A 55,277-nucleotide genomic window follows, 5' to 3' on the forward strand; every position below is an offset into this window, starting at 1 on the left:
ACGGTCTCACGGGTCGTATTTTGTGAGACATATATCTTATTTGGATTATCCATGAAAAAATATTACTTTTTATGCTAAGAGTATTACGTTTTATTTTTAATATCGGTAGGATTGACCCGTCTCACAGATAAAGATTCGTGAGACCGTCTCACAAGAGACCTATTCATAATAGTTAAAATTTTGTATTAAGTAAATTTTTTTTAAGTCTTATTTCGCCGGAACGATAATGTGGTGACATAAATTGAACGTTCTTGATATGTTCAGTGTCACATTAACAATCCAACACCCATATGGTGCTAGAAATTGAACGTTGTCGATGTATTCATCGCCACATTATCAACCCAACAAAATAGAACCCAAAAAAAATTTGCACTTTTAGAGAATGAAAATCTGAAAGAATTGAAGACAATTTAATTAAAATTTTAAATCCACTATTTTCCTCATATAAAACAATAAAAAGATTGTAAAAATTGGATATAAAAAAACAGAAATAGTAAAAAGTTTAATTATATCGGATGACGTTTAAAAAGAGGTATCCGAATTTTGTTGGTTTCGCCATAAATTTACAATCACTCCGTACAGAATAATATCACGGTATATTTAATTCAGAAAACGGTAATAACGAACGGTATCCACTCGTCCATAACGAAATCCAAACCAATGTTCTGAATTTTATTGAAATCATAAAGAAATATATATTGTGAGATCATGAAAAGTGATACTTTATTAATTGAGAAATTTAGGCACATATATTCCACAATAAACAATTTTTTTCATACACGACGTAACTCAAATTATTATAAAATTTTGAGCAAAAACGTTAGACGATACAATCAGTGGCGGAGCCACATGGATAGACACCATGACTGACCTTAAAAAAATTGTACGTAAATTTAGTATAATTTTGGATTAATATGATATTAGTTCGGGTAGATCAATTTAAAATATTAAAAGATTTTAGAGTTTAAAATTCTAGTCCGAGTAGAGTCATATATATTTCTGGCTCCGCCACGTGATACAATGATGTTGAATCTCTTCTTTTGCATCAGGCGATGCCTTAGAAAACAAAAGAACGTGAAGATATAAAAATTCCAAAAACTTTATTGATTTCTTTGCATATGTAGATTGAATTCTAGATTTTTTCCTACCTTTATATTAAATGAAAGTTGAAAATATGTACTAAAAATGATTTGATCCACACTTGCACAACCATATATAAAAGAAGAGAGAGCGAGAGGCTTTACTGCTTTTCCAGATACTGCAACTTGCTGGAATCACCCTTGATATGGTCAAGTTGGCGCAACTTCTCCATTTTTTTCTTCATGCAAAGTAAAAAGTAAGTTAAATCCATCCAATACCATTGAAAAAAAGTAAAAACCTTAAATTTTGATGGAAAAAAATTGCTTAAAAGTTAATTTATACGAAAAAAATACCTGAACATTAGTTATGTGACTGAACTCACCACCCATGCACATCAAAATAGGTAGGATCAGACAATCATCATATGCAAAAACAAAATGGAACATTCAGTACCAAAATTAATAGAAAATCTCAGAGAAATTTTAAAATGGTCAAAAATGTTAATACGTAAGTCTTCTTTCTGTCGGTAGATCGATGTAACGACGAAGAACGTCTTCAATCCTGTGAGAAATTTTAAAAGATGTTTAGATTAGTGTGTATGTTTTATTAGTTGATTTCTTTCATCGATCTGCAGTGATTTATTATTAAACAAAAAAAGGACAACCTCCTTTGGTTGCAAAACTTGCTAATGCGACCGGAGGGAGAAAATGCAACCAACGCGATATCCACGTCGCAACAGACTGCAATCTCGTTAGCTTTTTTGATGAGGCTGCTGCGGCGTTTCGAGAACGTTACTTGACATTTTGTCACGTCTTGTATCTTCTTCATATCGATTTTCCGACCCATCGTGTTTAAGAGTAACATTTGTTTGGCATGATATATAGAAGGGTCGGAAAATCTTTTGAGAGGACAGTGCAAGAGAGTATTTTTTTTGTTGCTTATCTTGGTGTATTATATTTTCACATGGAGACTCCTATTTATAGGTGGGTAAAAACTTGTGTGAGACGGTCTCACGGGTCGTATTTTGTGAGACATGTCTCTTATTTAGGTCATCCATGAAAAAAGTATTACTTTTTATACTAAGAGTATTACTTTTTATTGTGAATATCGGTAGGATTGACCCGTCTCACAGATAAAGATTCGTGAGACCGTCTCACAAGAGACTTACTTTTATAGGTGTATGAAAAATTATACTTTTTGAGACAAATGTGAAAACACCAAACAGATTTCTTTTACAAATTTTCAGATTTTTTTGACAAATGTATGGTCGATGCGTGGGGCTTTTGTGTACATTGATTATCAGTTAATTGAGAATCTAAAATATTTCTATAAACATTAAAAGAAGACAATCCATATCGTTGCCACATAAAACAAAATGGTATACTAGTCGATTCGCTAGTATGAATGATTTCTCATTCTTTAAAAATGATTTATTTGTACTTTTTTTATATAAAATTCAATATCGAGTCAATTAAATTCTTGTCTTGATATTGATTGCATAGACTATATATACTCCGGTGGGTGTAACAACAATCGCACCTGCGACATAGTATCTGATGTATTGGACATGTCTCTCATCTCAAATAATGAAATTGATATGAGATGGTAAGTCTTTTCATACGTAGCAATTTTCACTTTTTTATTTATTTATATGAAATCAAATATTGAGGTGTATATATTAGTAAGTTCGTTGTTTAATGGCTTCACGTATCTGTATCGTGAGATGGGATAGATTCACTTCATATTTGCAGTGAAAATAATAATTTTGACATAAGTTTTTTTACTCAAATTAGCATATATTACACAATATATTTTTGACGTAAAAAATAATATTTTATACTCAAATCAGCATATATTACACATATTTCTTTCTAATATAATATAACTAAAAATAATGATACTTTTACAGTGAAAAATAATATTTTTGACGTAATCGAATATTTCATTTAAATCAATATATATTACAAAATATTTTGTCATAACATAACTAACAAAACTAACAAATGATAATAATTTCGCAGTTAAAATAATAATAATAATAACAACAGGTAATACAAATAAAATAATAAAACATTATATTAGAGGTGACCCGGTATGACTAAATGTACGTATATATGTATATATAAACATGTAAGAAATTAGAATATTAATATAAATAGTTTAGACATTGAAGGAGGACTCCAAAAACGATGTATTATGCTTATATAAAGACACCAAACTATTAGAAATCATTATAAACTCGTGCATTTCAGTGCCAAAAAGTAGATTGGCACATACAAGGGGGAAATAAAGTGAAAGTAGGAAAAAATTTCAGCCAAAATCCTCAAGTCCTTTTCCAAAAATTCTGAGAAAAATGTATTACATTCCACTCTTGCCCATAAAACTTTCTGCAATGGAATAGTCTTAAAATCATAAACCAAAATCGCCTAGAAAAATCAAGAACCTGCGGTAGGAAATTTCAGATAAGGATCAAGCCCAATTAGCACAAAGCCCATCTCTTGACAAACCTATTTCAGCTAGCCCATAAAGTTGCAAGATGATCCGGTCCAAGTCTAAGAAGAATCGAGAGAACCTAGTGGATAGATTTTATCCCTTGTGGAGGAATATTAGTTTGTTATTATGGTTGGGACAAATCGCTAGTCTGTTAGCAAATAGCCATATGAGTGTATAAATAAGGGAGAGCTTTGTTTGTTTTAAAATCATCAGGAATATTAGTGATTGTTATCACAATGCAATACATTTTCTTTTTTATCTCTGTCTTTTTATTTTCTAACATGGTATTAGAGATATGGCAGGAAGCCCTTTCACCTCGAGCAAACACCAATGGTGGATCACCCCTTTTGATTGTGAATCTTGCCAACCAAATCAATTCCGTCAAGCTCAGTGACTGATAACTTTCTTTCATGGAATCTTCAGGTTTTGGCTGGATATCGAAAAAAGCGTTTCACCCCTCTCTCTTCGTGGTTACTGTGATGCCGATTGGGGAAATGATATTGATGATCGGAGATCCACTTTTGGCTTCTGTTGGTTCTTGGGAAATTCTCCTATATCGTGGAGTTCGAAGAAGCAAACTGTTGTTTCAAGATCTAGTAAAGAGGCAGAATATCGAAGCTTAGCTAATGCCACTTCAGAATTGTTATGGATTCAGTATCTGCTCACAGAACTTCGGATTCCATGTTGTGGCATTCCCATTATATGGTGTGACAATATTATCACTATTGCATTAAGTGCTAATCCTATATTTCATTCCAAAACAAAGCATCTTGAGTTAGATATTCATTTTGTTCGGGAAAAGGTTCCCTCAGGATCGCTTAATATTCAGTACGTTCCATCATTTGATCAAACAACAGATGTTCTGACCAAACCTTTGACAGCCATCACGTACACTCGTCTATGTTCCAAGATGCGTGTTGTTCCCAGAACTCCACCCAGCTTGAGGGGGCAAGATAAGGATCAAGCCCAATTAGCACAAAGCCCACCTCTTGACAAACCTATTTCAGCTAGCCCATAAAGTTGCAAGATGATACGGTCCAAGTTTAAGAAGAATAGAGAGATCCTAGTGGATAGATTTTATCACTTGTGGAGGAATTCTAGTTTGTTATTATGGTTGGAACAAATCACTAGTTTGTCAGCAAATAGCCATAGGAGTGTATAAATAAGGGAGAGCTTTGTTTGTTTTAAATCATCAGAAATATTAGTGATTGTTATCACAATGCAATCTATTTACTTTTTTATCTCTGTCTTTATTTTCTAACTATTTCCAAGAAAGTCAAGAGCAAGGTAACATGTTTAGGGTATCATCATCGTTGAGATTTTTCTCCTCTTTGTGCCAAGTCCATCGGTTTATTCGGCAACTTAGTTTCTCATGTCACTTGCCCAAGCGATCCCCTTGATAGCTTGGTTTATCTGTTGTGCACACGATCATGCCTCTTGCCATGATTAATATGTCCCTTATATCCTTCCTTGGCATGCTTCCGATGCCACCATAGCATAACAATGTCTGAAATATAGAGACTGACAGTGCATACCTTAGTTGTCTCATCCTCCAAGTCGAGACCTTTGAAATATAGCCCGATTTGCCACTATAAATTTTCTACCTCTTTAGCATCTTTTTTGCCATTGACTCCCTTGGGTTTGGGATATCGACCCTTGAGACTCCCCTACTAATGCTAGCCCCGCTAACCAATGCCTGCTTGAATATCGCTATATCTCTTTGCATCACCTCGATTCTGGCCCTCATCGCTTGTATGGCCTCATCCAATTGGGCAAAGTGTTCATCCTTCGTAACAGTAGTGTTTTGAAAGGTAGGTTACTCAACTCCTCTTTCTTTGATTCAAGCTCTCCAAGAATGTGACCCTCCATCGTCTCCATTGTATGTTCGGCTCGATCAATTCATTCTCTAAATTCCGTAACAACCATCTCCCAAGAACTCGCCTCTCGATTCTTGCTTTGTTCCCTCTTCCGCCGGCCTTGGACAGGATCATTCTTCGTACCTTGCTCCCCCATCTCCACTTAAGCATCATCTTGCCCTGCCATGATCAACTTTGATGATAACCCAACCTCAAACGAGGCTCTAATATTACTTTGTAGGTTTTTATATATAGCCTCTGAAGAAATTCTGACTATAAAATATATTTTCGATCAAATCGAAACACAGCGGAAGCGATTACATAATTTCATAAATTATAATCGAACATATGAATATAAATTAACTATGAATTTAAATAAAAATAATTTACTAGAAAACTAACCTCTCGTAGATTTTCTCTTCTTTGTAAATCTAATATGCGTAGAAACCACAGCATTCCAATACGATCCTTCCTATCGACGGTAGTATGTGGGCACTCAAAAACGCAAATGCTAGAAATCAAATTTTTTATTTTGTTCTCTACTTTATTTCCAACTCATGAAAAAGTAGAGAAAAATTTCCTTTTTCAAAAGATCATCTAAATCCTATTTATAATTATTCAAACCAATAGTCCAAATCTAATTGGGAACAAAAATCGGCCACTTTAATTATGAAAGGCCAAAAGATTTAATTTGGTTTGAATATTATATTTTATGCCGTTTAAAACTATTTTAAAAGTCATAAGATTTTTAAAATCTTATCAAAATAAATTAGAATCTTATTCTAATAATATCTAAATTTTATTCACAATAAATTAAAGATATTAAATAGGATTTATAAGATATTATCAAGATAAATTAGAATCTTATTCTAACTTATTTAGATATAATATCTAAATTTTATTCACAATAAACTCAAGATATTAAATAAGGTTTCTAGGATTTTATCAAAATAAATTAGAATCTTATTCTAACATATTTTCAGATAACAAATAATATCTAAATTTTATTCACAATAAATTAAAGATATTATTAACATCTTTTGAATATTATCATAATAATCCAAATCTATAATTATCTCATAATTATAATTTAATATAATTAATATATCATAATTAATTATATTTATCTCCAAGCATTTGAAGTTATGGAAACAATTTTAATGTGATTTCTAAATTACATTTCTAGCTCGTCATTAATTTGGGAAAGGCATATTGGGGACCATGGACTCATAATTAGAAGCTCCAATAAATTGGATAAATAATTAAACTCTTTAATTAATTTATTTAATTTATTAATTCCCTAATTTATCCACTAAAAATATGAAATTGCACTCTTCTTCATTATGAAATATTTTACTCTACAAAATCGAGTAGTCCATTGATATAATCATTACATATGGATTAATCCTCCATAGACAATTCGTAACTGAAGCTAGGAATTTTCCGTTTACCTCTTCAATTACTTCTTATCCTCATTTACCATTAATTCACTAGTGAGTTGTTCAATTTATAACTTAATTATAAATTAGTTGGGCCAAACACTCAGTTCCAGAATCAGCAAATGAGGGAATCGTCTTTCTACTTCTCGCAAGAAGAAATGGATTCCATGTCTGTGAATTCATATTCTCAACCATTCATTTCAAATATAAATCTAAAATGCAAGTGTTAAGAACGAGCAATCGCAAACATTAAACAAGCAAATTAAGAATCATATTGAAATGAATATGAGTTTATAATCACTTCAGGATTAAGATTTGTCCATTTATGATCATCTTTATGATTTAATTTAATTTCATAGTAACAATGGAATTTATTATGAAATGCCTAATTAAATCGGTCCAAGTCGTACATAATCACATTATATATAAATGCCTCCATCTAGATGTCCCAACATCGACGATCCGGATAAGATGATCACATTCATAATGTTCATGGGCAGCATTATTGATGCTTTAATTAAAGATCCATACTTTAATTAATTCATCACCAACTTGATTTAAGTTTATTATCCATAATTTTAATCCTCTTGTATATATAACTCTTATATATACTAAAATTATGGTTACATCTAATAAACTAGGGATTTTGCTATGATATTCGTGAAAATAACATTTCACACAAACATGTTCAATAATAAATGTCGTTTTCAAAAAAATGGCTTATTACAATGCTTTAAGGGAACTATCCCAAACAATCTCCCACTTGCACTAAAGCATGTGAGACATGTCTCCAAGTCCTAAGTTTAGCATATGCCTTTCAAACACTTTTGCAGGCAGTGTCTTGGTGAATGGATCGGCAAGGTTGTCAACAGACACAATCTTGAGAATAGAAGCGTCACCTCTTTGCACTATCTCTCGGATCAAGTGGTACTTCCTTTCTATGTGCTTCGATCTCTTGTGACTACGAGGTTCCTTCGAATTAGCCACTGCACCACTGTTGTCACACCACAAAGTTAGTGGATTATTCACATTTGGAACAACTTCCAAATCAGATAGGAATTTCTTAAGCCATACAGCCTCTTTAGCAGCTTCGGAAGCAGCTATGTATTCGGCCTCCATGGTCGAATCGGCTGTGCTGGATTGCTTGATGCTTCTCCAGACTATGGCACCGCCACCAAAAGTAAACACCGATCCAGATGTCGATTTTCGAGTATCTCTGTCTGATTGAAATTCAAAATCAGTGTAACCGTCTATTTTGAGGTCTCCACCCGAATAGACAATCTTATAATTTCTTGTTCTCCGAAGATACTTAAGAATGTTTTTAACCGCTATCCAATGATCCAAACCAGGATTTGACTGAAAACGGCTGACTATCCCCACAGCATAACATATGTCCGGCCTAGTGCACATCATTGCGTACATAAGGCTGCCTACTGCAGAGGCATAGGGAATGCGTCTCATGTCCTCAACTTCTTGCGGTGTCTTAGGACACTGCTCCTTAGAGAGGACGATTCCATGTCGGGTTGGTAGATAACCTTTCTTGAAATCTTGCATTCTATAACGCAATAGCATCTTATCAATATAAGTGGCTTGAGACAATGCCAACAACTTGTTCTTACGATCTCGAACGATTCGAATTCCAAGAACATAATTTGCTTCTCCCAAATCTTTCATTTGGAATTGCTTGGCAAGCCAACCCTTTACTGTAGACAATTTTTCTACGTTATTCCCAATAAGCAGAATGTCATCTACGTAAAGCACTATGAATACCACTTTTCCATCTTTGATGTGCTTGTATACACAAGGCTCATCAACACTTTGATCAAAGCCATAAGATTTGATTGTTTCATCAAATCTATGGTTTCATGATCTTGACGCTTGCTTTAGTACATAAATTGATCTAAGCAATTTGCAAACTTTTTGCTCTTGGCCTTGGGCTATAAAACCCTCTGGTTGCTTCATGTAGATTTCCTCGTCTAGATGACCATTCAAAAAGGCCGTCTTGACATCCATCTGTCATACCTCATAGTCAAAATGAGCAGAAATCGAAATTAAGATGCGAATAGATTTAAGCATGACTACAGGCGAGAAAGTCTCTTCATAATCGACTCCTTCTCTTTGGGTATAACCCTTTGCAACCAATTTGCTTTGAAAGTCTCTACTTTCCCATCTACACCTCTCTTTCTCTTATAGATTCATTTACACCCAATAGGTCTAACCTCTTCAGGTGCATCTACAAAAACCCAGACAGAATTAGAGTACATCGACTCCATTTCTTGGTTCATAGCTTCAAGCCACCTTTCTTTGTCAGGATCTTCCATTGCATGTTGAAATGAGAATGGATCATCTTCCATCCCATCGGTGACAGCAACATTTGCCTCTTCATCTTGACGATAGCGGAGGGGTGGTCTTACTACCCTTCCACTGCATCGAGGTGGCATGATATCTTGACTTGGTTCAGTGGTATCATTAATGGTTTCCTTAACAACTTTATTTGGATGTCGAATGATCTCATCATTGAGTAACTCCTCGAGTACAATCTTACTTCGAGGCTTGAAGTTAGTCATGTAATCATCTTCAAGAAAGATGGCATTTTTCGATACAGTTACCTTCTTATCTTGAGGATCATAAAACCAACCTCCTCTCGTTCCCTTGGCGTATCCCACGAACAAACACACTTTTGAACGTGGATGCAATTTCCCAGTCTTTCCTTCCAACACATGTGCTGGGCATCCCCATATGCGAAAGTGAGATAAACTAGGGTTTTTTTCATTCCACAACTCTAGAGGTGTTTTATGGATTGACTTTGATGGCACTGGATTCAAAATGTAAGTGGCCGTTTCTATTGCATAACCCCAAAACGAGATTGGCAGTGAAGAGTAGCTCATCATAGATCTCAACCATGTCAAGCAAAGTGCGATTTCTCCTTTCAGCAACACCATTTTGCTGAGGTGTACCAAGTGCAGTGAGTTGGTATAGAATACCATACTCTAGCAAATATCTTTGAACTCGGTATCAAGATACTCGCTGCCTCGATCTGATCGAAGACACTTTAAAGATTTACCTAGTTGCCTTTCGGCTTCCACATGAAATTCTATGAACTTTCCAAAAGTCTCGGATTTTCTATGCATGAGATAAATATATCCATACCTTGAGTAATCATCAATAAAAATGACAAAATACTCATAACCACCTCTAGCTTGTGTAGTCATAGGACCACATACATCACTATGTATAAGCTCTATTGGTTCTTTGGCCCTATTGCCCTTTGTGGAGAAAGGTCTCCTAGTCATTTTTCCTTCTAAACAAGATTCACAAACAGGAAGAGTGCCAACACTTAGCTCTCTTAAAGGACCATCCTTTACAAGTCTGTTTAATCTTTCTAAAGAAATATGCCCCAACCTTAGGTTCCATAAATATGTTTTATCTTCATGAGAAACCTTTTGTTTTTTAGGTTTGGGATGTTCTACTTTAAACATTTCGACATTAAGCAGTGGTTGTTCATTTGGTCTTAGAATATATAGTCCCTTTTCGATTGAAGCAATACAAATTATACGACCATTTCTCAAAATAACAATCTCGTTATTATCAAAAGAAAACGAATAAAATTGTTCATGCAACTTTGAAACAGAAATCAAATTTCTATGAAAACCAGGTATAAAGTAAACATTATTCAAAACCAAATGTCTATCACTAAATCTAAGTTTAATAACTCCCACTGCTTTTGCCGCAACTATTGCACCATTGCCAACTCTCATTGTGAAGGACCCATCGGCAATCTCTTCATAAGAACTAAGTAGCTGCAGAGAACAACAAACATGATTAGCAGCGCCCGAATCAACTATCCATATAGAAGAATCAATGGTTACTAAACAAGATTCTAGAACAAGTAAATCATATTTACCTTTCTTCTTCTCTTTTAGGTCAGCGAGATACTTGGGACAGTTTCTTTTCCAATGAGCATCGATCCCACAGTGAAAACATTTTCCTTTGGGTTTTGCAGTTTCACCCTTCTTTTTGCCATTGCAACCATTCCAATTCTTTTGCTTTTTATGAGCTCCCTATCCTTTCCCCTTATTTTTCCTTTTCAAACTAGCTTTGGAGGAATGTGACTTATCCTTGACAACATTTGCCTCACCTTCTTGGACTTTTCCAATGGAAATGGCCTCAAAGATTTGCAACTCGTTAAGCAATTGTGTCATGTTATAATCAAGCTTGTTCATGACATAGTTGCTCTTGAATTGCAGGAAAGTCGGTGGCAATGATTCCAAAATCATGCTCACTTGTGTGCCATCATCTATGGTCGCACCATGAGTCTCAGCTTCTGTGAAGTAGTTAACCATGTTCAAAACATGTGCTCCAACTGATTGGCCTTTCTTTATCTTAGCATTCATGGCATTCTTAATGGCCTCATGCTTAGATTGACTAGATTGCTGACCAAACATAGCTTGCAGAGAATCCATTATCTCATAAGCATTCTCTACATGCTCGTGCTTAAGTCTAAGCACATCGTTCTTTCCGGCCAACATGTAGCCCTTGGCTTTATTGTTTGCCGCAATCCATCGATCATATATTTCTCGTACACTACGAGAAGCATTCAAAGGGGGCTCGGGAGGACACACATCCGTCAAGACAAATTTGAGGTTCTCACATACGAGGGCAATGTTGATGTTACTCTTCCATTTCAAAAAGTTTTCTCCAGTCAACTTTTCATTAAGTAAAGCAAGAATAGGAACAGTAGACATGATTGCTGAAATTAATGTATAAAACGACATTTAAATAAATTGAACAAATATCATAGATAATTAATCAATTTAGGAATCATAAATATGATGCATGATACATTATTATTTATTCTACCAATTCCAAGGAAATGTAATCTCTCATTTAATAAGTTGCCTTAGGGTCAGAAGAATTAAATGATGATTAAATTGAAACTATCTCTATTAATAAATAAAACACTAAGATATCTCATATCTTCATTTTTATTATTAATTACCTTTTAATCTAACCTAGATGCATTTAAACTATTTAATTGCATCCTTATGAGTGTGACCCACTATTTTGGATTTAAAAATACAATCCATAATTGCCTCCTTAGGGTAGGTAAATTATGAATCATACTAAAAATCTTATCATGTAACGCCCCAGATTCGAAGACTGTCATCACTGTACCAAGACGAGTCTTTCCAGCGTGCTTATGTCCTCACTCACACGCACCCTAGGAAACTTCCCAGGAGATCACCCATCCCAGAATTATCCCAAGTCAAGCACGCTTAACTTTGGATTTCTTATGTAATGAGCTACCGAAAAAAGATGCACCTTCTTGATATGAGTAGTACATATCAAATCTTTTAAGCCCTCTTCAACTGTACAGTCCATTACATTGAACAGTCTTGGAATCCCTCTCATTCTGGTGTGGGATCGGTTCATTCATGTTCCCTCCACCTAGAAGCCTGCCAGGAGCCGCTCATTGTCCGTGCAACCTCATGGCACCGACGATCACCCCACGCCCTCTTCGGCCCTGGGCCTCACATGCCCACCAGCTTCCGCTTGGTTCGTCCATGAACCACACCGTACTAAGAGAGGTCGGCTCTGATACCAACTGTAATGCACCAGATTCGACGACTGTCCTCACTATACCAAGACGAGTCTTTCCAACGTGCTTATGTCCTCACTCACATGCACCCTAGGAAACTTCCCAGGAGGTCACCCATCCCAGAATTATCCCAAGTCAAACACGCTTAACTTTGAAGTTCTTATGTGATGAGCTACCGAAAAAAGATGCACTTTCTTGATATGAGTAGTACATATCAAATCTTTTAAGCCATCTTCAACTGTACAGTCCATTACATTGAACAGTCTCGGAATCCCTCTCATTCTGGTGTGGGATCGGTTCATTCATGTTCCCTCCACCTAGAAGCCTGCCAGGAGCCGCTCATTGTCCGTGCAACCTCATGGCACCGACGATCACCCCCCGCCCTCTTCGGCCCCGGGCCTCACATATCCTTTCGGAAACTAAGCCTTGAATTTTGATTTAAATGAAAATCTTCCTTAGGAAGGACGTCCTATGCGTCACTAGGCGTCATTTAAACCTCACGTTGCTTTTGTTAATAGTGGAGGTCGTAAGATTTATTGTCATATATCCTTCTCTCACTCATTAATATATAATAATTAAAGTTTCTCAAACTTTCAATTATTTAATTAAAACATCTTATGATTTAATTATTAAAAGTCCAATCTTATTGGTCACTTTTAAATGATAAGAGCAATATAATGAATGTCGTAATATTTAAATCCAATTTAAATATGAAGCATGACATGTAAATAAAGTACAAACATTGAGTCAGATTAATTTATCAACCTCTAATATAAATATATGCAAATTATCACATAATAAACATCATAACAATTTAATCTTATTTAAAACAAGATATGCGGCAAATAAGAGTGAGATATTATTAAAATTCATGATTTTCAATCGTGTCCTTCTAATCGAATTTTTAATTGAAAAATAAAATTAACAAATCAAATAAAACAATTTTATTCAATTTCAAATTAATTTTATAAATCAACTAATTGTAAAATCAATATTTTACACTCAATAGAATAAAAAATCATTTTTTAAAAAAATCAATAAATAGTTACGGTAATGCAAATTTAACTACCAAACCAAATTTACACAATAAGTATATGAATTTCAATAATCAATCTCACTCTCAAAAAATTTAAATTCATTTAATTTATATTCATATGACAAACAATGGCTCTGATATCATTTGTAGGTTTTTATATATATTCTCTGAAGAAATTATGACTATAAAATATATTTTCGATCAAATCGAAACGCAACGGAAACGATTACATAATTTCATAAATTATAATCGAACATATGAATATAAATTAACTATGAATTTAAATAAAAATAATTCTAGAAAACTAACCTCTTGTAGATTTTCTCCTCTTTGTAAATACAATATGCGTAGAAACCACAATCTTCCAATACGTTATTTCCTATCGACGGGAGTGTGTGGGCACTCAAAAACGCAAATGCTAGAAATCAAATTTTTTTATTTTGTTCTCTACTTTATTTTCAACTCATGAAAAAGTAGAGAAAAAGTTCCTTTTTCAAAAGACCATCTAAATCCTATTTATAATTATTCAAACCAATAGTCCAAATCTAATTGGGAACAAAAATCGGCCACTTTAATTAGGATGGGCCAAAAGATTTGATTTGGTTTGAATATTATATTTTATGTCTTTTAAAACTATTTTAAAAGTCATAAGATTTTTAAAATCTTATCAAAATAAATTAGAATCTTATTCTAATAATATCTAAATTTTACTCACAATAAATTAAAGATATTAAATAGGATTTCTAAGATATTATCAAGATAAATTAGAATCTTATTCTAACTTATTTAGATATAATATCTAAATTTTATTCACAATAAACTCAAGATATTAAATAAGGTTTCTAGGATCTTATCAAAATAAATTAGAATCTTATTTTAACTTATTTAGATATAATATCTAAATTTTATTCACAATAAATTAAAGATATTAAATAGGATTTCTAGGATCTTATCAAAATAAATTAGAATCTTATTCTAACTTATTTTCAAATAGCAAATAATATCTAAATTTTATTCACAATAAATTAAAGATATTATTAACATCTTTTGAATATTATCATAATAATCCAAGTATATAATTATCTCATAATTATAATTTAATATAATTAATATATCATAATTAATTATATTTATCTCCAAGCATTTGAAGTTATGGAAACAATTTTCCATGTGATTTCTAAATTATGTTTCTAGCTCGTCATTAATTTGGGAAAGGCGTATTGAGGATCATGGACTCATAATTAGAAGCTCCAATAAATTGGATAAATAATTAAACTCTTTAATTAATTTATCTAATTTATTAATTCCCTAATTACTCCACTAAAAATAAGGAATTGCACTCTTCTTCATTATGAAATATTTTACTCTACAAAATCGAGTAGTCCGTTGATATAATCATTACATATGGATTAATCCTCCATAGACGATTCGTAACTGAAGCTAGGAATTTTCCGTTTTTTATCTCTTCAATTACTTCTTATCCTCATTTACCATTAATTCACTAGTGAATTGTTCAATTTATAACTTAATTATAAATTAGTTAGGCCCAACACTCAGTTCAAGAATTAGCAAATGAGGGAATCGTCTTTCTACTTCTCGCAAGAAGGAACGGATTCCATATCTGTGAATTCATATTCTCAACAATTCATTTCAAATATAAATCTAAAATGCAAGTGTTAAGAATGAGCAATCGCAAACATTAAACAAGCAAATTAAGAATCATATTGAAATGAATATGAGTTTATAATCACTTCAGGATTAAGATTTGTCCATATATGATCGTCTTTATGATTTAATTTGAATTTCATAGTAACAATGGAATTTATTATGAAATGCCTAATTAAATCGGTCCAAGTCGTACATAATCACATTATATATAAATGCCTCCATCTAGATGTCCCAACATCGACGATCCGGATAAGATGATCATATTCATAATGTTCATGGGCCGCATTATTGATGCTTTAATTAAATATACATACTTTAATTAATTCATCACCGACTTGATTTAAGTTTAGTATCCATAATTTTAATCATCTTGTATATATAACTCTTATATATACTAAAATTATGGTTACATCTAATAAACTAGTGATTTTGCTATGATATTCATGACAATAACATTTCACACAAACATGTTCAATAATAAATGTCGTTTTCAAAAAAAATGGTTTATTACAATACTTTAAGGGCACTATCCCCAACATATTTGTCATAAAATCAACCCTTCTAAGTACACGAGCGGCATTTTCCCCTTGGCTCCACCCTTGGGAGTATTAGAAAATAAGCCTTAAGAATGATCTTAGGTAATTAAATATCTAAAAAAGCACAAGTGAGTTGGAGAATTTGTAGATAGAGAAAATACATTCTGGTTGAGTGAATAAACAATTATTTTAGTTTTTGACTTGATTACTTAAAATTAAGCTTCTACACTTCTATATGTACAAGTTCCCTAGCCTGTCTAGATCTTTTAACATATAAAACACTCTACATTAATCTACAATTAAGTGTACTAGAAATTCCTACACATTTATACATTACACAGTACAAGAGTATTACAGAATAGTTTAGATCTTCCTCTAAGTTTTCGCATCTTTCTAAACTGCCATGAGAATTCAAGACCATGCGTTTTCCACGATATTCTAGATTATTTCACATGGACCTAGAATTTTCAAATAATGTCCACAATGTTCCAAGCCTTTCCCTATGAACATGCAACCTTCATGACTTGCTTAGATCTTTCAAGGTCCTTTTGCATGGATGCGTATCCTTCACATTCTCTCTCAACTTCTTTAGAACATTATCTTGCCTTCAAGTAAGTGCTAGAATAATAATGTTTTGGATGACAATAAACATGCGCGACGGCTTCTTTTGCCAAATTCCTCGTGTATCAAGCTTCGAAACTGTCGAGTCATGATTTGCCAAATTCCTTGTGGATTACGCTTCGAAACTGTCGAGTTACGACAACATGCACCTTTGTCAATTCACGTGTTCAAGATTTAAAAAGGCGAATAGATGATAGACATTCGTTTTTTTATTAAAAATTCTGTATCGAAATTTATAAAATAAATTGGACAATCTCGAATTTCACGAACTCAATTATAAAACAATAATAGCACCAACCCCTTTTTTTACCATTCTCCTCCGCAGTTCGCAGCCTCCAGTTCAACTACCACACCCACCAACCCTCGCTCGTTTTCTGTATATATTTCTTTCTATATTTAACCATCGAGATATCAAGATTCAAACAAACACGCCGGTTTAATGGCCGCAGTGTCTTCTTACTGCAGGCAGGCTTCTTCAACCGCTGTTTTCACGAATAGATTTCATTTGGAGGATTCTCAGAGCTCCAAATCTCTCTCCTTTTCTTCTCAATTTCAGAGTTTATCTTTCAAGTAAGCTCCTTTTTTTTTGTTTTCTCCAATTATTTGTTTTATTTCCTTTCTGGGCTATTTCTATTCTTTTTTGCGGAGGTTTTTAATTGATTTTGTTATTTCGTGGAATAAATTTTGTATTTTTGTTGTTAGTTCGTGGATTTTTCTAGGATTTTGAATTGGGAATTGATGATAATGGGTTAGTTAATGTGTTCGTTGAATGTTAGTCACTGTTAACACATGTTCTAGAATGTATGATGATCGAATTTTGGAGTTCCCCTCCGCAGTGTACACGTCTCATTTGCTTTTTCGTGATGTAATTTGGTGGATAGATGCTTGGTAAGTTGCTTGGCTCATAACGAATTTCCAGATGAATCCAATTCCGCATTAATGCGTAGACTAATTAGAAAGCAGAAGCATTATTAAAGGGTCTGGCTTGAAAGTAGATTTTTTTTTCTCCAGCTTTGTCGTTATCAACTTTCCTGTGCCATCGCATGAACCCGGTGGTAATTGTCAAAATCTTGAAATACTACAAACTTATGAAATACTTGATTTGTTGTCAGTCGTTTGCTGGTTTTTACCCTGGTTATCAATAAACTAATCTGTATTTTTGGGTAGATCATTCCGAACTACAGAAGATTTACGATTGCGTAAGATTAGTGCAGTTGTGAGAACAGATATTGATTCAGACACGATGGAACTTGACATCAGTTTAAGCCCTAGAGTAAATTCTGTAAAGCCTTCTAAGACAGTGGCTATCACAGATCAAGCAACTGCACTCGCACAAGCAGGTGTGCCTGTTATTCGATTAGCAGCAGGTGAACCTGACTTTGATACTCCAGCGATTATAGCTGAGGTGATTTCCTTGAATGCTCGAAAGAAAATCTTTTCTTCCCCTGGCTTGAAATTATAGCTATGCTAGTTTTTGTTATACCAAGCATTGCCACATGTTTTACTGTCCGTGATCTTCCTACAAATTTAGGCTGGAATTAAAGCAATTCGTGAAGGGCACACTAGGTATACCCCCAATGCGGGAACCGTGGAGCTCAGGACAGCCATTTGTCACAAGTTAAAAGGTATTTCTTTGATACTTACTACGTTAATTTATTTTTTCTGGGTAAAATAATTTCTTCCACGGCAGAGGAGAATGGGATATCTTACACACCTGATCAGATTTTGGTGAGTAATGGAGCAAAACAGAGCATTCTTCAGGCAGTTCTTGCAGTTTGTTCCCCTGGAGATGAGGTATATCTAAACTCTCTAAGCAGCTGGTTATTTTTCCCTATACTTCTAGCAATTGTATCTGGCGCAGTAATGGCTATGTGGTTAATATGTTTCTTACTTTGGAATAAAAATCTGCCAGCTTAGAGAATGTGGTTGTAACATTTTTTCTAGTATTTATTGTATCATATTAAAAACCGGTTATCAGTTTCCTTCTTTCCTGAATTATGATCGACTGAAAAAAAATTCCATTAAAATTCCTTTGATATGAACTGCTGTAACTTCAAAAAAATGTTTTTCCTTTCTTTTCGCATCAAGAATGGTATCTAAATTTGGTTTGCGCTGCACTAATTCTTTAAAGAGTTTATTTTCTTTATTTTTTGTGTGCACTCAAGAAACAAAAGATAGATGTAACAAGTCCTTTCAGTGTGGGTAAATGATGTTGACCTTGGTAATAGATCTTAATGGGATAGGTATGGCACCAAATCTATGGCTCTACATTGAAGTTGAATTTTGGCCATGTAAACTTGGAGACACTAAAAAAACTCTAAGTTGTTCTGATACACCTATCGGCAACAACGCCAAGCACTCAAGAATCACAAATATTTACTCAATTCTTTATATCTGATGTGAACAAAAACTCGTGAAAGCACGGTTTGGGATCGCTATGAGTTAAACTACGAAATATGAGAGCCAAATTATTTAATAGAGAATCAAATAACTATTTGTTATTTCTTGAAATACAGTGTCATGAAGGCTGACTTTCTTAATAAATTATCTTATTTTGAGATGCACCACCAACTCCTTATATGTAGTATACATATGGTAGCGAATCTTTCCTATAACAAAGTCACAATTGAATTATAATTAAGATATGTTGTGATCTTAACAATACCAAACTCTGATTTTAAAATATGTTATTTGGTTTCTAAGAAAACTTTTTGTCCATAGTTTGGCTTCCTTGTTTCAGTTCAAGCAAGCGTGGAATCAGGAACCGGATGGCATCCTTGTGATTTTTTTGTTTTGTTATTTGGGGTATCTGGTTTGGTTGTTTGGTACTGGGAGAAGGACACATAGCATTGGAGTTTGCGTTTGAGCAAATAAGATAATTGAATACAGGAAATACACGTAGACAAAGATAGGTCTCATTCATATGGATGCCGGATGAAGCCACATTTCATGGATATAACCTTTGATGTTTTTCAATTAACGTGGAAAATCCTGCCTTGAAGTCTTAAATGCTCATGGTTTTTAAACTAGGTCAGGCCCCTAACAAGCATTACCTATGCAGGTATTGGTTCCAGCTCCATTTTGGGTAAGCTACCCAGAAATGGCAAGGTTGGCTGACGCGACCCCTGTGATTCTTCCTACATCCTTATCCTCCAATTTTCTTTTAGATCCAAAACTTCTCGAATCTAAACTAAGTGAGAAGTCAAGGTTGTTGATTCTTTGCTCTCCTTCGAATCCAACGGGCTCTGTTTACCCCCGTCAATTACTTGAAGAGATTGCAAAGATTGTAGCCAAGCACCCAAGACTACTGGTGGGTTTTCTTATCTACCATTTTAATAAGCAGTTACTGGCATTCAAGTTATATTAAACCAGCTTTGTTAGCCAGTTTTTTGACTTGTTATTTATTGTTTCTATTTTGCCCCAGGTGCTGTCTGATGAAATTTACGAACATATTATCTATGCCCCAGCAACTCACACGAGCTTTGCATCTTTGCCATGCATGTGGGACAGAACTTTGACTGTAAATGGTTTTTCAAAGGTAAATAATCCCAACTAGTTTTCTGAAAGGCCCTGCCCTGGATGATGTTGATTTTTCTTCTTCTTGGCATTGTTATGTTCTATTTAGTCATCAATAATGTTGCAATCACAATCAATACATCTTTAAAAGCCTCTGTTAAATTGTTATGTTAATTTGCAGGCTTTTGCCATGACTGGTTGGAGACTCGGGTATCTTGCTGGTCCCAAACACTTTGTTGCTGCATGTGGCAAGATTCAAAGCCAGGTACTTTTTATTTTAGGTCCGAAGTTTGGTGTTCACACTTCTGTTAACATGCGCTATGACACGTCTTTGTCTCGTCCATTTTATGTATGCATGCTCTGCCAGCTATCAGACATCAAGTTTATATTTGTTTGTTCTTCCTAAGCAATTAAGTTTAATTTAGTTCCATTCTACAGTCAACTTCAGGTGCCAGCAGTATATCTCAAAAAGCAGCGGTTGCTGCCTTAAGAATGGGCTTTGCAGGTGGAGAAGCAGTCGCAACTATGGTTAAAGCATTCCGAGAGAGGAGAGATTTTCTAGTCCAGAGTTTTGGAGCAATGGAGGGTGTGAAAATTTCGGAACCTCAGGTAAAAGCTCAACTTGTACGACTGAAGTATATTGCTTTGCATACTCCTTGTGGTCATTTGCTGACAAATCTTTGTCCTATGAGAGTGACGTTGATTTTGATTATTTTGAAAGATGATTTTGATATTTTTGGTGTATTCTTGTAGGGTGCGTTCTATCTTTTCCTTGATTTCAGTTTTTACTATGGCTCGACGATTGATAACTTTGGCACAGTCACTGGTTCGGAGTCCCTATGTCGATACTTGCTTGACAAGGCTCAAGTAAGATTCCATGTATTTTAAGTTGAAAGTGGACTTCAAAATACACACCTGAAGCCCTGAGAAAATGCTACTTAGTCTGACTTTTTTTATTTATTTCGTTGTTTATAGGTCGCTCTTGTGCCAGGTGATGCTTTTGGAGATGACAGCTGCATACGCATCTCATATGCAGAATCCCTTACGACTTTACAGGCGGCCGTGGAGAGAATCAGGGGCGCTCTCATCTCCCTTAAGCCTGTTGCTGTCTCTGCTTAATCCGGTTTGCAAAATTTACAGTTACACAGATTGTGCGAGAGACAGAAAGTTTCGAGATTGCTTTAATAATTTAGTTGGCAAATGCCTTCGGACTTTGTTTTGTGGTGCCGGAAATAAATTTTTCTGCATGTAATTTCATTGAATCATTACATTGGAAAATACTTATCTCGATGCTTAGATATTATCCCTTTTGAAAATTTATGTGACATCAAATGATGTATTTGCACTATGGAAAACGAAATATGAAGACCTCCATTCGGTTGTTTCGCAATCCGATTACACCGTAAAGTTATGTTGAAAACAAGTCCTATGATTGATGGAATAAAAAATATGCATGATTTAATTTCTTGAATTCACATTTCATTGGGGTGTAAAGTGAGTAGAATGGATCAATAACTTGTAGGCATTTTAATATTAGCGAGATATAGCTCTAGTTATCATTAGCCGAATGGACTTGGAAGTTTGATTTTTGTGTTCAATAACTTGGAACCAATCTCACTATTTTTCAAAAAATCTTACAAATATTTTGTTGCTATGATGAATTAATGTTTAAAATCACAAATTTTTTGTCACTTTCATGAGCTCCAAGTGCGAGGCATAAAGAAAATATTTTGTTGCGAATAAACGAGTTATTGAAGAATTGTTCACAAGTAAAATCATAATTATTGATACGGGTCTTTTCCACATAAAAGAGAAATCTTGTGTTAGAATAGAAGCATATGTGATGTGATTTATTCAAGAATCAAAGTCGATTCGTCCTACTTCCAAAAAAAAACTCAAGATCAAATGTCAATATTTGAACTAGACATGGCATACATGAATCCAAGTTCAAGTTCAAATGCATGAAATTGCACGAGCTAATTAGTATAGAGAACAAAAGCAGATTTCATTGCGATGACCAAACAAGACACGATACATTCAAACTAGAAGAGACCATAAATGGAAAATATAACCAGAAAAAAAAAAAAAGAAGAAGAAGAAAAAAAGGGGTTAAGATATAAGATTGGAGGGAGTGTATGGAGGTAAAGCATGGTCATCTTCTTTTGAAACTTTGTCCCTTTTCTTGTTCCATTTCTCAATTTCCCTTACCAATAACCCTATTTCTTCCTTTTCTTCATCATCCCCTTTTCTTATTATCACAAATTTCCCCTTCTTGAGAGTGTATGGCAAATTAAAGCACATCTTCCTCTTCTTTTTTCCTATCAAAATTTGTGGCACAAACTAGTTGAAAATCTAGTGCCCTTAGGAGCTACTTAAACTACAATTATGACTATTTATCTAACTCAAAATAATGGCCGGGGTAGCGTAGAATTTTAGTTACCAGTGAGTAAAATTGGACCATAATTTTGGAGTGATCGATTTTAGTTTTCAAGATTTGTCTAGTTTTGGCGTGGACGATACGGTGGAGTTTCATGACATATATTTGGATGGGTGCCAAATGTTTTGTTTGTAGGGAATGCATACTACTAAAATACTTGCTCCTTGGAAGTTGAATATCTAAAAAATTTGTAAAGATTGTTGCTTTATAACTTAATTTTGTAGGAAAATATGATCCTAATTTTTGAAAAATTTCAATTATTTGAATATAGTTCAAATTAATTTTTATGTTCCATCATGTAAGTTGACATGTACATGTTTTAATAGAATAAAATGTCGAAAAGATATTTCAACTTCACTAAAGAAATGAAGTATGTAGCTCAAATTTTATTTTATGGTACAATATTCCATCATATAATTTGAATTTAATCCTAGCTAGAAATGAACTTGGGAAAAAAAAATTAGTATCGTTTATGTTGTATTTGGATAGATGAATTTGAAGCTGATAATTTGAAATATATAATAACAAATTCATTGTTTTGCCGGAGAAAATAAAAAAAAAAACAATTTAGTCATTATGTACTATATATTAGGTAGGAAGATCGTATAAAAACTGTGAAAACTTAAGTTTGGAACCTTGCGGAAATGAGTTTTTTGGAGTCGGGAGGAATAGTGGGGGATTTTTGGCATGCCTTCTCTAACTCTCCCGTTGAAGCAATTTGGTAGCGCGTCTGTTTTGGATACAAATGTCACGGGTATTAAAAGAACATGCTGATTATAACGTTGTAGTGTTGAAAATTAACTAAATCTCTTGAATTATAAAAATATAATTATAATATTTAATGACATTATTGATGATAATAATTAAGTTAAGTTTGTTTAATAGTTTGATGAATTACGATTGCATCCCTAATATTGTAATTTAATAAAAAAAATTCAATCCGAATCTTCATTTTATTGATTTTTGTCTTTTGCAGTATAATTTTGTTGAAATTATCTATATAATATATTAAAAAAACATTTATCAATAAACGTGACCCATGTGGCACGCCATTGTTTAAGGAAATCCTACAGTTTGTAACCCTCAAATTGTTTGCAATTTTTACTAAAATTGTCATTGTAGGATGCGACTTCTACACTATTAATGGCGCTTTTGAATCCCGTACGCCAGCTTCATACGATTGGCGGGAACCCCACCCCGTTGCTTCGAAATAAAAGAATTTGCATCAGCAACTTTCTCCCAGACGAACATTTCCTTCTCTCCGAAATCTCGAATGGCTCCCAAATCGGATAGCGCCGAAGGTAAGTAACCATATACTAGAATCCAATTCTCCAATTTGCACGAAAATTTTATTGAATTAATTTCCCTTGTTTGATTTCAGGAATCTGCTCAACTTCGTCACTGAGGTGAATCTCGCGTAATTCCTTTCTGTTTTTGTTAATCTCTCAATTCTATCGATCTATCCGCTCTGTTATTCGATTCAGGTTAAGTTTTAGCTTGTTTTTTTTGTTTTTTTGTTTTTCATTTTTGGGAATGTATTTGTATTCTGAAGTTACTGGCTTGTTAATAGTTAGAAAAATGACCTTCGAGTGTTATTGCCAAAATGAATCAAACCATTACGAAATGTTATGCCTCATCCCTTTAGCAGCAAAATAGGCCTTTGAATTCCCAAAACGTGGCTGATTCTTTGCAAAAGTTTAATCTCAAAAAAGCTGCGGTAACAAAGGTGTTGGATGGGCTTGCGTGGTGGGAAAATATCATTCAAAGAGTATGGCAAGCAGAAAATGTACCTTGCTGGGCAAGACCAGTTTGACATTCACATTCCAAACAATGAAGAGCTTAATCAGATTTAAGAAGAGAACTCCAAACTGCAAGAACAGCTCACCGAACAGAAGAAAGCTATTGCTGAGGTTGAGGGAGGTATATACGTTTCCTCCTCTATAATTTTGTAATATGTTCAAGAAAAATGATGGATCGCATGCTTTGCAGCCTGCGTCTCAGAATTTGCACTGGAAAAATGCTAGTAAGTTTCGATATATTTTGTGCTAATGTTTTACTAACGGTTTTAGATTTTGGTACGGCGAAGGAGATTCGATTTATAGTTGATAATTTCTTAGCCAAGATTACATGTTCAATCACACCGCGTGGGTGAAGTCAGGATTCAAAAAGTACTTTGGGCTCGCTCCGCCAATGTTAGATAATAACATTAGTTATCATTTATTTGAAATCGGACTAAATTTTCTAAAATTGAATTAACCAAATTTTTTTTATAAACAAAACCGACCGAATTTTACTACGAAAATTGAACCAACAAAACCGAAAAAATATGTTATTTGAATCGATAAATGAATTAAATGAACTTTTAACTTTTTAAAAAAAAAAATCGAGTTTTAATAAAAAAATATAATATGAAAATTGAATTAAATAAATTTAAACTGTATTTATTTTAAAAAATATATTTTTTTAAGTCTAGCTTTGTTGTCCAAAATTTTTATTAGAAATTTATAATATTTATATCTTAATAACTTTTATTATAACTTTAATAATATTAATTTTTTTTATAAAAGTTCCGTTTGTTCGGTTAACTAAAATTTTATATTCGAATCCAAAACTAAACCAAAGTAACTGATGTTTTAAAAAATTAAAATCAAACGTCCGAATAAACCAAACTGAATTATCAAAATAATTCAGTTCGGTCAATTATTTTGCTTGAAACTGATATTTTACTTAACTCTAGACTGAATTGATGTCTGTCATTTACTTGTCGATGCCTTTTCTTTTGGTTTAAAAATAGCTTGATGGTGTTTTTTTTCCTTCATTTCATGAGTTATCAAACTAGAAAAACCCAATTATCCCAAAAAATTTTCAACAAAAAATTAATTTTCAAATCTCATAATTATTCAATTTTCAGTTATTCTAACTAGAAAAACATAATACAAACCCAAAATAATTGCAACATCAATAATCTTTAAATATTTCAACCAATTGATTATTTTTCCCAAAATTCGCAGCAATAGCTTTTTAGGGTAAAATCCAAACTCGAAAATTCATATACATCATACTCGACATAATTTTAGGGCTGTCAATTTTAATTCAAAGTTGCATAATTTCAGAACCTAGGACAATAAATCAACTAATAGACGAGAATAAAGTGTGATTTATGAGAGTTGATCTATTTTAAAATTTTTAACAGGGGCTGAAAGGAATTTATAAAAAAAACAAAAACTAGCAATTTTTTTTTAAAAAAAAATAATAGGTGGGGTTGGAACGACCCTTGAGCTCCGCTCCTGAATTTATAGCGGTGGTGAGAGAGTTATTGTTGGTTTTACAAGCAGTGGTTGCACCCAGTGGCCTGTGCACACATCCGTCTCGTAATCCTTGTGCCACGTAGAAGAAAATAAAGATTCAAAATGACTTTGTAACACGGTGACGAATATAAAATAGCCCCATAAGACAACTGTGCTGTCACGCTAGCACGGGCCCAATTGATGACACTTTGGTACAGTAATCACTAATATTTATAGTTTTCGGGTCCAATGGCTGATGCTTGTTCGTGCATTTATGATATTTTGCATTAGTGGTGAATTGGAGGTTTTTCTTGACAGATGAAGCTAAAAATGAAGGGTGTTGACATCACAACATATTGAAAGATGGGTATTGCAACTCATCTAGAAATTGCTAGTTTGGTAGCTCAACAACAATTCACTTAGCTTGTTGGTATCGGGTATTGATATGATCATATATGATACGAGTATTAAGGGATTAATGATCAAAATGTTTCCAGACGTGGATACTGGGAAATCCTATAAAGATAGAAGGTGCAGAATACTCTAGTGAGATGGCCATTTACATCAGCAATCATGCATCTCCCATAGACATTTTCCTTGTAATGTGGTTGACTCCTACCGGAACTATTGGCATTGCAAAGAAAGAGGTACATGTTTTGTCTATTATCAACTCTCGACTCATTACACCGCCTTGACCGTGGAGTGGTTGGATTATATATGTATATTGTATATTTTTGGCAAAATTTCAGCTCTCAAGTATAGCTGCTGTGAATCCTCTAGGTTGAAGTTGACATGGATGCATTTGCTGTGCGCAGATAATATCTTATCCACTCATTGGACAGTTATACGTTTTGGCTAACCATCTTCGAATAGACAGATCCAACCCGACTGCAGCTATAGAGTCTATGAAGGAGGTCAATGGTTTGTTTCCGCTTATATTGCTTCTAGTCCATGCTGCAATTGCTATACTTCTGTGGTGAATATTATCTGTTCCATGCAGGTAGCTAATGCAATTGTAAAGAATGATCTGTCTTTGATCATATTCCCAGAAGGCACGCGTTCTAAAAATGGCCGCTTGCTACCTTAGCTTTCAAGAAGGCAAGATCATCACCAACTTCTAAATAGTACTCAACTTGCAATTCTTTCTCCTTCAAGTAACACGTTTCATTCAACTATGCACAGGGTTTTGTGCATTTGGCACTGCAAACTCGTCGTCCAATATATAGTTCCGATAGTCCTGACGGGTACCCATCGTGCATGGAGAAAGGGCAGCTTGCATGTGAGACCGGCACCTATTACTGTAAGATACCTGCCTCCAATTCGAACAAATGATTGGGCACCCGAAAAACTTGGAGATTATGTTCGACTTGTTCGGGATGTTTATGTGAAAAATCTTTCCGAGTCTCAAAGGCCTTCGTAATCGATCATATGATATTGTTGGTTCTTACAGAACATCGGATTCATGAAATGTTGTTCGTTCTTGCCTTGAAATGGACGAGGTTACTAAACATTCTTATACCAATTTTCACAACTATCGTTGTATATAAATATATATTATGCAGTGATAATAACATTTACAACAAATGGACCAACAAGAATCTACATCATCAAACAGCCTACTATTACACACATTTAAATAGTATAATCCTTGCAAGACATCAGCAAAATCCTAGCCTAAAAGGCTTTTTTTTAAATCATCTGAGCGTCGGCGTGGAAAAAATGATGTAGTATTAAACTAGTTCCGACTCTTGGCTGGAGCCAAAGAGTGTAGGCATGCCTTGAGTTTTATAACAAGTCTTTGTCTCAAATCCATCAATTAGTATGCATATATGTCCATCTTTAAGATAGTGAAGTGTTGACTTTCTTCGTATTTGAATTCAATTTGTATGGAGACATTTAAAAAGTTTATTATTTTGCCGACTATTTGACTTGATGAAGAGTTCAAATTCTAGTTGAATTCATATTATTCGAGCTCACTTTTAACAATATCAACGAGGGACCTAAATTATGATTCCAACTTTTAAACTCCTTTAGCTTTAACCCTTTAAAAAAGCGTGCGGCTTAATAAACTTAATCTCATATTAAACTCGTTTAAACTTGTAAGTAAGTTGTGATAGAACCTTGCTTTAGCCTTAAATACATTTATAACATTTTAATAAATAAATATATTAAAAATCACGAGTCATCAAATTTATTATTGGATTGAAAGATACATTCAAGCATCTTCACATTTTCATTGAGTTTGATGAATTCATACCATCGAACGACAAAACTCATAACCAATTTAATCATTTCGCAATTTCTGTCTATATAAACGATTACAGTAGTATGTAAATGTAGTAACTTTTTTATATATATAAACATAAGCCATTGCGAGTCGTCATTTGAAATCAAGTGTCCCCATCGCGCCTAATAGACAAGATAAGGAACTAAAATCATACAAAATAAATCTAATTGCATCGACATTCTCTGTTAAAAAAAAAAAACAAAAGAAACTATATTTAAACTTAACATATTTAGAAAAATCAGACAAAAAACATAAAACCCTCTACCAGATGAGATCAATGTACTTTGGTTTCTATAACATAAGAGTGAAACATGTTCGATGTTAACCTATTAACAAGTACTCGTTGCATTTACATTTAACAGCTTCCCAGATAAGTGAATATGAAGAAGATGAGGTGTATTTAGACTTCTGGATTAGTTCACTGTTGTCCAGACGCGAAGTTTCGTGAGTCCGAATGTCGTACAACAAATGCTAAAAGCGTTGATATGTATGTACCAATTAAAACTCTGCAACATATAAAACCCCGACAAACAAAGTTACTGTTACTCACTCCAGGTCATATGCAACCACCCTAGTTCAAGTCTGCAACTATTTCAAACCTAAAGTTTCCTTCATCTATTATAGTCTCGTGTTTCCTCTTATTCGACAACTTAGCAGAGTCCGTGAATTGAGCAGCAGTCCTTGCCCGTAATTCCTCTAAGCTCTCGCCTTCTTTGGCTCTCTCCAGAACCTACAAGCCAAGCAAACAACAAGGGATCAAGCACTCTGTAGCTTGCCTTAAAATATTACTGACACGCCTACTTACCAAATGACGTCCATAGAAATGCGTGTTCGAAAGAGCTTCAAGTGCATTTCGAGCTTCTTGCTTCGTTACATACTCAACAAAAGCAAAACCTCTATGGTTACCTAACCTCCTTGGCAGCCTTAAACTCTTTATCTGCAGTATTGAAAGCCACAAAATGACGAGGTTACCACTGAATTCTATGAGCATATATATATATATATATATTGATAGGAAGCCAAATTATATTAATAAAAGATTTTAAATACAAAAAACGGAAAAGTGGTCCACGCATGATAAACCTATATAAATCTGAAACCGAAAATTGTTTAAACTCCTCATGCTTCTAGATCCAGCATGGGACCCGAAATTTTATCTTATCCAGCAATCTTCAAGCGAGCCTATTTGCATAATAGATCGATCTCAAGCATTAAATGAAACTCTTCCAACACATGGAGTATTCTTTCTAGCTAAATACTAAGACTAAACAAAATTGGACTCGTCAAATGGCTAAAAATGTATCAGTTTATTTTGGTAAATGGGCAAGAAAGATCCCACTGGATCGAGTAGAACTAAGAAAGCTGAGCCACACAAGAAATTCAACCGTGATGAAGATCATGGCAATGGTCCCCAGCCACTCGTCGCTTGGGAAAGAGAAAAGAAAGTTAACCACCTCTCATGTCCTTTCACTGCAGGGTAAAAACTTTAGATATTCTATATGAGAGTTTTAAGAAAAAAATAAGATCTCTTCCTGGTAGTCGAATGTGCCCAATAATAATAATCTAAGGAATACTTGTCTGGTGGTTGGGTAACAAGAGTTGGAGTTGATTGCATGGACTCCTTATAGGTGAGTTAAAAAGAAAACATCAGCACCAACACATAAAACCGGATTCATATGAAAGGAGATCACCGCACACATTACCCCTCAACCATTACTCACATTATAATATTAAGTCATCAATTAGTATTTGACTGTTCGTGAATTGTCTGATTATTGGAGGATAGGGAACAACAATATAGTAACAGGCCATGCAACCCAGCCACAAACACACACCCTGGTTTTTCTTCATGAAAATAAACACATGGTAGGAAGCAGCACCACATAAAACATTTATGAAAAAGGAATCTACAACTAAAACTTGAGAAGTCTCTAGATGTTATTCATGTGCTACAGTAGAGAGATTACAAATAATAAAAGAAATAAAAAATAAGCCATTTAATTACACCAAAAAGATAAAATAGTTTTACCTGACCAAATGGACTAAATAATTGTCTAAGTTCCTTTTCTGTTGCCTCAAAAGCTACGTTCCTGATGATCAACTTTGTTGAACTGCGGTCATTCGCAATCTTTTTAGGTAATAAGTCATCGTTTTTAGCATGACAAAGTTGCAATATGAGGGCATGACCATCCAGAACAGTACCCTGTGGCGACACATCGAAAAGTTAAGGAAACATGCAGAGGTAAAAGCACATGTGCCATTGTATGGCACCGATGAAGTACACTGAAATTCTATCGCAAGAAAAAATACCTGTAGATCCCCACGGACATTTGCAGCTGTTTCAACACTATCGAACTCCATGAAACCAAAACCCATTGAAATGTTCTTCCCATTCTTTACATGCTTCTTCACCCTGACACTAAGTAATTTTCCTCCTTTCATGTGCTCGGTGAAATGCTTTTTAACATCCACTTCTGAAGTTTTGAAGTTGAGATTCTTAACATATATGGTGCGCGACTGGAGCAAAAAAAAAAAATTCAAAACCTGACATAAAACATTTTTAATAGTTAAAGGCCAACCAGTTTGTATGAAATTGCAATTGCACGAATATCTTCGAATTGGTGACCACGTAAGATCCCTTCACTATGACATAATCCTTCATCAACAGATCCAAGATATGCATAGCCATAATGCCCCACATTCATGCAAATTTAAAATTCTTGAGAGGATATCTCAAGTTCAATGATTTATATTTGCACTCAATATTGGCCCCTAATTATGCCGAATTCATAAGTTTTTGTACAATTTCCTTCCTTGGCCAGGTTCACCGATTTGATGGGCCCTCTTACAATAAAGTTATGCTATATGTCAATTGGCAAGAATATATCTTTATGATCAATGATTTAATTGTTCTAGCATTGACCCTCTAATTATGTTAAGTTCTCTACTTTAGATATCCACTGCAGCTTTCCGAAGCTTAATTATTTGATCTCTCTTCCTACATACAGAATGTGCGCATCTAATGTAAGAGCATTTCACTTATCATTTCACACCTCCCTACATAGTTAATCACAAAACTATCGAATGGGATTGACCTATAATGGTGAGGCAAACAATTTTTACTTTTTCATATTTGCATCTGTGGTACTTTGATTTTATTGGATGCTTTCTAAGGAAAAATAAATACTTTGTTACTCCTGTGGGCAAGTTTAACTATATAAAACAAGACATGCATAGTTCAGAAACAACCTCAATTCTATCTTTATCCACATCTGCCTCTGTTAATTCGACAACTTTTTGCTCGAGCAAAGCTCTCTTGACATCAGGTTGATGGACAGTAACTTTGTCATCAACTGTTGGAGTTTGACTAAGAATATTGTAAGGAGCCCATTCCAGATACAGCGGAACATCCCTATGGTAACAACAAATAATTCATTAACTTCACAAATCACAACCAACAAACTCCCATCTAGCAACAATAAATTCCAATAGGAACAAAAAGATCAGCAACTTTTATGTTTATATTAATTGTGTTGTAGGCATATAATTATCTCGAGTACAACAAAGCTAGAAAGGTGCATATTCATCCAACGCACAGATTCATCCCATAATTTTTATTTTCCTTGCGTTGCTCAAGAGAGTTGTAGACACTATTCATACACTAATAGTCAATACAGTCACCACATTGTATCTCTATAATATGCATCTTACTTATGTGCGCTCATGACTCAACGACTTAATCCCTCAATCAACATAAGCACCCCACTTGCTGTCAGAGAGAAAGGATGCCGATAAATGAATTAGTAATCAACTTACTTGTACCGCTTGTATGTTAAACCTTTGAAAGCTGCACGTGCTTCGGCAGGTTCTAGGAAGAGAACCTGGAGTATCGGTAAGAAAGAGGAATTTGATTAGCTAATATTTATAATAACAAATCACATTTTCAACACCTAGTATAATAGAAATTTGCTGCACAAAATCTGCATCATGCTACTGAAAAAGTGTTGTGCGAGACCTCTCTTAGTATCAAAGAGTAATTCGATCAAATCCAGGATCTAGGCATGTAATTTAAGCAGACAAGGCAAATTAAGTTGTCGGGTATGAATGCAAAAATGCATGGAGTAACACTCCAAACTTCCAATCAGTCACCCAAAATTATATCCTACCTTTCTCGACTATACTTGGTTATTATCCAAACTGATCTGGTAAAAACTGATAGAGATGATATCCGAAAACAGAGTTTTTTGAAGTATGTATGTTAACTAAAGGGATCCCTTCCTACATAATTACCAACATAAAAGCTTGATTGATGAAAAACAGAGCATCATTAATTCAAAATCAAATACCATCTGAGCTTTAGAAAGTATAAAAAAGAAGAAGAAAAAACCATACCAAAGCTAAGGTTTTTGTAGGAGGCAAAATGACTTTGTCCAAGCTGCCAAATTTCCCAAACATGTTGACTAGCTCATTTTCAGATGAACTGTAAGGCAAATTCTTTGCCAAAATAACATGGTTGCTTCTCTTTAGGCCGATACTCCTCCCAGAGGCAAACTCCTCTAATGAGGCAATATTAACCTCAGCACTTGAGAGAGCTTTCTTTGTCTCAGCAATTACTTGTGTCTCCCCCAACGCAATTCGCACAGCAAGATCATCGGATTCTCTATCTAGAAGTTCACTTTTACTAACACCATATTTTCGTGCAATATTTTCAACAACCTAGAATATGTAAGAATCATAATAAAATACTGGAAAGCAGAGGATGAGATAATGCTGTCATATAGGCAGCATTACAAGCAGAGCTTGAAATTTGAGTGTCGTATTATAACGCTGTCATATAGGCAACAGAAAGAAAAGAAAATCTAGTGCCACACTGCTACTACCTCACACAACTTAGTTCAAAAATGAAACATCAAGTAGTTTCAGCACGAGGAAATCCCCTGCCTCTCTCAGTTATTTTGAGAATAGGTTTTGGAAGAAGGAAGCATCTCTCACACCTCCACCAACTTAGTTAAAATCCTCACAATAGTTTTTTTTTTTTGCGTTCTGGAAAGGCACAACCAAACTCAATGGTGAATTATTGCTGTAACTGTATTGGGGCACTGACTGTTTATGCCAGTCCTCATATTGATTTTTCTCACTTACAGTATCAGGGCGCATGTATAAACTATTCCATGCTTGTGTGTTTCCACGAGCTTCTGATGCTTTCCTTTCCTCTTCTCTCTGTTGCTTCAATGTTTTTGAAGGGTGCTTGTCAAAATCGCTGGTCCAGCATAAGATATTCAGCAAACAATACACTCTACAACAGTACTGCTCAACCAGCACTGAAAAAATAATACAATTAATTAACTTGAAAATGCATTAATGAAGGCATGCTCTTGTTTGCCACTAATATTTTTTGGTTTAGCAGGTATGATGTGCAATAATCCTCCCTGAAAAATTGCATTGTCCATCTCTACCATCGCCCTGAAAACACAAATCATATCATATTTCTGTGGGAGGTAAAGTGTGTTCACACTTGTACAGTCAGTACAGATCGTCCATGATTGTGGTCAGACAAAATATTAAAACTTTCTGATACTTAGAGTAAGTTGAACTCAACTATTTTAAAATAGTGTCAAGTTTATTGGTGATATTTTTTAAACTTAAGCTTCCAAATCTAATGCATCTACCTCATCAGAATGTCACAATTAAACACATCAAAGCTATTCTAACCTCCAATGTAGTAGCTATTTAGCTGAGGATGTCATACCTAGCTGCAGATTCTGGAAGAGCAAAGAGAATGTAAGCAAATCCTTTGGACCTTTTAGAATCTTTATCAAAAACAATATGGACCTCGGAAATACTGCCATATTTGCTAAAGTGATCTTCTAGCTCTTCTTCACTGTATGACATCAGAAAGTGTCAGAGAAAGTAAAGCCACATAAAAGAAGGGCGACAAGAGACAACCCTTGTAAGATCAGGACTGTACAAGAAACAAAATATAGCAGCCCGCACTATGCTAGCATATCACTTAAACAAGTACGTGAGGACACATACGTGGCAGTGTAGGGAAGATTGCGGATGAATAAACGGCTAGATCCCAGGACTTCCTCATTCTCATTGGTTGGATAAGATAAGGGGCTTGCTAACTCAATTATTTTATGTTCCCCAAAAGAACCTCTCCCAGCTTCCCTGTCAGAAAAATCTTGTTTGAGTATATTCTCCGCGGGATCATTATTTCTCTTGGTCTGCGCATCACCATCACAAACATCATTATCACTATGATCATCACCAACTTCGTCGTCACTACTTTCTGAGTTTGACCAATCCTTTTTAATTCTGCTCCTAAAGTAATCCATGTCAGATACAACCTTGTCATGAGCCAAAACTTTTGGTTTGTCTACATCTTGTTTCTCTACTGATGTATTACGACCTTCTCCCTTCATTTCCTCCGGATCATAACCCACTAGACCTAATTTTCTTTGACATGCTTCTACCATTTGAACTATACTGTTTGATGCTACTTTATCTTGAACCAGTGACGAGGCTGCAAGTGCATCATTAGCCCACAATTTGGATTTACTACGTGGCTGCATGACCTCGAGGAACTCCTGAAATTGAGGGTCACCGTTATCATCTCCTTTCTCATTTATCTGACTCTCCTCTTTTAACACTGCAGGTTTAGAACCTTTGAAACCAAAGATTCTGTTATCCGCTTCAGTTGTATTCTCCTTTTGCTTCTTTGAGTGCCGACTCCAAGGTCGCGGGATGTCAGGATCTCCAACCTTCCAAGCAACCTGGTCATTGAAATGCAAGGGTAACTCTTGTCCTTTTCAAAAGTATCGAATCTTAAACTTAATCTTTCAGCAACCAGTACAAGCTGTGGTATTCCATGCAGTTGAAAGTTGCTTATATGTCACATAAAAATGCAATTAAATCATCCCACATCCTTCAAGAGTCCGACAAAACCAATCACTACTTTGGACTTTGGACAAGTAATTTTCCTGAATTTTATCAGCTTGATATCGCCATAATTAACCTAACTCAAACAACCACAAAATAACAATGGAACCGTAGAGAAAAGCGAGGCAAGTAAAGGCAGAGATTTATAGTTCGACACTTGAATTTTTAGGTCACCCAGCCTTTGATTGTGAAATTATTTGTTAGAATCACCATTTCATGGTTGGGCAGGGTGCATTTTTTTAAAGGGTTGATCGATATTAACCCTTGATGCCTTGATCAGCTAGAAACTTCATTGAGCAAGATGTTTAACATGGCCAGTGTCACAAGGTGTCGACAGTAAGGCTTGAGAATGTGCGGTGAGTTTTGAGTCACCTTTCTTAAGTTGTTTGTATTATGCGTATGACCTCAGCACTATCACTATTTAAATTTAAAATGGAATAGAAAGGAATTTAGTAAATGAACTTTTGATAAAATATCAAATGGTACGCGAACTTCTGTTGATGGCTTGATTGATACATGTTGATCGGATTTCGGCCAAATCATAATTATAATATATAAAGTATATAATAACTACTTTAAATAAATATATTGATAAATATAAAAGATAAATTAGGTATTTTATATTCAGTTACAATTTTTATTTATACATATTTAACATTTTTATTATAGGTTTTTGAAACAATATATAAGTAAATAGTAATTGTAGTAAAAAAAATGAATGTTTTAGTTATGTATGAATTTTATAGAATCTAATGAAAATTAAATTGAAATTCTAAAAATATTTTCTCATGTGCAAGACATTAGTCGAACCCCGATATGTTATATAATATTTGTTAAAATTCATGTTTTATCTAATCTTAACAGTTTTGTTTTGTTGGATATAAAGTCGTATTTTCTTATGTGCAAGACACTAATCGAACCCTGATATGTTATCTAACAAAATAAAATTTAAATTTTATCTAGCTTAACACTTTTGTTTTGTTAGATATCAAGTCGTGGTTCGATGAATCTCATTCAAATTTCAAATTAATTTTCATGTCAAATATAATTTTCTCACTAAAAATTTTCGTTAGATTCAATTAAATTTTCATGTAAATAAAATATTAATTTTTTAATCATAATTAATATTTAATAAAAAATTGTGATTAAATAAAAAATATCTAATTTGATTATTTATCAACATAGTTAACTAAATTATATATATAATTTAATATATGATGTACATATATGGATAGATTTAAATAAAATATGAATGTCATTTTTCTGTGATAAAGGGCAAAATAGACATTTTGATTAAGTTTCATCGGAAATTGGCCGGAATCCGATCAACATGTATCAATTAAGCCACTAACAAAAGTTCATGTACCAATTTGTCCTTTTATCAAAAGTTCATGCACCAGATTGTTTTTCGCCCATTCAAAAAGGCACGACATAACTCGATTACCTCTGATCTCTCGATTATCGAACTTTTTTCCAAGTATGTCTGTTCCTCACTACCTCTCATCTTTATCTAAATTCCATTTCGTCTAATAAAAATCTTTGGAATCCGATGGTCGAGATCTAAAAATATAGCAAAAGACGTGAAGATGAAAAAAGAGTAGCAAACCTCACATGTAATCCTGCAAGTATCCAAGAAAGACTTATTGAAGTACTTTATGGCTTCCTCGGCTTCATGTTCTGTCCTAAACCCAATGAAACCAAACTGCCTACTCTTACCATCCCTGCACTAATGCAACAAACTTCAATTCATCTGTAAATTATGATATATCGAATGTCAGAATCAATGGCAAAAAGCCACCTTTTGAACGAAATTCAAGGAAGAAGTGGTTACCGAGTACGCATATGATCTTGGCATCAGTAACTTCACCTTTCCGGGAGAAAAACTCTCTAAGACGGTCTTCGGTTACATACTTTGGCAAATTTTTTGCACATATTCTTGACCTTCAATACAAGATTGGTTACAAATATAGCACCATTAATGCTGTGGGGAATGAAGCGAGGGAAACTGAGAACATGAAACTTACATATTTCGTCGGTTTTAAAGTCTGTATAAATACCAAGACCGATAATGTGTAGCAGTACCTGAGAAAGAATAGACCAATAACCCAAATCAAAGTCTAAACATATAAATAAGAAACCCAGAAGTTCCAGTATATAAAGGTAGTCCCTACGCTTAATTTTTATTGACCACATATCTATACAGTACATAAGCAATTGCTCATGGACAAAATACCTTTGTTGGTTTCTATTTCTACTCTTCTGTCTCAAGGCTCAGCAAAGAAAAAAGCAGTAACATGTACCAAAAAAAGATGCATTGTTTCTTTGGATGAGAAAATTTAATTTATATGCGCCAAAACAGGGAGGTGCAATGAGAACTAAGAATGAACATCAATTAACTTAAAAATACTATAACATGTTAAATAAAACAAACTGATTTCAAAAACCGTCGCTAATGTCTCTTTTCTTTCATTTATGATTGTCGAAATCAAAGTGCAGAAATCAAATTTAACAAAGGAACAAATCCAAGCCAAAAAAACCAAATTGGTGGTAAACGAGGCACGGAATGTAAAGATAAGATGATTGTGCTCTCTTGAACATCATGGACATTCCATTCATGGGCTTGTGGCTTAAGGTAAATCAAATGGAGGAGAAGTTGATAAAGTTGAGGCAAGGAGTGACACTGGTTAGTCCAGAAGAGCAGGAGCATGTGGATAAAACGAATTCTGGCATGATAAATCAATGGAAAAGACGCAAGAAGATGTTTAAGGATATATGGGATGCAATAACTGAGAATTCCCCAAAGAGTCTTAAAGAGTTCAAGGTAATGTGCTCGAACCATTCCTTTGTGTCTTTTTCACTGTTTAGTCACCAACGATATGGATCCAAAATACTTACCCTCATCTTCTATAAATTGTAATTGTCACAAGAATTATTACATTTTCAGGAGGAACTAGGAATTGAGTATGATGAAGATGACGGTTGTGAGCTTACAGTCCTACAGTGACAATAACCAACGCTGAACGAAACGAACCAAATACAATTGAGTTCTTTTTTTGTTTCTCCAAATCCACAAAATCCTATTAGAGAATGAAAACTTTCATGCATCCCTCTCATGAAAATTTATATGAGGATTTTAATTTTTAAGTCCACTGATTAAATTAACTTTTCGTTATAAAAGTTTAGAAAGGTGAAATGATGATTTTGCAAAATAACCCAATTAAATGGCATTTTCCATTACACTTGTAATATCACGTAAGAATCTTGTATCGGATTATCTATTTTTCGTTAGCTTGTGTGACGTGATTTGAAATCTTAAAAAAAATTGTATTATATTAGGATGTTGCAAGGTAATTGTGAGTTGGGTTTTGAGATAGTGACAATTTTAATAAAGAGTAAAATCCATTTTGGTCCCATACTTTTTATTAGGTTATTGATTGAAACGGTAACATATTGTCTTGATAAAAATTTACGATGGGTAGCTCTAGGAAAATAAACTAGAAGAAAAGGACGAAAAATGGTAACGAAGTTTTTGATGGACTTATGTGTACATCAATAAAAAAAATAGTCCTATTCAATATATATTCAAGGGGTGTATTCATTCTATACTTTCAGATATTTTTAATGATTTTTTTTAAATGATGGACTTTTGTGGAGTTGATAGATTTTTATTGACTTTTATGGAATCTCATAGAATTGTAAAACAAATTTCATAGACTCTTATAGACTTTTTTTCAAGATTTTTGTAAACTTTTTCATAGAATTATGTGAATTTTGTAGTTTATAATTGTGATTTATTTTTTATTAATTTTTTAAAAATAATTATTGGACATAGATAACCTCTTCAATTTTAAATTATTTTTTTATTTATAAATTTAAATGAATTTTACTTACTTAAAAGTTAAATCAATTTAATTTGTGAAAAACGACAAATGAACTATCCAATTTATTGAAATCAAAATTTCAATTCTTTATCTCAATTCAACATATTAATGAATAATATTTTTATAAGTTAATAATAAAATTTTATTAAAAGAACAATCAAAATAATGAGTAGTCTTTTATAAAAAAAATCTAATCATTACTGACAATTTGATCAACATCGTTCTACATTCCATTGGCTATGATATCCCTCCATGCATTAGCATTTGCTCGTTGTTGTTTTTGAGTATTAAATAACTGATCAAAGTCGTCACCTTCATAAACTTGTGTTGATGAAGACAATTGAGCTTCATTATCTAGTTCAATTTGAAATTCATCAAATTGACACTTCTTTCAAAGAAAATTGTGTAATATAGCACATGCCAATACAAGCCCTGTTAGGGGTGGGAAAAAATACCGAATTTTCGATATACCGAGATTACCATAACAAAAAAATATTGAATTTATCGAATTTTAAGTATACCGAAGATTTCGATACGGTACGATAACAATACCGAATTTTTCGGTATGGTAATGATATTCAATTTGAAAATTTTGGTATATACCGAAATACCGGAAAAATATACAAAATTTTAAAATATATAATATTTTAAAACAATAAATTATAAATTTTTTTAAAATGTAAAGTTTTTTTGGTTCGGTATACCGAAAATTTTGGTATAGTATCAGTATGAATTTGCTTATACAATAATTTAATATATAGATTAACTAAAATTAAAGAAAATAATTAAAAATAAAATGTTATATAATAATTAATAAAAAATTTAAATTTTAATTATGTTTTTACAAAGTACAAATAAAAGAAAAAATAAATAGATGAGAAAAGAATGAAAGTTTGTATTGAATTTGGGAGGTTTCTCAATTAAATGTACATCCAAATCTTTAGGTTGAATCAAAGATTTTTCTTGACATTTTATTGTTGTACCTTAGGCTATAATTCTTGTACTTAATAGAATTCCATATAGTCATTAAAAGTATATTGACATTTTGAATACCTATAGACTTTTGTAGAGTTTTTAAAAGTCAAGTTTGAATATCACATGACTTTTTAAAATTCTACAAAAGTTTACATTGAATACCACTAAACTTTTATGGAGTATATAAAAGTCTAGTTTGAATACCTCTAGACTTTTAAACTCCATAAAAATCATTAAAAGTCTATAACCAATACACCCCCCTTTTAGATTGTCGTCATCCAGTTTTCTAAAAGACGTCGTTTAGGTACTGAGTGCTTACTCATCGCCTTGATTTTTATAAAGACGATGCCTTTTGACGTTGTTAAAAAAATCAGGTGCATAGAATGATAGTTGACATATTATGTAATTTATAATTTATTTATTGATTTTTAATGTTTTCGAAATATTTTTTAAACCAATTTGTATCGGAGAAAGAGAATGCATATGTCATTAATTTTGAGTTTTAATTCGATCGATATAGATGAATTATTGAAGAATTATTAAGATGAACAAAAAGAATTAGATATCAGGTTAAAAAAACATCTAGAGGCCGTCCAAATGTTAGGTGGTGGGTGAGTGTGTGCCTAGCAAATTTAGAACATTGTTGACATATAAGATATTTTTTTAGACAGTCGATAGAAAATAAAAAAAAAAATCTAATTGAGTTTATTAATATATTTGTAATTTATCATGCTAATATAAACGTAATTTTAAGAGAGAAAAAATAAAGTGATAGACAGAGAAATGAATTTTCATGGCTTAAATAATCAGTTTTTCATTCAGATATATAATTATAATAGCTTTGTTTAAGTTTTACGCATCAAGAATTTCAATTTTAACGACATTTTATAAACTAATCCACCAAAGTAATTTAACACTACCGTTTTTAAATAATTGTAAAAATTTATTGGAAAGCAGTTAGAGTATAAGCACAATAATTAAATTTTTTTCTTATGAATTATAATAATTTTACCAAATAAAAAAGATATCGTCGTTAAATATTAACTTAAATAAAAAATTCTAATAATAAAATATATATAAATATATATATATATATATATAAAGTCCATTATATGAAGAATATGCAGTAACAAAGTTAAAAAGTAGAGGGATTATATATATTATTATATATCGTAGAAATAATAACGGGAAAGAAAGAGTGGAGCTTTGCATATTCGCACGAATTCCGATGCATAATTACCCATTGTATTTCAAAACTCTACCGCCTTCTCCTTTTCTGCATTGCCCTCGATGCTCTCTCCTCTGCCCACGAAAAGTGTGAAATGGATGTGTCAGAGTTAATTCCTGCCCAGAAAAAATCCTCCGTTGATTTGCCTCTCTATTCGTGTTTCCGTTTCGCGTCAAAATTTTATGAATCCTCCAACTACTGATCTGTTTTGGTTTTTTTGGAGCCACCCTTTTGATTATTTCATGAACTAGTGAGTGAGAAAGGATGGGTCCTCTGGTTTCACTTAAAGACATAGCTTTTGTTTTTGTTCTGTAAATATATTTTTTCCATGTTCTTTCTCGAGAAAGTGGAGGTAATACACATACGGGTTTTTGGCGTGAAAGGGGATATGTACGGAAATAAAGAGGTTTGGTTCAGTAATATGACTAGTCTTTAATTTTGCTTGATATTTTCAGTCGAAGTTTGCTTTTGTTCTGGGAGGAATTTGAAGCAAGATTCCTTCTGTTAATTTTAGTTTGTTGTTGACCTTCTGTGTGGGTAAGTGAAACTCGATTAAGTCCCAAGATCTTGTTTGTTCGAGTTCATTAGAAAAAATGGGAAATGTTGCGGGTGAGTTTTTTAGGTAATGAAAAGTTGATCGGTCAAGTCTATTATGAACTCTTAGGTTCTATATTTCTGGAGTTAGGTTAGGTTATTTGATTTCTGGAAAGAAAAAATGGGTGTGGCAAGTTCAAAGGATCAGAGAAGTAATGCTCTGAAGTTGTGCAAAGAAAGGAAAAGACTCATCAAACAAGCCATTGATTCTAGATTTGCGTTGGCTGCTGCGCACGTTTCGTATACTCAATCTCTTAGAAACATTGGCATTGCTCTTAGGAGGTATGCTGAGGCTGAAGGTTTTGTAGAGTCCTCTCTTTCAGCTAACCTTCCATCTCCCTCGCCGTCCCATCTTGGTGGGATTTCTGATTCTCCAGTGCTCAATGGAAGCCCTCTTTCACCTCCTACGACTAGAATCAGCTATATGAGGTCTGGTGGAGCTAGTGCCTTGACAGTTAGGATGAATCCACCTCCTAGGAATTTCCAGGTTGAGGAAGGTGAATTCTCAATGCCGCCACCACCGCCTCCACCACCTGATTTGGGGTCTTCCTGGGACTACTTTGAGCCTGCAGAAGAGAGCTTTAGGTTTGTGGGACAGAATTATGTGAATCTGAACTCTTATGAGGTTGGAACTTATGGAAATTTTGGTCTTAAAGATGATGATTCTGAAAGAAACAGTGGAAATCCTACTAATTCTGATAGGGCTTCTAGCAGTGCTCATCAAAGAGTAGAAGTTGAAGTTAAAGATATGAATGACAAAGACATTGTAAATGATTTTACAAAGAATGTGGTGGAAAAGGCTTCTATGGAGCCACCAAATTTGAGAAAAAATAAATCTGCGGTAGAGAAGGATATATGTACTGAAAGGGAAGATCCTTGTGACTTCATAACACATAGGGCGAAAGATTTTCTCTCTAGCATAAAGGAAATTGATAATCGCTTTTTCAGAGCGTCTGAATCAGGGAAGGAAATCTCAAGGATGCTGGAATCGAGCAAAATCCGTGTAGGTTATGCTGAAGCCAAAGGTAATTATTTCTCGATGGCAAAACAGAAATGCCATAAGAAATTTAGAATTTATGAATTTGACTCTTTTTCTTTTCATATGCAGAACGATTTTTTGTGCTCTTAACTTTTAAGTCCATTTACCTTAATTCTTGTTTGATGTTTCCCCGCCTTTTTCATATTCGAGTGATGTTTTATTGTTTTATGCCTGTAGGTACACCGTCAGCCTTGGTTTCTTTTGGAGCAGCTTGTTGCCAAGGTGGAGCTACAAACGTGTCTGATGGTATGTAACATTTTATACATTTTCATGCAAGTGTTAAAAAACCAAGTTGTTAATTAAATAATCAAACTGGTGTTTATTTTATATTTTATGACAAGAAACATTAATTTAAGGTGGCAAGTACTATGCTTGAAACCCAATATAAATAACATCTTCATTTCACAAAGTACCAGATCAACATGCTACAAAGGTTATCACTTGGAAACGGACAACAGTCATCTCGGTCATCCTCATCAAGGAATCCACTTGCGACAATGAAGGATGATAGTGATGATAGTGGTAGTGATTTTATCGAAGAATTCTGCATGATTTCTGGGAGCCACTCTTCCACACTCGATAGACTCTATGCATGGGAGAGAAAGCTGTATGATGAAGTGAAGGTACTTTTAAGTTATATTGTTACTCTGGTAAAATTTATATTCTATTTACGCCATTCACATTTTATTAATTTCAAACGTTAAAAATTGAATTTATATGGCCAGGAATATTATTTTGGCCATTGCTTCATGTAAATAATTTTATTCACTTTTGTTTTGTGCTGACTAGATAATGTCAATAGTAAGATTGAAGCATTAGGAAGGATACATGTGGGAAGGGAGAATAAGAGTGGGAGGTGGAGAGGGGTTGTTATCCATTCTGGGAAATGTTTATTGAATGTTTAGCAGCTTAGGCTAGGGATAGTGTGAGAATACATTTGTACAGAGGAAACTTTGGGCTTATATCATTATATATTGCATCAAATACAAAGTATATTTTGCTATTTATCTTCTGTGTTCTGTTTCTTATCTATATTTAATGGAATCTCATCTAAGGCGCTAACTGAATGATTTACTTTAGTTTTCTTTGGGGTATAATTGCTAGATCGATGTCTGTTGAGGAGAATTACAGCCTAGGAAATTTTTGATTCTCCAGATCCAACGTTATGTTAGTTTTTTGCACTGGCTTCTACAGAGTGCCAATTCACATTATATAGTATTTGATCTTGTAATTTATCCTGTGAAAGTGGAAACTTTGATACTACATCTTTCTTGGAGAGTTAATAAATGCAAGTGATACCGGTTATGCCTCAAAGAGTGACACTTGTGTTATTTTTTATACTGCACACAGGCAGGTTCACAATATTTCTTGGTTATTGTTAGGAACTTAAGTTCATGTGGCTTAATTGGTCAAGAGGGTGATATTATCATGGGCTATAATACATTGGACCAAAGTCATTATGTTGTTGGGGAGAGAATTCTAGGAGTCGCTTGGAAAAGGGGCATGGGAAATCCAACTTCCGCCTATTATATTTCTCATGCCCCTTTTCCAAGTCACTCGTTCTAGAATTATCTTCCTAACGGCATAATGACTTTGGTCCAATGTGCATTTAGGCCCATGATAATATCACCCTCTTGACCACTTCAGGCACATGAACTTAAGTTACTAACAGTTTACTATTAAAACACTCGTGAGAACGATTTTGCTTTAAAAATCATTCTTTGCTTTGAGATCAGACATAAAATGTTGAGCTATAGGGGGTGAGTTAGACTCATTTGACTACTTGGGATTTTATTATGATTTTGAAGGTTAACACAAGGGAAGTAAACATTTTAAAATGATAAAGCAAGTAAAATGCTTTGATGATTATTAAAACATATCCAAGTACTTATTGGTGAAGCAGATATTCATTCATAAATGGACAATTTTCACCTCAAACCGATGTGTAGTTGGTCAACTGATACTGTGGTTTCCAAATCCGTTCCAAAATAACTTCGGCAGCAACTTAATTTTCAATTCAAATCAACTGGCTGTCTAGTCTTAATTGGGTAAACAACTATTTCCTTGTCTGTCGTGAAAGATTCGATTTTTCATTGCTCCCTTGCGTACTTGTTTCATTTTATGAAAGGTTATATTCATTTGTGTGTGTATACTGGAATTCCTGAGCATCAAGTGCCTAAGATAAAGGGGGCGGGGATTGGGGGGTTCAGTGGACGGGAGAGGTGAAAGGGAACAAACAAAAACCGTCGTTTTTTTAACCTCCGTAGAGATTTCTTTTTTCTGTGTGGTTCATTTTTAAATTTTGTTTACTGACCTTCGAAATAATAATCTCTGTGCTCTTTTCTAAGACGAGTTGACGAACATCAGATTTTAACAGATGCTTAAAACAGACATGTTTTGAATGCAATATAGCGGTAATTATTATAAAGAGTTCCTGATCTTTAACCATGGAATTGATATGATTTTAACTCAGTCTGTCGGCAATTAAATTTTCCGGTCTTCAGGTACTCTATGATGAACACTAGCAAAGACTTTTGGTAATCGTTGCAGAAGTACAGTATGGTGACTCAAAAGTGATTATATATTGTCTCCTTGTTTGCAGTGTTCTGATTTCAGTATCACGTGTGACTTTGTAGGCCAGTGAATCTATACAGAATGAATATGATCGGAAGTGTGACCAGCTTTGCCACCAATTTGCAAAGGATCATAGCACTCAAGCAATTGACAAAACTCGTGCTGTTGTGAAAGACCTGCACTCAAGAATTAGAGTGGCACTTCATTCTGTTGATTCAATATCAAAACGGATTGAGAGAATGCGGGACGAAGAGTTGCTTCCTCAGCTTCAAGAACTTATTCAAGGGTGAAAATTTTTTCCCATCCGTTTGGCACTCGAATCTTGTCGATTGTCTAATTACTATATAAATCTCATGTCACGCTGAATTTACCCTGCCAATCATGACGTTGAATTATTTGCAGACTGACAAAACTGTGGAAAGCGATGCTTGAATGCCACCATTCCCAGTACATAACCATTTCTTTAGCGTACCATGCAAAAAGCTCCGCCGCTGTTCCTCTTGGGGAGACGCAACGACAGATTATCAGTCAGCTCCAGGATGAAGTGGAGTATTTTGGTCTAAGTTTTACCAATTGGATCAACAGCTATACGTCATATGTAGAATCTCTCAACAGCTGGCTGAAAAACTGCATCTTGCAACCACGGGAACGACAGAAGGGCAGAAGGGCGTTCTCACCCCGCCGTTATCTAGCCCCACCTATATTCGTCCTCTGCCATGACTGGTCAGCTGGGATCAAAGCTTTACCGTCTCAAGAAGTCAGCGATGCAGTCAAAGCCTTTCTGTCCGATCTGCAGCATTCAGTGAGAATCCAAGCAGAAGAATTTCAAAAGAAAGAAGCGACAACGGATATTCAGATTGATTTATCAGAGAGTAAAGATGAAGAGGCGACTGAAGATGATGGCCAGTCCAATACAAGCTGCATACAAGCAAGTTTGACAAAGGTTCTTGACAGGCTGACAAAATTCTCCGAGGCTTCGGTGAAAATGTGCGAAGAAATTCGACAGAAATGTGAAGTGGCTCATAACGCATTTGACAATTATAGAGCACCTCCAAGATCCTTTAGCATTTGAAAGTTGTTTGAAACCTCGGTCTTAAATCTTCGAGTTTAAGTTTGGCATTGATGCTGTGTGTAACTTCAGAAGTTTGAATATAATCAACAAAAAATGCTCGACAATAGAACCAATGGTTGCGTCTAATTGTGTAGTGAGGGCTTCGACTGGAAACTTTGAATCTTTTTTTTTTTTTTTGGCAGGCCAGAATTTTGTTTAACCTGAAATAATTCATCGTTTTACGATTCAGGTTTTTTTTCCCCGAGGGGTTACAATGTAATCAATTACTAATATATTAAAAATATTTGATGGGTCTTATATTTTTTTATCACAAGTAAAACCGACTAAATTGAATATTCTTAGCATTTTTTTACGCAACTGCATGTGAATATCAATTAAATTACTAGGAAAATTGCTACGGCTGCACAAATGGTTTAGTTTATTTCAACCTCAACTTACCAACCAATTGATGAAATTTTCCATTATTACGAGTGATTATATTACAGAACACGATAAAAATATATCCATCCCAGGTTTATAAGACAAACAGAAATATTTGGAACCAAGTTTATGTAATTACATTTACATGGAGTCGATTACGATTTCCCAAAGTAACATCATTCTTGGTTTGTTCATGGTTCGTCTTGCAGGGAAATGGAGAAATCCGAGCATTGGCTGTTTGAATTTTGTTCAAAACAATTTGATTGAAATGCAGTGAGGGTATATCAAGAATTCTTTTTATGTATGTATTCTATCTCTACTAATGAAATATATATGTTCAAAACACAAACACACGCAACTCTACTAATGAAATATAATTTCAAAACACAAACACACGCAAATTTTGTGTGTGTGTGTGTGAAGCACATTGAATAGTGTTGGTTTATGTTAGACCTGCATAGAAGTCAGTAAAAGCCATGTAAAACAAGTAAAAATTAATGCAACTGGAGCATAATACCATACCAAGTATTCTCCATTCTCCGAAAAGAATGTATTTTGTGGTTGAGAATGAAAATGAAAAGTCGGGACTCTATCCCAATAACTCGATGATGGAATAAAGTGCAAAAGAATTATCCTTGCATGAGTAAACACTGCACATCAGCGTTCGAAGAGTATCCTTTCCTCACATCAAATATGTTAAGTGATACTTTCCAGTTTCCACCATCAGATCCATCTTTGAAAATAGAAAAGATATGTTAGGTAACAGGAATGATCGAATCTATATGTCCTACAAAGAATAACCATCAGCATTCAAACCCTGTGTGGTCGTGCAAGCAATGCAATGCAGAGCTATTGCTTTGAAGATCATTCAATACAGATATACATAAACCAAGGGTTCAATGGCTCATAGATGTCAATATAGTTCTCCGACAAAGTAGCCTTAAATTCCCTTGCGAGTAATTCTCGCCAATATCATGATCTCACTATGGCTTACTAAAAGCATATAACTGAACCTTAGACCTTAATAAATTCACATCCTAATCACATATAATGCAACTAATCAGCGCATTATGAAATCTTTCAACAGTTTAAAAGAACTTTATTTAGTCATGGAATGTCATTTGAAGTTGACAATTGCAGTAATTAAAAGAGAATTCTTGAAAGCATGACCATCGGTCACCAAATTAAGCAGAATTTACACTAGCCCCGTCAAATGATCACTGCAACTAATTTTTTCAAGATATGATACAGTGGCAAACCCAGCGGGGACGAGGCGTGGACTCCTGCTCGGGAAAAATACAAACTTACAAGTAATATTTTCTAAAATATATATAATTGAAGACATGTTTTGTGGGTTATGGGGTAATCGCCGTGTATGTAGCATGACATATAACTCAAGATGAATCCTGTAGGTTTTAGAAACAAAAGAATCACATCAAAGAAATAAAAAATGGTTACTCTAATGCGCTTGTAAAAAATCAGCACACTTGCCCATCACACAATTAAAGGATCCACAAAAGCAATCGAATGTACAAACTATGCTTGAATTCAAGATAATACTTCATTTTTATTATAAGCCAAAATCTTTTCAGAACTCCCTCGATGAGAATTTTCATATATCCCCTGAGTTTTTTTGTCATATACATGTCAAATACCATAAATATAGTATTTCTTCGAACTTTGAGCATCTCTTGTACATGGAAAAATACGTTTTAATAGATGCAAGCTAAGCTTGAGATTTTGCCCACCTTTTAATCTGCCTTGCAACTTTTGCCAACACTTTCAACCCGAGGAAGAGCCGGGACACTCAAGAATGACTTTATGTGACTGTACAGTTCCTTAGGCTTCTCCATATTAATAGCATGTCCCGCATTCTTCAAAACCACTAGTTGTGCATTGGGTTCCAAATGTCTGCAATACCCGAAAGAAAATTTTCTGTCAAACTATTTGTGATCGAGGCTATCAGATCAAGTAAGAAATGATTAAACAACATCGCAAAAAAAAAAAACCACCTTTTTAGTCTATGAGCCAATTCTATAGGAAATATCTGGTCATGTTCTCCCCAAATAATCAATGTGGGCTGCTACATCACGAGACAATATTTTATAAAACAAGCATACAGATAAGGAGAGAATAACAGAGGCGGGAAACTGCAACGGTTAAAAGATACACCTGAGTAATTTTAGGCAGGTCGGAAAGCTTTCTATCCTTGTGTAATGCATAGATCAACTCTTTTCTTTCTTGTAAATTTTCCGTACACATCACCTATGAATGATTAATGGAAATCCAAGAAAGTGTTGGCTCAGGCAATTGAACATACAAAGAATGGTTCATAAAATGCAGGATAAACACAGAGAATTGCACTTTACAAGCACTACGGGATCTGGAACTTATATGCAATAAGACAGCTGAAAGCCAAAAACTAATTATTAAGTGGAATATGCTCTCAATTTCAAATAATCACTCCAAAATTCTTGTCAACCAATTACATTCACTTTGGACAATTTTCAAGCAACAACCAATTCACACATTATCTAGCCTATAAAGTGATCCAGGTTGTCCTTTACTCTGAACGAGGGAATTGGTAATCAAGGGTGGTACGAGAACCCGACCAAAAGAGTAGTCTTTACTCGAACTTCATGCTTCACTCGATGACTTCTTGAAAAATGAATGATTGCAACATAACATAAAAGGAAGTCACAACTCACAGCAGCTAGCGTTAATAACTGGAAGGATCTGCAGTCAACACATTTAGGTACAGTTCCACAGCAAACAATTTTCAAGAAATAATAGCTGGCATTCATTCACTATTTACTAACTAATCAACAAATCCAGTCCCAGAGAATCATATTGGATGCGCTTACCTCAATAAAATCCGAAAGAAAGCAAGAAGGCACATTCTTGATTGGCTTGTAAAAAGAGAGTTTCATCAACTCCCTCAACTTCTCCGGAGTCTGAGCTAGCAAAATACTTGTAGCCTCATCAACACTCTTAACTTTGAACAAACCTTCCTCAATGTCCTTCTCCTCCAAGCAAACCCCAGCACAGCCAATCACCACACTCTCCACTGCATCCGGGAACTGAGCCGCCATGCTGTAGGCCACAAATCCACCGTAGCTCAGCCCCACCACCCGCATCTTGCCCACACCGAGCGTCTCCATAACCCTCATCACGCACTGAGCTTGGAAGGACTCACTCCTATCCGGCCTGGAAGTGAAAGATTCTCCAAAAAACAGCAAGTCCGGCACGTAAACATTGAACTTGGAGGAAAGCGGCGAGACGAAGTCGTTCCACTGCCACATGGCGTTGGCGCCAATCCCATGGATGAGGACTAGAGTAGGCTTATTGGGCTTGTGGGATTTCGGCCCCCAGCAATGCATGACGGTGCCGTCTCCGAGGTCGCTGGTGGTGGACTTGAGTCCAGCACTGGAGAAGGAGTATCTAAAACACATGTCCCTTGAGGCTGTGAAGCTGAAACACACCGCCATGATCACGGGAGGACTTGGGTTTATCCACGAAGTTTGTCGGGGTATCTAGGATTGCTTCAGAGATTTCTCGATTGAAAAAGTACAGATTTTTTTTTCCTCGAGAAGTGAGAGAAATTTGACGGACGAGTGACTGGTGTGTATGTCCATTGATTTCTCATATTAGGATATATGTGTATACATGTATCTATATACGCATCTATCACGTGTATATATAAATGTGTGCATTTGGAATACACTATGATAAATTATTTAAAAAATAATAATTGACGAATTTAGATTAATAAATTGCATTTTATAAGCAAGAAATATTTTAGTTAAATTTCATATATATATATATATATATATATATGCATTTTATAAGTAAGAAATAATTTAGTTAAATTTTTTATCTATATATATATATATACACACACAATGTTTTTATTATATCACATAATGAGAGAAAATTGTATGTATACAGTCAAAGTTCTAGCCAAATAAAAAATATAGTAGATCTCTTATGAGACGATCTCACGAATCTTTATCTGTGAGACTGGTCAATCCTACCAATATTCAAAATAAAAAGTAATATTTTTTCATGGATGACCCAAATAAGAGATCTGTCTCACAAAATACGTCTCACGAGACCGTCTCACACAAGTTTTTGTCATAAAAATATCTAATTTATTCTCTATATTATCAATTTATTTATTTAAAATTATTTCGATATTGTATTACAATCTAGCTTTTTATTTTTTTTAAGGTAGAATCTATCTAATACCCAAAATAGTAAAAAGTAAAAACATTGTACAAATCTAAATTTTAACCAAATTATTTACTTGTAAAATATAATATACATATATGCCTAATATCGATATAAAAAAAATTGAAACTTTACTGAAGAGACAAAAAAGATACAATTTCATCCAACAAGAGCTGGAATCCAATCAATATGTACCCATTTTTGGAATATCTATTAATCATTTAATCAGTAGTACTTTATATGCCTAATTAAGTTTTACTCATAAAAAATATGGTAAATATGAGTCCATGGAAATAAAAAGAAGAAAAATAATATTTTTTTCTATTTTTAAGATTAAAGTTAAGGACTAGGAGGTAAATCATTATTAATTTAAATATTTGTTCGAAAATTCTTAAACGGTTTCATTTTCAACCAATTAATAGTTGATAGTCAAGGTCGTGTAATTAATTCTTGCGTCTCGAAAAGTAACGGCTAGCATTTTAATCATTATAATCCAATTAATAATATAAAAATTAGATAAACATTATATATATATTGACAATTTATTAATTTATTGATCATGTTTAACCGATGATTTAAAGTTTATATAGTGTATTTACCAGTTTAATTTTTGTTTATTATTTTTCTTTTTAGAAATTCTACAGAAGGAAAAATTTTATTGAATAATCCGGGGATTGTGAATGTGTAGGTGGGATCGTACATAAAATGGTTTGACTAATTTCGGGAGAGAGGGTTTGGTGGATGTAATATTTAACAAATCGGGGAGTGGTTGGGGTTTGCAACCACCATCCATTGATTTGTCTATACCGAATAGTTTGTATTTTATAGGCTTAAAAAGATTGGAAAAATAGTTAAAATGGTTTTATAAGTTTATCTATCTTGTATTTGGTGTTGATATTTTGGATTTTATCTCTTTTTTTTCGTCGGAATAGTGACGTAATATTGGAAAATTCTGAGATGACACAATAAAATATCGACGTGTCCGAGAAAAAAAAATGACCGAAAGTTAAAACATGACCTTACTTGTAACATCGAAAGACAAAATTGAATAGTTATATTATCAAAACACAAAATAAACAAACTCAGAAGACAAATTTTGGCCAGCATATTTAAAATTAGAGTTTGATTAATGGTCATAATTTCGATTTTTTCTACTAACATCCTCTTGAGAAAGCTTGTTGTGCGAGGCTTGGTTAACGCGGTTTACTTGTATTTGCACAAAATTTGTAGAAGCGGATGTGTCAGTTGCAAATGCACCAACTTGAATGAAAAATGCAAAATCATCTAACTTCTAACTACTCAAATTACGTGAATTCCAAATTCAATTGTTAGTTCTAAAATCTTAAGATAATAAACTCACCAAAAAACAAAGATTTAAACGAAAAACAATGTTGAAATTGAGAAATAAATTCCTAGACATAATTATTATATTTATACAATCAAAAACATGAAAAATATAATAAAAGTTGCTGAAATCTGAAATAAATAACGTAAAATATTTAGAAATAGATTAAAAAGACTATAGCTTCGTTTGGACTAGTACTTGTAATTTTTTTTAATATAAAAGTGTGTTTATAAAAAAATTATAAAATATTTTAAAGGTTGTTTTAAAAATAAATATGAGTTTAGACAATTACTCTATAAAAATGTTTTAGAGTTCACGAGATGTTTGGTTATTCTAAAAATATAAAAAAAAATCTCTCAATTGTTCTTTAAAAATTATACTTTGAGAACACATTTTTAAAAAAAATTTCAAAAACGTTTTACAAAAATCTTATTCAAACATATACTTTAAACTTTTTTCACTTATAAAATACTAAAAATATTTTTAAACTATTTTTCCAACCTGTCGATTTTTTATTTTTTTTTTCAGTGTCTGGAGAAGATTTTTCTCTCTCACTCCTCGTTTTCATTCTCCACGATCTCATCATTATAAGTTATTGCCGCTGCCCGATTAATCCAAATTGTTTGGAATAATCAATGGGTGTTTGTTATTCGATTTGTGGGCAATCTTTCTTATTGAGCTTGGGTCAAATTTAATAGAATTCGCATAATTTTAAGTCAAATAAATACCCCTACAGGCATTGAAACATTGAGCCAAAATTCATGTTTATTAGCTTCTCAACCAAGGCAAAAACTTGTGTGAGACGGTCTCACAGGTCGTATTTTGTGAGACAGATTTCTTATTAGAGTCATCCATGAAAAAGTATTACTTTTTATGCTAAGAATATTAATTTTTATTGTGAATATCGGTAGGGTTGACCGATCTCACAGATAAAGATTCGTGAGAGCGTCTCACAAGAAACCAACTAACCAACCAATTAATTTCTCGATTTCACCCATCATGAAGCCCGAGATTGTCAACCTCCCAACCGGGAAATTAGGTGGTCATCTTCAGCTCCCACCTTTCTAAATTCAAAAAATCTTCTATTCGGCGTCATTCATCTTTCTTGCTTAGAAAAAATTGTGGTATTTCCAAATACCATAAAGTCTAATTGTAAAGCCCAAGTTTTAGAAATCTCTCCGAAGTCTTTACTGTTCTTCCAAATATCCCACTGACTCATTCCTTCGTCCGACATCACCGTCACTTCCCATTGTCGTCGTTGGTTCACCGACTGTCGACCATTATGTTGGAATTATTTTGTGTGCTCACGTAATTTAATTAATTGCATGTGGACAAGCTATCTAATAAAGAATTCAATAAGACAATCTAATTGATTATAGGTTTTCAAATTATTAAATAAATTGGTACGTCACACCTTAGGTGTAGAAACTCAGCCCAATTAAGTCTTCTATGATGAGTCGAAGACGGCTAAGGTTATATAAGGTTATGGTCTCTAATGCATAGAGAATAATATATAATATTATATATGACACACATATTCTAGATCTAATATCATTCTCTTATCTAAGGTAAAAATAAGGTGCTCGATTCTATGTTGTCTTGGAAGATCTATAACTCTTATCAATCAATGGATTCTAGTACGCTTTTACTGTCATTTATATTTTCTGATAATTCGACATGAATTCCTAGTGTATTGTGATATATGGATTTAATAACATGATTTATAGATTTATTTTATCAAATCTCCAACACATTCATCCCATACAAACATCACGAGTATCTTCCTTTACATGTTCTGCCAGTGTAAGGGCCGTTATTCTAAACATGAATTATTAACATGCAATCATTATAAATTAATAAACAACGGAAAAGTGAATTAAAAATTTTATTTTGATCTTATAAAAATTTTGACATGATTTACTCGTAATTAGAACATACCAAAAAATCAAATACAGAAAATACCAACATATGCCCTCAAAAAAACAAAAATAACATAAATAAGTGTCGGTCAGAAACGATCACAACATAAAAAAAAACCAAAAATATCACAGAGAGTCTGCAATGATCGATAATAACATAATGCAATCATAAAATACTCCAAACACATCATACAACCACTCGGGGCATATATAGGTAAAATTACAACTCCATAATATATACATATACTATCTGGAAGACGACGATCCAGTGCCTAAATAAAATTTAGTCCAATGTGGAGAAGCTATGGTACTCCTGATGCTTCTTTTCGAGTACCTGAATTCGAATCACATGTGCCACTTGTCATGTTCACATACAAAGACACGACAATCCCTTCTTGGGGATCAGAACCTCACTACGAGCATAGTCATATCTGTGGTTCCACAGGGCCTGAGGCGAACTGTTAAAAACGAAGTTTTTTGTTGTGATAAATAATCGTAAAGCTCAGTTTGTAAATTAAAAATAACTATAACAATATATATAATTAAAATGTAATCTATGACTTATATATTTATTTCTTTACGATTTTTCTTCGTGTGTCACAACATCGACATGGCTCTAACGTGATGCAGTGCCATATGAAAAATTATAATAGAAAAAGATTGAAATTGCCAAAAACCGTAAGATTTGTTACTAAAATTGAAATTTAATTGAAATTTATCAATATAAAATAACAAAATAATAAATATATTGAACCAATATTGTAAAAATATGTTATTTGTTTTCAATAATATATATAATATTTCATTCAAAAAAACTGAAAATAAAGATATATAAAATGGGTAAGTATCGTATTTTTTTTTTCTGAAATTGGATCAACCACATAAATTCAAGAAAAGAAGCAAAATAATCAACAAATGGAGTAAAAAAGCTCAACCCACGAGTTGGTCTAATATAAAATGATAAATATATTGAACTAACATTACCATTTAATGCATATACAAAAAATTTTAAAATTTAATTAGTGAGTCGTGTAGTTTTATTGTTTGATCTCTATACGATTATATTAAATCATCAATGAACACAATCATTTTATTTAATCATGATATCGTTAGGCCAATGTCCATATTTTTTTTAATATCCAATGTCAATACTATTTATCTACATGCCTCAACAACATGAGAACAATGATTTATTTTTTGTCC

The 55,277-nt window shown here is 33.8% G+C and overlaps 5 protein-coding genes and 1 pseudogene across 5 annotated transcripts; 3 read left to right on the forward strand and 3 right to left on the reverse strand.

Annotated features, from left to right (window-relative positions):
• Positions 1-10,929: 10,929 nt before the first annotated feature.
• Positions 10,930-11,613, reverse strand: LOC142522017 (uncharacterized). Its single transcript, XM_075625194.1, has one exon. The coding sequence runs from the start codon at positions 11,611-11,613 to the stop codon at positions 10,930-10,932; it is 684 nt and encodes a 227-aa protein (XP_075481309.1).
• A 5,022-nt stretch (positions 11,614-16,635) lies between these two features.
• LOC142522519 (bifunctional aspartate aminotransferase and glutamate/aspartate-prephenate aminotransferase) lies at positions 16,636-21,239 on the forward strand. The gene is made up of 10 exons (XM_075625958.1): positions 16,636-16,898; positions 17,496-17,733; positions 17,860-17,953; positions 18,019-18,122; positions 19,390-19,638; positions 19,753-19,866; positions 20,026-20,109; positions 20,283-20,453; positions 20,598-20,711; positions 20,820-21,239. Exons 1-10 carry the CDS (start codon positions 16,768-16,770, stop codon positions 20,961-20,963), a joined length of 1,443 nt encoding a protein of 480 aa, XP_075482073.1. The 5' UTR covers positions 16,636-16,767; the 3' UTR covers positions 20,964-21,239.
• Positions 21,240-24,294: 3,055 nt separating this feature from the next.
• Positions 24,295-26,655, forward strand: LOC142522018 (1-acyl-sn-glycerol-3-phosphate acyltransferase-like). The gene is made up of 4 exons (XM_075625195.1): positions 24,295-24,304; positions 26,066-26,215; positions 26,384-26,482; positions 26,569-26,655. Exons 1-4 carry the CDS (start codon positions 24,299-24,301, stop codon positions 26,653-26,655), a joined length of 342 nt encoding a protein of 113 aa, XP_075481310.1. The 5' UTR covers positions 24,295-24,298.
• Positions 26,656-28,236: 1,581 nt separating this feature from the next.
• LOC142522418 (uncharacterized) lies at positions 28,237-36,914 on the reverse strand. Its single transcript, XM_075625791.1, has 14 exons — positions 36,822-36,914; positions 36,636-36,738; positions 36,404-36,523; positions 33,892-34,631; positions 33,605-33,736; positions 33,229-33,318; positions 32,998-33,115; positions 32,248-32,571; positions 31,672-31,736; positions 31,105-31,267; positions 30,166-30,372; positions 29,885-30,058; positions 28,661-28,792; positions 28,237-28,585 (listed from the first exon to the last, which is right to left on the reverse strand). Coding segments are annotated over exons 1-14 (2,529 nt in total). The 5' UTR covers positions 36,824-36,914; the 3' UTR covers positions 28,237-28,426.
• A 3,916-nt stretch (positions 36,915-40,830) lies between these two features.
• On the forward strand, positions 40,831-46,269 carry LOC142522476 (uncharacterized; annotated as a pseudogene).
• A 1,858-nt stretch (positions 46,270-48,127) lies between these two features.
• LOC142522595 (uncharacterized) lies at positions 48,128-50,209 on the reverse strand. Its single transcript, XM_075626086.1, has 4 exons — positions 49,445-50,209; positions 48,753-48,845; positions 48,593-48,660; positions 48,128-48,491 (listed from the first exon to the last, which is right to left on the reverse strand). The coding sequence occupies exons 1-4, from the start codon at positions 50,066-50,068 to the stop codon at positions 48,332-48,334; spliced, it is 945 nt and encodes a 314-aa protein (XP_075482201.1). The 5' UTR covers positions 50,069-50,209; the 3' UTR covers positions 48,128-48,331.
• Between the last annotated feature and the right edge of the window lie 5,068 nt (positions 50,210-55,277).

Source organism: Primulina tabacum, chromosome 13 (genome assembly GCF_025594145.1).
Source record: "Primulina tabacum isolate GXHZ01 chromosome 13, ASM2559414v2, whole genome shotgun sequence".
Taxonomy (NCBI): Eukaryota; Viridiplantae; Streptophyta; class Magnoliopsida; order Lamiales; family Gesneriaceae; genus Primulina; species Primulina tabacum.

What these genes read in the sequence shown, in the direction of transcription:
- LOC142522017 (XM_075625194.1), bottom strand. Translation starts at nt 11,613, where the DNA reads ATGTCTACTGTTCCTATTCTTGCTTTACTTAATGAAAAGTTGACTGGA.
- LOC142522519 (XM_075625958.1), top strand. Translation starts at nt 16,768, where the DNA reads ATGGCCGCAGTGTCTTCTTACTGCAGGCAGGCTTCTTCAACCGCTGTT. An exon ending in TTTCAGAGTTTATCTTTCAA is followed by an intron (nt 16,899 to 17,495) that starts GTAAGCTCCTTT and finishes ATTTTTGGGTAG; the next exon opens with ATCATTCCGAACTACAGAAG. An exon ending in CTCCAGCGATTATAGCTGAG is followed by an intron (nt 17,734 to 17,859) that starts GTGATTTCCTTG and finishes CTACAAATTTAG; the next exon opens with GCTGGAATTAAAGCAATTCG.
- LOC142522018 (XM_075625195.1), top strand. An exon ending in TTGGCATTGCAAAGAAAGAG is followed by an intron (nt 26,216 to 26,383) that starts GTACATGTTTTG and finishes TGCTGTGCGCAG; the next exon opens with ATAATATCTTATCCACTCAT. An exon ending in CTATAGAGTCTATGAAGGAG is followed by an intron (nt 26,483 to 26,568) that starts GTCAATGGTTTG and finishes TGTTCCATGCAG; the next exon opens with GTAGCTAATGCAATTGTAAA.
- LOC142522418 (XM_075625791.1), bottom strand. An exon ending in CTGATGCCAAGATCATATGC is followed by an intron (nt 36,524 to 36,635) that starts GTACTCGGTAAC and finishes TTGTTGCATTAG; the next exon opens with TGCAGGGATGGTAAGAGTAG. An exon ending in AATATTAGTGGCAAACAAGA is followed by an intron (nt 33,116 to 33,228) that starts GCATGCCTTCAT and finishes ATGCTGGACCAG; the next exon opens with CGATTTTGACAAGCACCCTT.
- LOC142522595 (XM_075626086.1), bottom strand. Translation starts at nt 50,068, where the DNA reads ATGGCGGTGTGTTTCAGCTTCACAGCCTCAAGGGACATGTGTTTTAGA. An exon ending in TTCTTTCGGATTTTATTGAG is followed by an intron (nt 48,846 to 49,444) that starts GTAAGCGCATCC and finishes AATCATTCATAG; the next exon opens with GTGATGTGTACGGAAAATTT. An exon ending in TTGGCTCATAGACTAAAAAG is followed by an intron (nt 48,492 to 48,592) that starts GTGGTTTTTTTT and finishes CGGGTATTGCAG; the next exon opens with ACATTTGGAACCCAATGCAC.